This window comes from Teleopsis dalmanni, chromosome 1, assembly GCF_002237135.1.
Source record: "Teleopsis dalmanni isolate 2A chromosome 1, ASM223713v2, whole genome shotgun sequence".
NCBI classification, from domain to species: Eukaryota; Metazoa; Arthropoda; class Insecta; order Diptera; family Diopsidae; genus Teleopsis; species Teleopsis dalmanni.
In genome coordinates this window covers 92,705,131-92,777,219 of record NC_051846.1, presented here as the reverse complement: position 1 = coordinate 92,777,219, position 72,089 = coordinate 92,705,131, and the positions used below count along the sequence as shown (strand labels likewise).

The window sequence follows — 72,089 nt, the reverse complement described above, 5'->3', positions numbered from 1 at the left end:
GATTGTGTTCATTCGGAATTTTTGACATTTTTGACGACGTGCAATGTAACCAATAAAATATCGACTAGAAGTCAATTCAATAGGAATTCTATCTGAATAGAAAGAGTCTGCTTCTTCATTGAAGTACTCTTCATTGTCTCCACAAACGACCTCCGCAGTTAATACAACGTGTTCGCTATTAGGAATTTCAGTATGTACTCTATGCAAACTGCGAATATTATCTAGCATTGAGCAAAAATCTAATTCCAGCATAACATCTTCATCTTCCAAGCAATTTGATTGCGAGTTGAACTGATACAATTTTAAAGACAATAGCTTTGCCACAATTATATTAAACTCGTACACCGACGGATTTTTGTTATGCCCACCCTTGGCACGTATATACGAAAATGTGTTTTCTAATGGATCTTGGTTAAAGCGGCTAGTCAAAATAACGGAAATGTTTGTATTTTCTTTAAACAAGTCGTTTGCCAAAGACAATATACCATTTATCGTTTGAATTAATCCATCAACGCAAAATACTTTGCTACCTTTATATTGAAGGTTTTTAATATACTCTTTAAAATCCAAAAGCTCTTTCCAAACACAATTTTCGAATCTTAACCCACGTTTCAATGGCTTGGGATCACTAAATGTTTTACTGTTGAGGGCATCAAAACAGTTGTCAATGATATCAATAAATGCTGCCGTATTGGCTGTGACTAGGGAATCATTTCTATGGAATTGTTTATTTATAGGTGCGGATTTAATTGCTGCTGCGACAGTATGACTCAGAGTTTGAGCAGCAAGCCTTACTCGCATTTTTTCAAAATTAGTAGGTGCAATATGAGCTATTGTCAATTTCGTCATTTTCGTCACATTTCCCTGTTCTAACTCAAACAATTCTCTTATTACATCAAATTTAATTTTGCCATCAGCTGTTTCAAAATCTGCCTTTATTAATGCATTTCTTATCGATTTTATTAAATGTGGTACATCATATAAAAGATAAATTTTTGCATTGTTATGAATAAAGTACGGTCTTTCCACTGAAACATTCAACAACTTATAACAATGCCGATTTTTTGGACCTTGATCACATGTTATTGCACGTACTTTTAATCCCAATTTCTCTGCACAGTCTAAATTATTCTTTAATAATTGTCGTAGTGATGGCCCTTTGATTGAATTATTCATTACAACATAATTCAGAACGAATTTCCAATTTTTTATGAGCCCCCTCAACATAAAAACGCAAATATGCGTACCTATCTCATCTGTCCGTTTATCTCCTAAATCAACCAGCCCACAAATTACATCTGCAGAGGTATTGTACGTTAAATTTTTTTTTATAGCAATTTCATCAAATATTAAAATGCATTCCTTTTCTATTAACTCCATTTTGAGGACTGTTTTTTCAAGCGCTGTATAAATACAAATATTATGTCCAGGCTGTAAATTTTTTATTTCATTCCATCTCCGAAGGGATGAAGGACTGGGAAAATTTAACTTTAACGTGTTTCTCAGAAATAAATACATAGCAGTGGACTTATAATAAATAATTTGAGCAATATGCCGTTCATTCAAATTCCAGCCAGCTGTAGCTACTCGATTGGGTTTAATCAGCATTTTAGAGAGCACTTTTTCATTATCAGTAATATCCATTTTATCAATCAATTCATTTACTGACAATTTTGATTTAAATTGCCTTTTGAACTTAATTACTAAGTTCTTCAAAGCCTTATTTTCTCCTTTTAAACGACGATTTAATTCAGATTTTTTTATTAGTTTTTTCCGTAATAAAAGATTTTTGTTTTGATAAAATTTAACGTTTTTAATATTTTGAAAACAACTGCCACACAAAGACGGAGGTGATTCTGATCTCATCCGTTTTCGAATTGGGGATACTAGAATTGATATATCGATATCATCTTCACTTTTCCGTTCATTATCGGTTTTATCGTAATTCTGTAAGCATAACGACGGAACAGCTCCTCGCTTAAGATTCTTTTTTCCAATAACTTCAGCAGAAAAATGATTACTACATAAATACAGTGAGGAGTTGTTTTCAACAAATTCTTCACTTAATTTACATTTGTCTGCCCACTCCTTAAAAATAGGCGAATCATAGTTTGGAAATTTAAAAGGTTTTAAATCGGGAAAATTTCTTTTGGATCTCTTACAATGAGATAAACAACACTTATTACCCGCAATCGTTTTACGATTCATTTTAGACATTAAACTTTTTGAACAAATCAAAGTAAGTATAAATAAATTTTAAATGTCTAATATAAATGTACATATATGGGATACCAAAAAAACTGTATAATGTTTATATAAACTTTCAATATTTTTTTGTTTTTAAGAATTGTAACAGACTTCACAAAACACGTCTTATTTAAAATAATATTTTTTAAAATAATTACAAAAAGTTACCAAAAATTCAAACTATTAAGAAGTAAAATAATATAGGCAAAATATATGCACAAATGTGCAATAAAAACATACATATTTATATACTGCAGACTTAATGTCTCCAATATCACATTTGTACATACATAATGGTTTTTGTAGTGCATCATTTTTTGCAATAAAAAAAATAATATGTTCTATTACTCTTTACTCCTATAATATGGGCCTTTCCAGTACAAGAAAATAAAGCAACAAAGTATATGAAAAAATTGTTTCAGGGATTTCTTTACCATTCACTTCGCTACTAATCAATGTATATTAATAAAATAGACAAATAAAAACAAGAAAGGCAAAAGAAACAGGCGTATAAAAACAATTGTGGGTTGTAATGAGTTTGAACTGAACATCATACCAGTTGTGACTCGATCGAACATTGTTGCATGAGGTTGGGTGGATTTATTATAAATCCACCAGCAAAATAAAGTGGGTATTTCGTTTGTATGAGCGTGGCACTTCTTTGTACTATAGATTCTTTGTCTAAACTATACTTAAACGCTTGCTTTCTGTAGTATATTTTAAATGTCGCTAAAATATCCTGATCGAATGTCCAAATTAACAAGGTGGTATTAGGCGGTAAAAACAGTAATTGTATATTGTGTGACTGGGTACATTATTAAGGAACAAAGGTATTTTAAATTCCAAACCCTTATGTTCCATATATTTTTGGACTTCACGAACAAACCAGTTGTTGAACCATTTTGTAAACAGGTCAGTCATAATCAATTCATTTTTATTGGCCATCCAATGAACTGGAAGTTGTGTAATGTTCTTACTTCTTAACCCTCTAATGCCACATTTTTTATTTGACTTGGAAAAATCAGGTTAGATTAATTTAAGGTCAAAAAAGCCGAATCCAAAGTCCTTTTTTCATTCTGATGTCTCGTTGTCTTGTAAATCGTAAAAATGTCAAGCCCGCCTCAAGGCGGTCCTGGGCATTTAAGCGTATAAAAATAAAAATAAAGGATGCTGACTTTTGTGAGTAAAACAAATGGAAATTTCTATTTTTTTGTTTACAATCTTTATTAATAATGATAAAATAATACTAATAAATAAAAATTATAATAATAATATTAAAACGTATTGTACCAAGAAGAATTTTTCTTAGTAAAACTAAAACCGAAAAAGCGACGACAAAAAACACGTTGTTTTTTAATTCGAGTTTGATCAAGACTGATAGTTTTTATTGTAATAACTTACATTGTGCAACAGGGTTGCCAATAATACAAAAACTTTCGTTATTTATGAACATTATATATTTTATGTTATTTTGTATTGTTACCCAACAAGTATTATGAAAATTATAAAAGCATTGCTTTGTTGTGGAATTACACAAATTTAATTTGCATTTTGTGCAAAAAGCTTGCGTTTCTGAGTTGCAACCAGGCATTTTACAAGTTTTTTTGCCCGATCTATCAAGAAATTCACACCAATGACCTGTTTGATCGTAACGAACATCGGCTGGGGGAATATATGCCCTCTTTGGTTTAGGTCGCGGTGTATTTAAAGGTGGTCGGCCACGTTTTTGAGTATCAGATGGACCAACGTTAAAGAGGGTTTCTGCAATTACGGTATGAAAATCAGGAAGTTGGTACTTTGAATTTTCCGTTTATATAAAGCCCGCCTTGAGGCGATGCTGGGCATTAGAGGGTTAAAGCTCGTGGATTAAGCGATTTATTTATTAACAGAGGCTTAAATATTTTATAACCAGAAACATTACCACAAAGCAAAAACGTTAAAAAAAAGGGATATAAAGCAATTAAATATAACGTAAACATATTTAAATATATTAAAATTTACATGTTTGGTTTCCAGTAGTAATGATGGATGGTAAACTAGGAGATGCAGGGACACCTGGTGGTCATAAATAGGAAATTAGAAGATGAATAGATGGAAATAACAAAATGTGATGTATGACACGTACCTGGCTGGCTTGTATGTGGAATTTGAGTATGAGGGTCCATCGTTTTATGTTGGTTTTTTTATATGTGATGAATATTTTTTTGGTAGTTATTAAATGAAAAAACAGTTCGCACTTTTAGAATGAACTTTTATGGTAACAATAACAATGTCTGATGTATTACGCAGCACACAAGTGAATGATCTTTGATGAGATGGACATAGCGTTTAATTGCTATAAGAAATACAAAAGAGCATGCATACAGGAAAAGGATGAAAACAATGTAGTAAGATAGGAAAAGGAAAAGTGGTTAAGATTTTGGAAATTGCAATTCATGGGAAATATTCTAGACAAAAACCTTGTATAACTTGGGATTTGTTGTGTATGAAGTTTTTGAATTTTGGATTTTTAATTTTTGGTATTTGGTAAGAATGGTGACTGTTTTTCAAGGGCGTTCTTTCTCAAAGTTTCTATATTTGCTAAAAAATTCCACAAAGGTAATTAGAGTAATCCAATTTTTTTTTAAATGATTAACGAAATGCTCAGGAAAAATAAGGAAAGTAAGGCGCAAGATGCATGGCACATATTTTTGGAATAGAAAAGGTGGAAAGTGTAAGGTATAAAGGTTGGGGGAAATGAGAATAAGAAAGATGAGATGACAGGTGTAATGTAGTAAAATGCAGAGAAACAGGTTTTTGCATTGGATAAATATGCAATAAAAAACATATGGGGTGTTTGTTAAGTTTTGTAAGCTTACTAGTTTTTTATATTATTAAATTGGTGGACATTGGAGATAGTGGTTATGAAGTTAAAGGAAAGTGAATGTGTTTTGTATATGATTTTAAATAATGAGACTCAAGTCTCACGTGTGGGTGAAGATAAATATGTTTTTAGAATAACAGAAGTGCAAGGTAAGACATGAAAGAAAAAATCATAAGAAAAAATCATTTTCTGATTGTCTTTTTCTGATAGTCGCTTCGCTTAAACCAAAATTTTGTGAATACTTTGTGGTTTTGACATTTTGTTAATAAAGGTACTAAAAAGATGATATAAAATAATATTGCCTATAAATCTTTTTATACTAAAAATTTAACACAATACTACCTTTTCTAGCAGTAAGCAACTAAACTAGAAACTTCACAATGAAATAAAAACAAAACTTTAATTTGAAATTATGAATTGAGTCCTATAAACTGTACATTTTAATACAAAATGAAAAAATTGAAATGCAACGAAATAAAAAAACTAATAATAAAATTTGGATATTATTCTATTTTGAATTCCGAATTCTATTTTGATGTTATATACATAAGTGTACTGTAAAAGAAGTGACTTTATGCTCAATTGTGAACCGTGTTATTTTAAAATCGTGTAAGATAAGACCGTATAAAAAAAGTTGGGTGTATTTGTTGTTGTTATTATCATAATTGGACATCGGCTGAGTGCATCGACATGTCTTATTTGGGTTCCCGATCTCTGTTCTACGGTAAAGTCGTATTCTTCAAGGAACATTATCCCTCTGACTTCACTTGTGCATCAGTCTTTTTTTTGTAGAGTTTTCGTAAACGCATTGCAATCAGTTACTAACTTAAAATGCTTTCCTAATAAATAGATACGAAATTTGTTTACGGTTTAAATAACGGCTAAAGTTTCGAGTTCGTAACTTGCGTATATACAATGGCTCAAATCTTATTTGATGCAAGCAAAAATTTTTTGAAAAATGTTGTTTATTTCAAAATATTTTGCAAAATTAAAAAAACAAAGTATGCAGAGTTATTGTTTATAGTGTGTTTATTCATTTTAAGAAAAAAAAAATCCAAAAATCTTCTTCCATTCCTTAGTAATGCATCAAAAACCAAAACCAAATGAAAAATTCATGTCACAGCTTAAATGATGCAACATCAAAAAAACTAATATTTTTACAAACTTCCGGACTAATTCTAAGTACTTAGTACTTTGTTGGATATCCCTTATTAGTAATAACAGCATGAAGCCTTTTTGGCATGGAATCAACCAGTTTTTTGGAATAATCTGGACTAATTTTACTCCACTCTTGCTGTAAAGCGTTTCTTAAGTCAAATTTGTTGCGGATGTCATGTTTTCTGATATTTGTCTTCAAAACGGACCACAAATTTTCAATAACGTTCAAGTCTGGTGATTGTGCAGGAGTTTGGACAATGTGTGGACATTGCCATATCAACCACGTTTGTACTAATGCTGACTTGTGCTTAGGGTAGTTGTCTTGGTAAAAGCGAAAATCATCTGCAATCTGCAATTTCGTTGCACTTTGAATCAAATTTTCTTGAAGAAGCTGTAAGTAAATATTTTTATTCATAGATTCTTCGATGGAGACCAAATTTCCTACTCCATTTGATGACATACATGTCCAAACCATAACATTACCACCTCCGTGTTTTACGGTTGCACGTAAATTTTGTGGTTTGAGCTCAGAATTGACTTCGCGCCATACATAAGATCTTCCATCTGATCCAAATAAGTTTATTTTGACTTCGTCTGCAAAAAGTAACTGTATCATTTAACTGCATCATTTAAGCTGTGACATGAATTTTTCATTTGGTTTTGGTTTTTGATGCATTACTAAGGAATGGAAGAAGATTTTTGGGTTTTTTTTTAAATGAATAAACACACTATAAACAATAACTCTGCATACTTTGTTTTTTTAATTTTGCAAAATATTTTGAAATAAACAACATTTTTCAAAAAATTTTTGCTTGCATCAAATAAGCTGTGAGCCACTGTACGTTCAGCCTCTGTCATCTTACAGCTCATAAAATATATTCGATGAAATTGACCGTCTTCTGGTGATTTTTGGATTAAAACTGTGCTGTACACGCAGAAAAAAAATTATGTTTGAGGCAAAAAAAATTTTGAGGAAACAAACTATGTTTACGAACTATGTTTAATCCAAACTTACTTTATTTATGACGAATATATGAAGCAGTATTACCGTAAACATATTTTACATTGCTACAAACAAAGTTTTTATTTCTTCTGAATGAAGTGTATGTTTATTTCAAACATAATGTGTGATTGGTACAAACAAAACAGATACTTATTACAAACTCACTTTGTTTACAACAAATATATGAACCAGTGTTATGTCAAACACAGTTTATATTGTTGTACATGTAGCAATTATTTGTCTGTAATTAAATGTATGTTTGTTTCAAAGCTGATATATGTTTGGTGCAAATAAAACAAATTTTTTAGTGTAAATGCTTTTTATTTCTAAACTTAAGTATTTACATTTTTCAAAATAATGTATAAAATATGAACATAATTAATATTCTAGAAGTTTATTAGATTAAATATTATTTGATGAAATCAAAATAGAAATAAATATATGCATATAATAGTTATTATTAAAGCTAATTAGTTAAAATATAATTTATTTACAAATTTATTATAGATATAATTATTATCAGAATAAAGTATTAGTGTTGCTGTAAAGCTAGACTTACTTTGTATAGTGACAAAGAAGCTTTATTAAAATTTAGAGGGGTTTCTATTATCTATTTCTATTATAGAAATAAATATATGGATATAATAATTATTCTTAAAGCTAATTAGTTAAAATATAATTTATTCACAAATTTATTATTTATTATTTATTTAAAGCAAAATTTTTTTCCTGGAATTATACAGTAGCATTCTTATGTGTGTACATTTTTATATTTCAATTTTCGGTACTGAGTGGGACTGTACTTTTACAAATGCCTATATTTACACATATATTTTTATATGTACAATTATATATAAAGAAATATATTAATATTATTTATGTTTTTATTTTGATATATTTATATATGTATTTCACAATTTCATATCACTCTTACAAAAGGTTAACTTTCATTCCTATTTCTCAGTAGAACACTATTTTGTTTCTTTTTTTCTTTTTAATCATAAAATTATTAACTGTTGCAGTAAAAGTTTTATATTTAATATTGTAAATATTAATTAACACTTTTTAATTTTATACGCGGTTGGAATAAGCATTTAAACAATTTAATGCATACAACGCACACCCGTTCACTAATAAGGACAAATGTAAACCGACTTATAAGCAATTATAAAGCAAAATGCAAATATCCCACAGTTGTATTTCTGCATTATGCAAAACGAACACAAAAAAATGAAGTAAATCAAATTTTATCAAAACGAACTAAGCACAGAAGCTAAAAGTTTGTTTGCAGCAATCCAAATCTCGACTCAGGTTGTCAGAAACATAGTTATGTTTCCAATAATGCAAAGTTTGTTTACCTCAATCTGAAATCTAAAAGAAAATCTCAAAAATCTGAAATCAAACATATTATATTTTCATCAAATATTAAATAAACATAATTTTTTTCTGCGTGTAGCATTCGATTGGTACATGCGTTTGTAATTCTATTTCGAAAGTTTGATTGAAAATATTTAGAACTGGGTTGTTACTATGTTAAGAATGGATTTCTGTATACGTGTGAAATAGTTATTTAAAATTATTTGAAATAGTTTCATAAAAAATAAATTTTTATGAAATATTTTTCAAAAAATTCACGATGCGACCAAGCTTTATTGATTTAATAAAATTGTTTCATAAAAAATCTGCAGCAAATGTTTATTATTTTAAATGTTTACATCAATTAATACTTAAATCAATTCATTAATTCAGCTTTTAAAATGCTGACCTTTGGGGAGTTTTTCCAATTTTTATACGAAATTTCATAAAAATATACCTATTTCGATACATTTACAAAAGTGATTCAACACTTCCGGGTATTTGAGATTAAATATATGATAGCATTTAAAACAGACATCAAAACATCGAATAGAACGATCAAATTTTAAGCAACGATCGTCCAAATATAAAATAAAAGTTTCAAAATTTTTAAAATTTGACTCTCTAGACCTAAAATAAGTGACGGAATATTTATGTTTCGACCATTTCGAAAAGAGATGAACTGTTTCAATTGTTGCACGCTTTTGCCTACGAGGCATACTAACTCTTGTGAGTCTTTTATAGAGAATGTTCTTGTTATTGTTTTCCGATGTTATCTTTTTGATCTACGCGCCCAATTGGAAATTAATATTCGTGAAGATACCAAAGAGTTATGTAGGACGTGTCTCCTAAAAATAGTAGAAATTAGATTCATTTCTATACGCGGCTGTTATTATTATTTATTTTAATTACCTTTAGCAATGACATCGTCGTTTAGATTTTTTATAAGCACACCATAGTTGGAATCTTTCAAAACATTTGATTTAGTAAAGAAGTCGTACAGTTTCTTGATTTTCGGCTTAAAGATATCAAGAATATCATTAGCAGATGAATACAAATCTAAATCAATCTGTAAAAAAAAATATTACAAGATAGAATTATTTATTCGTACTCTTTTTATATTACTTGTCTGTATCCCGTTGGTTTCTGAAGCCAATGTCTATATCTGAAAAACTTGAACAATAGTTATTAATTTTCTGCAGTTTGTTAGAAGAAGATAGTAGTCAGAGCTCAATTAACTTACTTGCATCTACATTCTCTAATCCCTAAGACCTTCAACGGTATTTGCTACATCTCTAAAACAAGAAAAAGAGACAACGCCTGATTGGTAAAGTGTACATATGTGGTTGTACCCACCACAATAACATATACACACGATATTAATTGCGCGTGATTTCATTATAACATTGATAATAATTACAATGTTTTTAATAATTATATATAAATACTAGCTGACCCGGCGAACGTTGTTTCCCCTTGCTTCGTTACTGCTGATATATCTGCCCATTTGGTAGCGTGTTATTTCATCATTTTCGTTTATATTTTGAACTGCAAATACTGCCATATCACTACCTTTATGAACATATTTGCAAATGTATTTTATTGATTTTATGGAGCTACGAAATTCTACATTGATGTGCGCTTTATATATCTTGGATAACAATGGCGAATATGGCACTACCCATCTATTGTCTACTTCAACTTCATATTCTATATTTCTCAACTTTAGTGAAAAGGATTGGCCTCCATTTTCCGAATTTCTTCGACAATATATAGGATAGCCATCAATTCCAGTTATCGTATCTCTAACAAACTTTTTTGGAAATCCCTTTGGTGCATTTACCATTTTCCATGCAAGGTGACGTCATATTTAAATTTCCGCATGGACCATGTATCAAATTTTTTGTCACAATTTCAAATAGCTCTTTGTCAACATTTGGATCTGGAATTTCTGCAGAAACTATTTTATCAATTTCTTCAGGTCTGATTATTTCAACACACCAAATTAAAATATGAGCATGTGACAAACCCCTTTTTTAATACTCAATAGAACACATCCAGCAACGTGTTTCTCCAAATAGAGAGTGTTTTACAATTAAATCAATCAAAAATTTTAATTTTTGTTTAAACACCCGTGCGGTAATATCGGGACGATGAATAGGCGCTTGTCCGGTAATAATAATTTATTTATTTTATCCCATTGCGGATTACATGTATATGTTATAAATAAATCTGGTCGACCATATGCGCGCACGTACGTCATTGCGTCTTGGATGTATTCTTGCATATGACGTGGGCTGCCAGTATATGAAGATGAAAGTATGAACACATTACCAATATTACTAAGGTTCAAATTCCCATCTATATTATTATTAACAGCATCGCGTAGATGTATATACTCTTCTGCACGCAATTTTGTTTGGTTGAATCGAATGTATCGCAATCGTTCGCTGTCAATTTTCGCGTACATATCGACTACGATTGATGAAATAATTGAAGGAAATAATTGATTCCCGTTAACCCGTCTGAAAATATATCGTAGTAATTTTTCAACAAAGTTTGAAGTTTCAACCGTTGATCTGCATTGCTTACATTATTTTTGTTAACTCTGCAAAACATTCGTCATTTGGCGCCACAATAGCGTGACGGCATTCAGCTTCGAGCTTAGATTGACCATGCTCCACCATAAACACTACACCTTCACGCGATATTATGTCCTGGCCCAGTAGAAAATCTGTTTCCAGCATGTCATCTGCAACAATATATATTATTGTATTGACTTTTGCTGTGCCAATTACTATATCGATCGCACATCTCTTTCGCATCGTGTATGTGCCACCACTTATTCCCTTTAAACGTGTGTAACAGTCTTCATATTCAACTTTCAACATATCGGCTGTTGACTCTCGAATTAAACTGCACTCACTACCAGTATCAACTAATGCGTCAAACATTTTGTTATTTACGTTAATTTTCTTAACAAAACATTTCTCGTTTTGCTTCACTTCGGTCATTCGCGCGTTATACATAACCTGCTTACGACCACAATTCGCCGGTTCCTCTCGTTTATGCACCTTCCCACAATCTGTACATCTTAAACGTCTCTGTTCTTTTGAGCATTTACTTGATATGTGGCCTATCTCACCACAATTGTAGCACACAATTTTTTTACTTTCAACACTAGCTGTTGGCTGACGAGTTGCGTTCTTTACATCGGTTCTAATCTCCAGCTTTTGCTTAAAAGCAGTATCTTTAACACGATTCGTTAACCATTCTTCAATTATTTCGCGCATTTGCTTACCGTTTTCAAATCTTTGCGCTGCTATAGCAACTTGTAAATCACGATGATTCAACCCCTGTCGCGTACACTGAACAATAGAGGATTCACTGAGCTGAAAACGCTTGCCTAAGCCATTATCTCTAAAGCAGTAATCGGATATATGTTCACCTGTGTTACGTACTGACTCGCTCATAATGTGATGCACTTGCGCTTCGTTGTAAGATACGCAAAATTCATTTTTCAGTTCTGTTGCAAAATCATCCCAGCTAGTGTGCACAGTAGGTAACGCATCTAATCAGACACGCGCCACTCCTTTTAATCTACCGTAAACAGCCAATAAAACACATTTCTCGTCTAGTTGATAAGCACTCATGACACTACCAACACGATCAATGAACTGCTGAACAGTTAGCGACTGCTTGTTAGTTGGGTCAAACTCCGGAATCATGTCTGCTATTTCCTTAATTGACCGAAACCCGCCGTATGCATTTGTAGAAATTGATGGCGTTACAGATTGACTCACACTTTCCTTTAATGGCTGATTATTCATAGGCGTCTGCACTACATTTGCTTCAACTGTTTGTTGCTTGCTCTGTTGGAACATGCTGACAATAGTTTCCATCATACTACGCAGATCATTGATTTGCTCCTGTAAACCAACATACATTACCGTTGGAGCTTCAATTTCATCAGTACCGATTTTTTTCTGTTAACCGCAATTCTAATTCCGCTCTCGTACCAGCTGTAGCTAACCCTTTTTCACGCAGTATAACTTTTAGTTGATCAATTTTTAATTCACTAATTTTCGGCATTGTTGATTTTGTTGACGTTAAACGTATTCGTAAGTATATTATTATTTAGTTTCGTTGTCAATATACATTAACAACTCGTTCGTTTTTTCAATCGTTCAATCGGTCCTCCTTTCTTTTTTTTATCTGTTTCTCTCGTAATTCACAACTTTGTCAACATTTTATGATCTATTTTAATTGAGTTTTTGTTGTCCCATTTTCGTTTTGCATACATTTTCTTATTCTTGCGCTTTTCAACTTTGTTTGCTTATTTGTCTCTTTTGCACGCACTAATCACAATTGGGTTTACACGCAAAATATAATTACAAGAATTTCACAACTTTTCGTATGTTGCGCGCACAAAACATGTCTATTTGAGCGCTAGGGCTGCTACGCATTTATACTTAAAATTTGTCCGTAAAATTTGTTCAACACACTTTTATTTATTATCCCACTTCTGAACTGTAAAATAAATGCTTCAAACACTAAATATTTGTTTATCGTTTTATTTATGTGTTGAACTTTTAAATATTACAATATATAAATGTATGTGTTGAACTATGAAATATTACAAAATATAAATATAAACGAATATTATACCGCGAGCGACTGCGTTCAACGTGCTGTCTCGTTGAGAGGTAAGCGACAACTACTTACTTTCATTGTTCGCCCTCAACAGGGTGATCTTCATTCACAATATTAGTACATTTAAACATTATATTCATATAAAGTATTTTTTATTAATAAAATTAGAGAAAAAACATAAAAAAAAATTCAAATTTCAATGTGAACTTGCTTTGTCTGAATTAGTTCACATAACTGAGCACGTTCTGTATATTATTATGATGTTTCATACATTTTTCTTGGATAATTGGGCATTTTCTTTTTGTACCAGCTTAAGCTTACGCCGCAATTGGAAGACTGAAATAAATAAAAATATATATGTAAATATATATCATTTAAAATAGAAATATAATAAAAATACTTACATTATGTATTTTTGTTTTGTTGTTTCTTGTTTTGTTCCTGCCGACGTTGGCGATCTTCTTCCTCCTGACGTCGCCGATTGTCCTCTGGCTAACGTCGCCGATTATCCTCTGGCTGTTCTCGCCGATTGTCCTCTGGCTGACGTTTTGGAGGCTGAAAAATACAAATATGATTAAATGTTATTAATAAACATATCAATAAAAATGTATGTGCAAAATATGTGTCAAATTATTGAATATTTAAAATATTTACATTATAATTGATCACAGGGATCATGGGGTAGCCCATATAAAGTATTGGAAATATATTTTGGTTCTGAAATAAATAAAAAAATTTATTATTTGTTTAATATTTATATATTTAATAGTTTAAATGATAAATTTAATTATAATTCAATGATAAATTTAAATAAAAATAAAAATATGTAATTGTTAAATATTATATTTGTTATTATATAATTGTATAAATTATCGTAGTAATAATTTATTTGTATTATTTTGTAAATATTATTATACTAATAATTTTGTTTGAACTATATTTTGAAAGATTAAATTTAAAAGAAATAAAACGAATAATTAATAATGAAATTAAAAAAAATAATATAACTGATTTAATATATTCATCAAAATTCAAAATAAAGATTGTCTTATAACATATATTAAATATATATGTATATTTAAAATATATATGTATATTTATCACGACATAGACGATCGCGTCAACACGTAACTGATGTAAATAGGCAACAAAATCGAGAGAGCATTCAAAAACAACGTACATTGACAAGGTCATCGTTCAATCGTCTTGCATTTGAATATGATCCAGTAATAGATTATTCAGCACATCCCAAAATTATAGTTGGCGAAATGAATATTGAATGTGGATATTGTTATGCATTAAAATTTAAAAATGAAACACCTGGAATATGTTGCGCATCAGGAAAAGTGGTATTGCTTTCATTAAATCCACCACCCGAGCCCTTGAAAACATTAATATTATATTAATATAATAGCTGGCATAACATATGAGTCAAAATTATTTTTGAAAAAAATTCGAAAATTTAATTCATGCTTTCAAATGACCTCATTTGGAGCAACAAACATAGTTAAAAATACAAGTAACAACAATTTCAATGTTGAAACAACTTTCAAAATTCAAGGTCAGGTTTATCATAGAATTGGTTCGTTACTATCGATGCCCGATGAGGACCCCAAATTTCTGCAAATTTACTTCATGGGCTGTGAGGAAGATAGAGTAAATGCAAGATGCAACTATAATCATATTGAAATAAATACAGAAAAAGCAATAGTTGCATCTTTAGAAGCGTTTGTAAATGAGAACAATCAGTTAATGAAAGTGTTCAAAGGAGTGTCGAACAGATTACAAAATCTGTAGTATTATTTACAAAAGATTACAAAAGTGTAGTATTTCCCAGGCTGCTTTATAATTTACTCCAGTCGCATTCAGGTGCTGAATTAGCTTTTCAGCTTCACTTTTATTAATGACTTTAATCTATACATCTTTTCCGAATCTGGTATTTGCCTTACATGTATTGTTTCATAAAACAGATTAGAAAAAGTGTTCCTCTCTCTAACATCTCCATAGAATGTTGGCATCTTGAATGGTTCTAGTTGTAGTGATTCCATTTTTTTTTCTGATGTCCTATTTACTTGTTCGGCTGCATTTATTCGACAAAGTATTGTATTTAGTTGAGATTTGGTTTGCCTGTACGTAGTTCTACCAACTTTACTTATATCTGTCGCTTCATAATATTTTGCTTCTATCGTTTTCTGTTGTTTCCTTAATTCTTCTATCTGCCAGTTTGGTACTTCAAGATCGGTGTCTATTATTGCATCTTAATCTTCTTGTGTGTCTTTAATGATCCTCATCAGTCTGATCTCTGCCTCACTAATTTTTTCGATTTTTAATGTTTTCTCTACTATCTCTTTTACTTACTAGTCTTCCGACATTCTTTCTTCTGCACATATTTCAGCTGTGATTTTCTCACATTCTGTTATCTTTTTATAATAACTACTTATTAACTCAAACCAATTTTTTTTAAAGTATTCATCGGTCTTTACTCCTTCTTTTAGCTTAGCAGCTCTTCATGGTTGACTTGAAATTTTTTCCAAGTTTTGTAGATCCTTTCTATTTTGTCGGCTGTCATACGTAGTCCTTTCTCTTTTATTTTACCTACTGGAGCTATTATTTCCTCTTCTACCATTTTTTTTATTTCATAAAGCTTTATTTTTTTTTTGTTTTATTTATTTTAAATTTTTTATCTTTATATTATTATTACAATGTTTTTTATTTTTGTTTCTGTGATCCTTCTTTTCTAGTACTTGTATTCTTCTATTTATTTCTCCCACCTTTTTAGGAGTGGATTCGTTTGTATTTTTCTTCTAAAAATGGCTCTTTCTTTTCTCCTTTTAGCGTAGTAACCACCTATAATCTTTGGTTTTTTCCCGCCGGAATTATAGCAGCAGCTTCTTTTTTTTTTCCTCTGCTGCCGCGCCCGATATTCTTCTATTGTTAACTTTTTCGGCCCACTGATATTCATCTGCTGAATAGTATAACGGATGGATGTAAAGCATCCACTCGATTGTGCCGCTGAATTTGGCTGCCGCTGTCCTTTTGCTGTCGTAGCTTGTAATGAACCTTACTTTCGATCTTTCGCTCGCCGGATCCCAGAGTCATTACAAGAATATTTCTTTGTACCCCTGATTCTTCTCGTAAAACAATAAGGTGGACACTTGATAAGTTTTATTTTGTACTTTTGTATTTATTATATATTTTCTTTATATACAATAATTTATACTTATCTATTAACAAAAAATAGTTACAAATTTCTAGTATTTTTTTTAATACCTGTATTAAGAAAAAAAACTGATTAATGGTGGACTAGAAACCAACTCTTCCGACAAGGCTGCGTTGCTAAGGATCAGTGTTACCGACTGGGCTACACTGGTGGACTAGGAACCAACGCTACCGACAAGGCTGCGTTGCTAGGTTGGGAATCAATATACTATGAATTTAATAATTACCTTTGTTATTACCTTTGCTGTGAAGTGTTCTGCTCCGTGCCCTGTGATCAAGTGTCTTTTCCTTGCTTTTACTCCTCCTTTTATATAATTCTTGCAAAACGGGACTTCTAACTTCCGAGTGCACATTGTGTAGATTTCTTCTAAGTTGTGTAAGGATGGGAATTTACACTAAATTTCAACCTACATAAACGTGCACTACAACACAGTTTTTTTTATAAAACAACACATTTTTTATATTTATATTTAAATTTGGAAAAAGTATTCACTAACAATAAATGTTACAAATATAATATTTAAAATATTTATTCAAAAACAATTTACCAAAAACCAACCCGCTTGCAAGCCGTAGTAACACCTCAAAGTAATCTGAAATGATATTGAAATGAAATATAAAAATATAATTAAATAAATGAATAATAAACTCACCTTATTTTTTTTATTTTTATTCTTTAAACTCTTTGAATTTGTACTTTTAATATTTTATTTTATTATAACAAATAAAATAAATGAAGCCACCACCGACCGAATGTAGTTTTAAAACACGTTTTGTAAGAATCAAAACAAAGCAGCAGAATAGCGAAATAAGAAAACAAGAACTGCCAAAAATATTCGCCGTAAGAGAAGCTCGCGAGAAGAGAAGCGACACGACGAAAATCGATTATTTTCCATGTTAGGGTACCAGTAGCAATAAATTCCTTAGGAATAGAAGTAGTGATTTCAAATTTACAATTTACAACTCGGGTTTATCCTCATCAAATTCATACATATCGTTTAAATTATATTTTACATTATTTATTTCATTAAATAATTCTTGTAAGTTACTGACCGTTATATCCCTTACTTGATTAAATAAATCTCAATAGGTTTTGTTCGGCCTAAAATGTTTTTCCAGTATAGTGGTGATATCTTGCCACGATGGATCAGGTCCAAGGGTTCTAATGGCTCTTGCAACTTCTTCTATTAACTTTTCATTTATCACTATCTGCATGGCATATGGATATACTCCTGGATTTCCAACGCATAAAGTTATACTACTTTCTACTAATTTAATAAATGATATAAGACTATAGTTTTTATTATCCGAAAATGGTCGGAGATGCCTGAATTAAGTCAAATATCTGATGTGTCTGTAATATTGGCTTCACTACAGATTGACTTCTTGATTGAAGTATCTGCTGTTATTGCGAAAGTTGCAGCTGTGCAATTATTTGTTCTTGCTTTTTTATTATGTTTCCATATTCTTCAAATTGGAGGTTTAATGTTTCCAGATTTGCTTGTTCCATTTTGCGATGTTTATCGATTAATTGAATTCGATTTAAACTGATCATGTATTGTTTAAAAGTTTGTAGTTAATGTATTGTAAATTTTAATTTTTTGTACACTATATGAATTAAATAAATGTTCTTTTATCTTTCGTGGTTTATACGTAAAAGTTCGATTAATTCTTTAGAACTAACTCCGTTGACTGCGCCAATTAAATAAATTAAAAAAACACAAAGCTTATCTTAAATGTTTCTTTATTGAACTGAATCTTAAGACTAACTTATATCTAACATTTTTGCTCTTATTTATACAAAATTATCTTTAGAATAATTTTATTCTCAAGGTTAAAATATGTTGCTTATTTTAATAGACAGTTTTAGTTTAATTAGATTTTATTAGGATTAGGATTTTTTTAGGAACAAACGATCTTCTAAGTTATCTTCATAACTCATTTCCGTTATGATAATGAGTCTTGATAATATAAAATAAAAGATATGAGGTATGGGGATGTAACTCGCGAATTATGTTTTTTTTATAGAAACATAAATTAAATAAAAATCAAAATTAATTTTTTGATCGAACTTGTTTATTTCACTAATAATAAGTTACTGAACACTTTTTAAATCTTATTCTTAATGCTAGCCGCTTTCTTTCGATTGCCAATATTGCATTTTTAAAACTTATAAGAAAGCAAATTAAATATCGGCGTTTCGAATTACAATTTAAGCGGAAGTGTTATGAAATATAAATTGTAGAATAAATGCATTTAATTTATTTTGCAATTTATTAAAAATGATTAATTTAAATAAAAAGTATGTCACCAAATATTTGTTGGTAACAGACTTTTTTAAATAAACGGAAGTAGTTATATCATGGTACATAACTCCTCCCCCATTTGATTAAAATTCTCCTGGATTTTATTATGAATTATTTAAGTACTTCTCTACAATTTTTATAACATCATTAGCATGACTTAGACTATTTTGAATGGTTGATCTTTCTAAACTTTTGTATCGAATATATATATATATTAAGATTAATACAATTACAGTTGTAACTATTGTTATTAATATTATCTGAATATTCTTATTGTTTATCATTTTATGATAGTTCAATTCCTTTATTTCGTCAATATTTTCAAATTCTTCTAATATTATTTCGTCAAAATTTGTTTTTGTTTGCGAATTGTTTACAAATTCAATTTTTTTTGATGGCAATACAAAATTTCCTTTAAACTCTTTATCCAAGTTTGAGTAAATTTCATTATTAAGCGCTATTTTACAATCATAAAATGTTAACAAATAATTTTTTGATATTAACATGTCTCTTTCATCGCAACTACTAGTTAAATTTACTTTATTCGCATTTTTTATTAATATTACACCTTTTTCAATTTCTATTATTTCTAATTTATTATTTTCTATTTTTTTTACAATCATTAGTGTAAATACAAACTTTGCTCTTTTTTAAATTATTTACATTATTATTTTGGTTATAAGTATAAACATTATTTTGATAATAAATCACTTCTTGTGGCTTAAAATCTAATTCAATAGAGTTTTCATTACAAATTGGAGTTAACAATGATCTTCTTACTGTTATAATGTCCTTAGGGACCTTAATTACGAATAATATTTTATTTTCTTTATATTATGCTACTGCTAACTGCATATTTTGTAATTTGTCAAAATCTATATTTAAGGTATTTATTTCTTCATTAGTTAAAATATTACTACTCATAAAATTCAATCTAGCAGAAGCTATGTTATTTTGTATGTGTTCAATATTGTCTTCTAAAAATTTTATTTTTAATAAAATGTCTAAATAGGCTATTTGAGCTAACATATTTTTATCATTTATTTGCAAATCGTTCAATTGCCCTATTATTTGTTTTCTGTCATTTTCAATTGTCTCTTTAAGTCTATTAAATGTGTTATTAAAATGGTTGTTGATAATTATATTTTTATTCATACTATTTATTATGTTATGATTATTTTCATCTGTTACCTTAAAATGTTCTTCTATTTCTATTCTATCGTCATCATTCATAGATCCAGTGATCCATTTTAAACCAGTCCCTATGATGTTGAATAAACCTCTCCTATGCCTATTAGCAAAAATAGTATGTAGCTTTAAAGTTATTTTAGCTAGTTCGTCAGTTAATAGATCTTCGTTAGGGGACTTAATTTGTTTTATATTGTAAGCCAATGCATCGATTACTTGCTGAATAGTGTCAATTTCTATTACATGAATTATTGTAGTGAAATTATGCACCAATTCCACCTCTTCAAGTTTAATTTCGACGTAACCCTCTTGACTATCGATCGGTTGTATTAGAAGAGCTCCCAGCGATATTTGAGTCATCGCCATTATTAACAGCATTATAAGGGTCCATTTGACCTGAAAATTTATTTTTACGTTTTATATTACTTGAATGAACGTTTTGTAGATTATGTTTTCTAAACTTCGGTTCGTACTTATGTCTTAGAGCTTTATAATTTTTTATGTAACCTTCTTCTTCATTTCCTATATAGGTTTCTCTATTAAGATTCCTTTTCTGAACAGTACTATTTTTATTTTTTATTAATAGTTCATATATGTTACTTCTTGATACATTGCCTTCTATAATGTCTATTGGTGTTTGTTTAGTAACAGAATGGACAGACTTATTATACCACTCTAAACACTTAAATACCCTTTCTTGAGTTGACAGATCTGATCGTTCTGTTTCAAGTGTTCTAAATTTTTCGGAAATGGTGCTATGAAATCTTTCGATATCAGCATTTCCGGTATGGTTGTTAGATTTCGTGAAATGAACTTCAATGCCTTCCTCTCTTAAGAATTCTTTAATGTTTGTCGAGTTGAATTCATTGTCAGTTATAATTTTTTTTGGTTTATTTCGTATAGAGAGAAACTGTCTTATTTTTCCTACAATGGTCAAGCTATTTCTATCTTCTAAATATAATATTGTTCCGTGTTTTGAAAACTTATCTATGAGTGTTATAAAGCTATGTTTCTTTATGGTGTAAATGTCCATATGGATTATTTCGTTTGGATTTTTTGGTGTTTCCGTAAATTTAAATTTTTCTTTTATGGGGTTGCGATCATACTTTGATTTATTGCAAGTGTCACAATTATTGATAAATTTATTCACCAATTTTTTCAAATTTTTGAAGTATATCTTTTTCCTTAATCCTTCGAAGCACCCTAAGATACCACTGTGCCCCGTTTCGAATTTATGGTACTTTTCTATTTGCTTATAAGCTTCATTTTCATTATTAATATCTTTAGCATGATAGCTACATTTAAAAAACTTGATCGATGTTCCGAAAATTTCAATTAATTTAATTTGAACTTGATTATAAATGGTGTCTGAAAGTTCTGAAAATATTCCCACTGTATTTGTTTTTAATAAACGTCTTAATATATCTGACATTAAGTTATTTTCTATATCATTTGTATCAATATATATTTTTGTTTTGTTCGCTACTTTTTCTGACTCTCTACTCTTATTATTTGTTAGAATAATTTGTGTAGAAAATCTATTGACAACTGTGTCGAGAATTGGGAAATGATCATTTTGATCCTCTGCTTGTGAATGAATTGTAGCAGCAACACTGTTATTATCGTCTTGATCAATAACATGGATTTCACCAGTTGTGTTATCAATTCTGCTTAAAAAGTTTGCTACTTTATTTTCTTTCCCTTTAATATAATTTATGTTAATATTATATTCTCCTAACTTCAATAGCCAACGTTGTAAACGAGGATTAATATCTTTTCCTTTATGTTTAGTATGGAGCCATATTAAAGGCTGATGGTCAGTGAGTAATTCAAATGGCCTACCATATATATAGGGTCTGAAGTAATTCACTGCCCAAACAATTGCCAATAATTCTTTTTCCACAGCAGCGTAATTCTTCTCATGATCATTCAAGGTTCGACTAGCATAGCTAATAGGATGATCATTTTGTGTTAGTACTGTACCTAATGCAAAGTCGCTGGCATCAGTAGTTAACTTGAATTTTTTTTCAAAATCTGGGTATTTTAAAATGGGTGGGTTTACTAACAATTTTTTTAATTTCTCGAATGAATCAATGTATTGGGGATCACTTATATTTATTCTTGAATTCTTTTTTAGATATTTTACCAGACCGTAAGCTACCTTTGAATAATCTTTTACAAATTTTCTGTAATAGCCGGTTATTCCTAGAAAAGATTTTATTTGTTTTTGAGTTTGTGGTATTTTTAATTTTTGTATATTTTCTATTTTATCAAGGTTTGGTTGCACTCCTTCTGTAGTCAATGTATGACCCAAATATTGTGTCTGCCTAGTAAAGAAATTACATTTATCGATTTGAATTTTCAAGTTATGCTGTCTTAATTTATTGAAAATTTGTTGGATGTTTATAACATGTTCTTCTAAGCTAGTGCTAAAGATGAGAATGTCATCTAAATAAACTACGCATATTTTGTTTATATATTCCCTGAGAACGGAATTAATTAACCTTTGAAACGTTGCAGGAGCATTTTTTAACCCAAAAGGCATTCTAACGTATTCGTAATGACCTGTTGGTGTAGAAAATGCTGTTTTTGGTCTATCATTTTGACTTACCAAAACTTGATGAAAACCTTTTGCAAGATCCAGAGTAGTAAAATATTGGGATTTTCCAAGCTTATTTAGAATGTCTTCAATACTGGGAATGGGGAATTTATCGTCAATAGTGACCTCGTTTAGTTTACGATAGTCAATGACAATTCTCCACTTCTCCTTACCAGAATTATCCATTTTTTTTGGTACAATCCACAATGGTGAATTAAAAGGTGAATTGCTTTCTTTAATAATTCCTTGTTGTAGCATTTGCTGTATTTGCATATTAATTTCTTGCTCATGCTTTTGAGGGTACCTATATGCTTTTGCATAAATTGGTTTACAAACACTAGTTATAATTTCGTGGTGTATTTCATGGGTATGGGTTAGTTTATCTCCCTCTTGATAAAATAAATCTTGATTGGAAGTAATTAAAGTTTCAAGATTTTGAACCTCTTCGCTATTAAAATCACAACGTTTTAATTTTTTAATTAAATCGTTTGATATATTGCATTCTTCAAGGCTGAATATGTCTTCACTTTTGTGCGGACATGCATCAAAGAACTTAATTTTTTCATTTCGAATTTGAATGTAATGCTCTTTCATATTAATAACGGCGTTCATGGGTACTAGGATATTCTGACCGATTATTGCATCGAAACCTCTATTCTTTAAGGATGTAATTTTCCAGCAAATATTATTGCTTTCTTTGAACTCTTTTGGAAGTTCGGTAATTACTTCGTGGTATACTTCTATTTGTCCATTAAGTGTGCTAAATTTGATATTCTTGTTTAGTTCTAGTCTTTTGTATTGTTTAAGCCTATTTTTGTCAAGTAATGATGTCGTCGACCCAGTGTCGATCAGGCATTTAATTTTAGTGTTTCCTATTGTTAGTTCTACTACCGGTAAGTTAGTGTGTCCACCGGTACACGAAAATTTCCTTCTGTTTCTTCGAAATGTTCTTGTTGTACATTATCAACTTCCATTGGTTCAACTTGATTTCGTCTCGTTTGGCTTGTATTGGCATAACTATTGTTAATATTGTCATTGTTTCTGATTAGTCCTGAACTAGTATAGTTCCTACTATTATTATTTCTGTACTGATCTGAGTTGGTATTGTTACTGTTTTGCTTTCTGTATAGCCCTGAATTAGCATTGAAACCTTCATTGTAATTCCTATTATAATTATTTCTGTACTGACATGAATTATTATTATCATTGTTTTGCTTTCTATATAGCCCTGAATTAGTATTACACCCTTCATTATAATTTCTGTTATAATTATTTCTATAGTGACCAAAATTTGCTTCATTGTTATGACTCTGTCTATTTGTGTTATAGTTTGATGGTTTAGTATCGACAACATTTCTTTCATTTCTATTTTTTTTATGTTTGAAATGTATAGCTCTATTATCATCGAGAAGCCTAAGTTTTGTATATTTCGTTATAATATCATTTAATGAATTCAATTCATCGAGGTGAGCCCTGAGTGGCCCATCAATTTTTTCAATTAAAATATTGACTAAATCCCTATCAACATTTCTTGGTTGATAAATATCTGGCCTATCTTCATCAAATTCATATATTTCATTTATTTGGTATTTACATTGTTCAAAATAATTAAATAATTCTCGCAAATTACTTACTTTAATACTGCGGCACCTGTTAAAAATATCGCCATAAGATACTCGAGGTCTGAACCGTTCCTTTAATTTTTTCTTTATCTGCTGCCATGTAACTTCGTCTCCAAGTTCTCGTACATGTATTCCTGCTTCTCCAACTATTTTATCATTTATAATTATTTGTAGTCCAAAATCGTAAAGCGTTTTGTTGTTTCCACATAGATCCATGACTAACTCTGCTGATTTTATGAAAGCAGATAGGTTATGTCCATTTCCAAATGGTTTTATTTGCCGAAATTGTTGAATGATGTCTTTTGGACTGAGCAACATTAAGTTTTCGTACATTGGTTGTTGTTGCTGTAATTGCTGTTGTTGTAAATGTCCTTGAATAATTTGTTCTTGTCTTCTGATAACCTCTTCCAGTTCATTTATTTTTGTTTGAAATTCCATTTTTAATTCTTTTCTATTATTATCAAATATTAAATTTCTTTTCATGAAGTTTATGTCACTTTTAATTTATTTGCTTAAGTTTATTTAAATTGAAAATTAACTTTTAAATGAATAATTGTCCACTTTATGCACTGAAGTCTTATTTTCTTATACTTATTTTTGAATACACTTATTTTTAAAAATTCTTATGAATTTTATATTTTTAATTGGTTTAAGTTCTTTTAAAAATTCTTTTGAATTTTTTTCCGTCGACTGCGCCAATTATGTTTTTTTTATAAAAACATAAATTAAATAAAAATCAAAATTAATTTTTTGATCGAACTTGTTTATTTCACTAATAATAAGTTACTGAACACTTTTTAAATCTTATTCTTAATGCTAGCCGCTTTCTTTCGATTGCCAATATTGCATTTTTAAAACTTATAAGAAAGCAAATTAAATATCGGCGTTTCGAATTACAATTTAAGCGGAAGTGTTATGAAATATAAATTGTAGAATAAATGCATTTAATTTATTTTGCAATTTATTAAAAATGATTAATTTAAATAAAAAGTATGTCACCAAATATTTGTTGGTAACAGACTTTTTTAAATAAACGGAAGTAGTTATATCATGGTACATAACTCGCGCATATTACCTACAGCGAAAGCGCAAAAGAGCAACTACGTCAAAAATGCCAACCAGCTGTAAACTAAGCTTTGCGCTACGTTACAGTTTGGTCTGATGGGTATATAAGAAGACGCATTTACTTAGAAAAGTTAGTTAGTGATTGACACTTGAAGTCATCGGAGTTAGTGATCGACACTGGAAGTCATCGGAGTTAGTTATCGACACTGGAAATCATCGGAGTTAGTGATCGACTCCCCAAGTGAATCATTCGGAGACATTACCATAGCACTGATGTACACGGAGCTAAATATAAAGAAGCACATTTCTATTTTTTTTATTTATATATATTTATTTATATATATCTTTTATTCTTTCCCCAGCAAAATATATAAGCGTGAACACGTTTATAATTTGCTACCAAGTCCTTGCATAAGCGTGAACATGTTTAATCCTTTCTCCAGTAAAATAATAAGCGTAAACACGTTTATAATTTGCTACCAAATCCTTGCATAGGCGTGAACACGTTTAATCTTTTCTCAAGTAAAATAATAAGCGTGAACACGTTTAAAATTTGCTACCAAATCCTTGCATAAGCGTGAACACGTTTAATCCTTTCTCAAGTAAAATAATAAGCGTCAACACGTTTATAATTTGCTACCAAATCCTTGCATAGCGTGAACACGTTAAATCCTTTCTCCAGCAAAACAATAAGCGTGAACACGTTTCTAATTTGCTATCAAAACCTTGCATAAGCGTGAACACGTTTATTCTTTGTCACTAAAACTTATATAGGCGTGTACACGCCTGTACATTAACATTGATAACCCTTTTACAACAGGTATAGAAGAAATGAAATCAACAGAAAACTACAGAAAATATCAAAGAACAATACGCTGGCATTGAAGAAAGAAAAGTAATATCAATATCAATATCAAAATCAATATCCTGTAATAGGATACCATATAGATAAAATAGAAACATAGAATAATTAAGACATTGTTAGATTTAAGTAAATAGATTAATGAAGAAAGCTTAAAAAGAGAAAAAACAAAACTTCAAACACGGTTTTCTAATATTTATAAATTTTATTGTAACGACCCAGGACCAACCCCTGAGTATTACCCCGGCGAAAAGAGCGACGAAAATTGACGTTACACCCCCAAGGAAGTCGTTACAGTTGTTATTGCCTACTCTAAATACCTGCGGCTAGTTTTGCCATGTCTGCTGCACATTTATTAAAAATTTGGCAAAATAAATGACATTCAAAAAAAATGAGAAATGTTACTACTTGATTTATATTTCACGGAAGATTATTGTTTTTTTTAATTTTATTAAACTAATAATAACTTGATGTTATAAATTATTTATGTTAACTTAATAATACCTCAATTTTTAAATAGTTCATTTTAAGTTATTAATACCTTAATTTTATTAATAGCTTATACTAACATTTTTTTTATAAGTTTATATTAACTAATAATAAACTTTTTTTAATGAGTTTAGATCAACTAAACTCATTTCTAAGCGTCCTTTTGTATCTTCTCCCAAAGTTCTGCGTGTAGTGGCTCTGGAGCTAGCGCTGAAATTGGTCGCTGCAGGCATATTTCATTGACCTCTTTCATGAGGTCTTCAGCGGCTGTGATATCTAAATAATCGGTGTCGTTGTTGTGTTGGGTTAACTTGTTAACCACTTGCTGCTGGGTTTCTGCTTGTTTTTTATACCTCAGTTTTAATGGGATTGCCTGTTTTAAAAACTGTGTCCTAGGTTTGGCTCGTTCCATTGCTTCAAGATGCTTCCGGTAGTTTTGAATACTGGTGGTGAGTTTTCTGCTTTGTTTAGGTTTATTTATTACTATTTTGCTTGGTTTTAAAATGGTGTACTCTATTGGACAATTGCTGATCTGCTGTTTGATATTCGTGTTGCTACGTCGTTTTATAATGTTCAACTAAATCCTCGTAAAATTGTTTCCGCATTTTATAGGAACTTCTATTATGTAGATCCCGTTAATCCTGCTGCGGTACATGCTTCATTTTGAATTGTTCGTGTTCGATTTCTTAAAGCGTCTTCCATCATCATGCATGCTGTTCTGCTGAGAGCATCTACATGTCCCATTTTAGTTCCGGATCTGTGCTCTAATTCATGCTCACATTCCTAGAGAAACACGGCCCACCTCAATACTCGTAGTGGCACGTTGTGCTTCTTCATCGTCATAGTAAAAGTATTTCAGTCGGTTGTAATTTTAAATTTTGTGCCCAGAACGTAGATTCTCCACTTTTTGAGTGCTTCTTCTAGTGCTAGGACTTCTAATTCATACGAATGGTATTTTTGTTGATGAGCTTGCATTTTGTGACTCATAAACTGAACATGGTGAAGTTGATTATCATTCTTGTCTCTTGGTAGAAGAACAGCACCGTAACCGTACATTGAAGCGTCGGTATGAATTTCTGTATAAGCACTTGGATCAAACAGTTTTAGAACAGGAGCAGTTAATAAAGCATTCTTCAACTGCTGGAAAGATAAAAGTTTGTTTTCATAAAATTTAAATTCGGCGTCTTTACTAAGTAAATCCGATAAAGGGTTAGCTATTTAAACATAGTTTTCGATAAATTTTCTGAAGTAAGAAGTCATTCCAAGAAATCGTTGAAGAGATTTTTTATTCACAAATATAACGACAATGGCGTATATAGAAATTCATATTGACTCCACATTTCACACATCTAGGCTGTCTTTGACAGTAGTTTTTGGTATGTTTGAAGGACATTTGATGCACTGTGGGATAAGTTTTGAAGCTTTAATCGCTTCTATAGATACTATTGTGTTTAGGATTTCTTTAATTTCATGAATTTTGTTCGTGTCTTCAACTGACTCAAAGGTTAAGATGAATATATCCAGTGGATTCTTGGTTTTAAATTGTAGTTTGTTAAGTGCGCTGACAATTTTAAAACCCTTTTCTGCGTGGTCGCCTACAATATCTTTACGGTCGCATGAGTGATGCAGCTTTGTTTTGAAGCTTTAATTGCTTCCATAGATATTATTGTGTTTAGGATTTCTTTAATTTCATGAATTTTGTTCGTGTCTTCAACTGACTCAAAGGTTAAGATGAATATATCCAGTGGATTCTTGGTTTTAAATTGTAGTTTGTTAAGTGCACTGACAATTTTAAAACCCTTTTCTGCGAGGTCGCCTACAATATCTTTAGGGTCGCATGAGTGATGCAGCTTTGTTTTGAAGCTTTAATTGCTTCCATAGATATTATTGTGTTTAGGATTTCTTTAATTTCATAAATTTTGTTCGTGTCTTCAACTGACTCAAAAGTTAAGATGAACATATCCAATGGATTCTTGGTTTTAAATTGTAGTTTGTTAAGTGCGCTGACAATTTTAAAACCCTTTTCTGTGAGGTCGCCTACAATATCTTTACGGTCGCATGAGTGATGCAGGTTTTTTGCTATAACTCTTATTGGTCTGAACTGTTTATGTTCGTAAGAGTGCCATGAGAAATTTGCTTCCTTTAAAGCCCGAGTTACTTCCAGATAGTCGTTGCTATCAAAAGTGCTGATTTTACACAAGCTGTTATTTATAAATTTCAGAAAAATTTTATTTTTGCTTATCTGTGTTATTTTTGTTATGTCATTGTAGTTATCAGAGGCAGTTACCATTATTAGTGGTGGACGTAGCTTGGTTGATGCCATTTCCGTTTCATCAGAATGCTTTCGTGTCATATTGTTAAGAATTGGTGACACTCTTGGAGATATGGTAGCTTTGCGCTTTTTTTATTTTTTTTAACGATCCAATCGGTTTCTCGAGCAAACTCTTCCTTGTCTGTTTCGAAAGTTGGGGTTGTTTGCTCTTTTGGAACTATGTTGTTAACAAGTTGTGACCTTAATTTTTGATTTTTTTTTAAAAATTATTTTTTTGTAAAATATTTACCTTTTGATGATAACTGATGTAATAATATAAGTAAGTTTATTTTTTTTTTTTAAAGTACTGAAATATACAATATGACAACGCCACTTTTATAAATACTCACTTTTGTTAAAAAACAAATGCTGTCTCTATCAGTTGTTTTGAACGTATTGGTAACAATACAAAACACAATTTTTATTTTAATGATTTTGTGAACTTTGTTTTTATTAAAATTTAGAAATATTATTTGTGATTAAATAAACAAACCGCCCTTATGCTGTCGCGGATCGCGATAACTAGTAAGTATGTTCACCATTTCACCATTATTTATTTATTTAATATTTTATTTAATATAATTTATTTATTTTATTTATTTATTTTATTTATTTATTTTATTTATTTATTTATTTTATTTAATATTTAATTTATTATATTATTTTATTTATTTAATTTATTTTATTATTTATTTTATTTATTTAATATATTTAATTATTTATTTTATTTTATTTAATATATTTTTATTTTATTTATTTATTTTATATTTATATTTTATATATAAATAAAGTTTAAATTAACACTAACCATTAGGGAAAATAGGATCAGTATAGCTATATTTATGTTATGTACCATTATTTATTATTATTAATATTTATTATTTAATAATTATTATTTATTATTATAATCATATTTAGTAATATCATGTAATCATGAAAGATAGGTTCATTTTCATACTAATATAATAAGAGTATCATAGATTATCTATGAAGTGCAGAGATGAATGTTCAGATATAGATAACTTGATATTCCGCATTTTTACTAATACTAATACTAATATTTCTTTTAATATTTAATATTTCCTATTAATGTTTAATATTTAATATTTTCATTAATATTTTAATATATTTAATATTTCAATATTTCAATTTTCAATATTTAATATTCCTTTAATTTATATTTAATTTCATTTAACATATTTAGTATTATTATGTATCAAGGAAAGGTTCATTGTTAATTTCATTTTAATTGATTTAATTGAATTCGCAATGATACAGTTTAAGCTTATATTGGTAATAAAGACAAAATTAAATAAGGTTAATGTATTTATATATGAATCTTAATTTATTATTATTTATCTATTTATAGCATGATTTATAATACAATTATATATAAATATATTTATTATTTAAAATTTGAAGGATAGGTTATACATTATAATATGTACCTTATTATATATATATAAGATATTTGTTGTATATTTCATTAATACATTTATTAACACATTTACTTAAGAGGTTATTTATTTACAAAATGTGATATGTATAGCAATTTATGAATATATTCACGTGATTATATAGTTGTATGTAAAACATTAATATAGATATTATATTTATGAATAATGTTTAGAGACAAATATACAATATTTATAAATTAGGTATAATAATTTAGAATTCTTGAATAAATTTCCTCTTATTTAGCAAGGTATTTACATTTTACAATTCGATATTTTAATTCAATTTGAAGATTGCATTTGAACTTTTAATTTGTAACCCCATAATTATATAAGGGTAATTATTTTAAATATTATAACCTTTCATAGGATTATTAATTTATAATTAATTATTTAGTTGAATAGCATATAGAATATATAATTTGTATACATTGTTGATACTTTAAATATATGGATTATATACATATAAGGGGATATAGTAAAGTATGTAAAGTTATTTATTGTTTGCAATATCTATGATTAGTATCCTAAATATGAACATATTAATTATATTAGCTGCGTTTCAGCAAACATGATCCGCTCAATTTTACATGCAAAACAAAAACAATGGGGTAAACCAGCAATTGATCTGGTTCGCTTTTTGGTTCAATGTGGAATGTATGTAAAAGATAAAAGTGGAACGTATTTTAATGCAAATGAGGTTGGCAATGCGACGCAACGGTGTAGTAAAATTATAAACAAATAAATCTACATTTATATTTATTTATTTATTATTTATTTTATGTACTTATTTATTTAATATGTCATTATTATTTATTTCTTCGTTTAAAGTAATATTTTAATTATTACTATTATTACAAATTAAAATTATTAAAATTAATTAAAATTATTACCTTAATTATTTACGTTTTACTATTATTAAAAAAGTGTTGTTTGATAATTTATAAAAATCAATTAATTTGAAATGAATATTTAAAAATTAAGTTGAATACATTTATTTAATTAAAACAGAATAATACATAAGGAAACAGGCTCTCCAACATACACGTTTATAAAAAACCATTGCAAACTGCCTGCAAGTTTAAGCTATATTCATGCTTCCTTCTGAAATAAGCCTAATTGCTAAGGTGAGGTTCATTTATTTTAACATGTGTGCTGTCAATCACGAACGGAAATTTTGTAATTGATATAAGCTAAACACTAGTTCTTTCAATTATTCTGCATACAGAAGCTTTTGGTATGCCAAAACAAATACCAAATTCGCGAAAAGTATTTATATTTGCCATATACCACAAAAATATGTAAATTTCCTTCATTGCTCTCGTTCAATTGTAACCGCCACGGTTATTTTGTATTTGCTGATTGGATTTTATTAACAAATCTATTAAAATATAAAACATAATTAATATATAGCAATTGTATTTTTTATGCGCAAACACCAATCAAATAATCTTTAACGGGACAATTATTGATCGTTTCCATAAAATTTCCACTTTCCAATTTTCATCCCTTGAGCTTAATACTAGTGCTGTTCATATTCGAATTTACGAAGTATTCGAAGAAATTCGAATAGTAAACGAAGTCTTCGAAGTTTTTGTGAATTTTTGTTATCGAAGTCTTCGAAGTTTAAATGTAGTGAAAAACTTCGAAGACTTTGAAGACTTCGTAAGCAAAAAGTGAAGTGAGAGCGCACAATGCAAACAAATGTGCATCACACAAATTATTTGAGGGATGAAAGCGTTTGCTTTGTTTGTACGGTTTTATGTTTTTTGTTGTTATTCTATGCAGAAAATTAAAAACATGTTTTTTTGTTTTATTTTATTACACAAAATTTATTTTATTATTAAATATGTATTATAATATATATTATTATTAAATATGTTATTATTAAATATTTTTTATATTAAATAAAAAATTCACATTTTAAATAACTTTTATTATTATTTATATGTAAAAAATTATATTTATGAAAATTTTTAATATAATATAAAATATATACGTAATAATATGAAAATATTGATATTGATGGATTTTATTAGTAATGGAATTTTATAAAAGTTTTCATTTTCCTTTTCAATAAAATCACAAATTAAAATCTTGAAAATTAGTTATGGAAAAATGAGTTTTGCTTATTAATGCCTAATTATTTGACCTGTATGAGCTGTGATGATCACGCAGGCAAGCGCAAATTTATTTTTGCATTATAAAATTTTGAATGTTTTGTTGTAGTTACAGTTATTTTACTGTTTATGGAAAAATTTTAAATCCCTTATTCTAGGAAAAGAAATACATAATATTATAAGGAAGTATCTAAATAAAATGTAAATTAGTGTATAAGCAAAATTGTATAAAAGAAATTCCATCAAATTTTCATGTATTTTATATTATATTAAAAATTTTCATAAATATAATTTTTTACATATAAATAATAAATATAAGTTATTTAAAATGTGAATTTTTTATTTAATATAAAAAATATTTAATAATAACATATTTAAAAATAATATATATTATAATACATATTTAATAATAAAATAAATTTTATGTAATAAAATAAAACAAAAAAACATGTTTTTAATTTTCTGCATAGAATAACAACAAAAAACATAAAACCGTACAAACAAAGCAAATGCTTTCATCCCTCAAATAATTTGTGTGATGCACGTTTGTTTGCATTTTGCGCTCTCACTTCACCTTTTGCTTACGAAGTCTTCGAAGTCTTCGAAGTTTTTCACTACATTTAAACTTCGAAGACTTCGAGAACAAAAATTCACAAAAACTTCGAAGTTTTTTCCAACTTCGAAGACTTCGTTGAAATGCGAATATTCGAATATTCGAAGAACTTCGAATTTTTAAAAACTTCGAATAATGTGAACAGCACCTACTTAATACACTTGGACTAGTGTTTAAAAAGAAAATGGAGGAGTCAGTTTTGCTCGATAATTCTAATAAAATCTGCAATTTCCATTTTATTTACTATAGAATTAAATTGAAGTTTCATATTTCAGACATATCAACAGATTTTATTTATTTTCCACTTTTTAGATTTTTTGTATTCAAAATTTTCTCACTTATTTTTTTAGCGCCAAAATTATTCACATAAATCAAAAAATTTTGTGCACAAACCCAACTGGCATATTTCATGCGTTGCCAATTATTTTGAAACGTGATCCGTATCGTTTCAGCAAAGATGATCCGCTCAATGATCTGAATCATCTTTGCTGAAACGATACGGATCACGTTTGAAAATAATTGGCAACGCATGAAATATGACAGTTGGGTTTGTGTACAAAATTTTTTGATTTGTGTGAATAATTTTGGCGCTAAAAAAATAAGTGAGAAAATTTTGAATACAAAAAATCTAAAAAATGGAAAATAAATAAAATCTGTTGAAATGTCTGAAGTATTTACTTAAAAACTTAAATTTAATTCTATAGTTAATAAATGAAAATTGCATATGTTATTAGAATCATCGAGCGAAACTGACTCTTCCATTCCCTTTTTACTAGTTCAAGTGTATGGTATTAAGCTCAAGGGATGAAGTGTATCAGCATAGATATAGTGGAAGTTTTGTGGAAACGATCAATAATTTTTTCGTTAAAGATTATTTGATTGATATTTGCGCATAAAAAATACAATTGCTATATATTAATTATGTTTCATATTTTAATAGATTTGTTAATAAATTCCAATCAGCAAATGCAAAATAACCGTGATGATCACATTTGGACGAGAGCAATGAAGTAATTTTATATATTTTTGTGGTATATGGCAAATATGAATACTTTTTGCAAATTTGGTATTTGTTTTGGCATACCAAGAGCTTCTGTGTGGAGAATAATTAAAAAAACTAGTGTTTAGCTTATATCAATTGGACACTAATTTAAAATACGCACTTGCTAATAATGCAAAAATGGAAGCTTCGAAAAAATTCCCGTTCGTAATTGGTTGCATAGACAGTACACATCTAAAAATAAATGCACCAAACCATAGCAAATAGGCTTATTTCAAAAGAAAGCATGACTATGGCTTAATCTAGCAGGCCGTTTGCGATGAAAATGATTTTTTTATAAACGTATATGTTGGAGAGCCTGGTTTCTTATGTATTGTTCTGTTTTAATTAAATAAATGTATTCAACTTAATTTTTATATATTCATTTCAAATTAATTGATATTAATAAATTATCAAACAACACTTTTTCAATAATAATAAAACGTAAATTATTAAAGTAATAATTTTAATTACATTGATAATTAGAACGTTACTTTAAACAAAGAAATAAATAATAATGACATATTAATTAAATAAGTACATAAAATAAATAATAAATAAATAAAATCAATAGTAAATAAATATAAATGTAGATTTGTTTAAAATTTTACTGCACCGTGCATCGCATTGCCAACCTTATTTGCATTAAAATACGTTCCACTTTTATCTTTTACATACATTCCACATTGAACCAGAAAGTGAACCAGATCAATTGCTGGTTCACCCCATTGTTTTTGTTTTGCATGTAAAATTGAGCGGATCATGTTTGCTGAAACACAGCTATTGTTATATTTGCAGTACTGTTAAGTAGCATATAGAAGATATTTGTATATATATATTGTTGTTTTCTTTTAAATTTTCGTTTAAATTTCATTTAAATTTAATCATGGTGAAATACGTGCAAAAGTTTTGAGCATATTTATTTGTAAATTGTTAAGTATATTGTATATATTTCTGTTTTCAAGTAACAAGTTTAGGTGTGGTGTGCATACTTGAGATGCATATAATTGATTCTTCATAAAAAATTTTTAAGAGATAAAAATTACAAATATATAATAATGGGTAATTGTATATATAAAATGGGTGATTATACATATTTTAATGCTTAATATAATGTGTAGTTTGCAACTTTGGTAATTACATCTATTTAGAGTTATTAATTTGACGTTTGCGTCGATTTTGCCGCTCAATAGGTAATTTTGTTGGTACCTTCTCTAAATATGCTTTCAATCCAAGTACTATAAAACGCGGGATTATATTATATTTTTGTGAACTATTCCACTCTATGCCCATTGATCGATATATTTGTTGATAGATATATAGTTGATCTTGTATTTGCATATCAGTATTGATTGGCAATTTGACATAACGTGTTATTCCATTATGCTGGTATAAGCCCATATGAATTGAGATAGGTGACTGTGGATCCCGAAATATATCTTCTATGATTTCAGTGGGATTACCTTTGCCGGTACAAAAGAATCCTATTCCGCATATTTGACAACTGACCATTAGTATATGGTGACGCGGAGTTATAGTAGTTGTAGAAGAAGAAATAGATCGTAAGGACATGTTTAGCATGGTATATAATGTTTCAGAGCGTGAGAAAGGTTGAATCTCCTTATGAAAGATATTTGTTGTTTGCATAAGAATTTTTGATATTTCGTCGCAGCTGAATACAAGGCTTCTCCTATATCGACGTGGACGCGGACGTTTATCTTGCAAACCAGGATAGGATGATGTTCTTATATATTTAGTTATCAATTGATAACGTGCGTATGTTGGCTTTTGGATGTATCTAGAACTTTGTTGCATATACGATATGGAGATATGATGTAACACATCTTGGATCATTGCGTATGGATAAGCATTTATCAGGATTTGTGTTATACAATTATATAGATCCCGTTCTAAGTACTCTATACTAGTTCTATAAATAATACGTCGTAAATGATAAAGTAAAGTTGATCTTTTGACTTGGAAGGAGATATGTGACGTATAGTGCAGCATCCTCATTGACTGTTGTTTTTTCCGATACAAGGATATCAGATATCCAGATGGTGCACGTATGATATTATAATCTAAATAAGATATGGTTGGATAATTGTCAAATGATGGATTTTCGGTTTCTATCTCATAGGTGGTTTCATAACCCACCAACTCTTGAAATGTATCCATAAAAGAAGTTATATCGTGTCGTGACATATACAATAGGACATCATCGGCGTACTTCCACCAAGAATGCACTTTGTGCTTATGAAATGAAGCTGGAGTGTGGATCTCTATTTGGAAGTCGAGATGAATTGTTGCCAGGATTCCAGAGGCTGCACCTCCCTGTGGTAACCCTTCTGCCTGAATATAGCATTTATCTTCAAAGGTAAAATAGTTCCCAGTATTTAATATATACTCTAATGCCATATTAAGCATTGATATGGGTATAGGACATGATTCAAGAAACCAAGGCAAGCACATAAGATTTTTCAAGGTGCACCAGAGGGATGTTAAATTGGTTCTTGGATACATGTCTCTTATGTCCATGGACACGAATACATAACCTGGTAAAGGCTGAAGCTGTAAGATATGCCCTGTTAAACAGCTCATATTGGTCAGATTGTGTGCGGACATGCGGTTTGACAAGGTCCTTTTTAACACATGATGTATTAACTAATGGAGGATGTACCAACCTAGCGGACTGCAAATGGGCCTCATAGGTTGCTCCTTTTTGTGTAATTTCACGGTGCCATATAGATATGGTAAGGTAGGACTGGATATTGTTAACATTTGTTGCTAGCTTATTAGTATAGACTTTGGAAATGAAGACGGTTCCTGTCGATGCCATCTAATAAGTGGCTTAACTATTCTTCGATATTTTGCAGCTAAGCAATAAAACAAGGCTCGTTGGTTTTCTGTATACAAAATGTAGGATCCTATCTCTAGGTTATGGTTTATCCACACATACATCTTCTGTATATATTCAGATCTTTTCATCAAGCATGTAGACTGGCCTTTATCTGCTTGTATTATTATCAAATCTTTTTGTGATTGTAAATATTCGGAAATATACTTATATAACTGAAATAATATTTGTTGAGTTTGCTGAGGTTCTTGATAATATTCTATGGCTTTTAAAAATTGAGTATAATGCAGCTGCATCTCAAATGGACTTTGGTAGTTTAAATTTATAAATTGATTCTGATATATTTCATTATAGCTATCCAAAGCTACGTAATAGTCCTTTATAGTAGGTGTTTTGATAGGGCTATACTTTGGGCCGAAGCTCAACAATATTTGCACTTCCTTTGGTACCTGGCGACCACTTAGGTTATGGAACCCACCAGGTATTATTTTTGGATATAATGTTGAAAAAAGTACATTTTGGGGTAACTGACCGTTATAAAAGTTACATAGATTTGTTTCATTTAAATTAACATTATATGTACTCATTTGCATGTCCGGGGTTTCAATTAGATCAGTTGAGGTAGACAATATAGTTTCCGAAGTTGGTTTGGAGACAAATGTTGATTTGGCTTGACTTGGTGTTAAAAGATCTAAGTTAAGCAGAATAATATATTCAATCAATTAGAGTTGGATATGACTTATATATAAAGTTATGGGGATATTTAATTTGTAGTGTCTTATTGGTTTAACATTATAATAGATAAAATCGATCCTTAACCATTAATTATTACAATTAATTACAATTTGAACTAATTCTATAAATGTATATATATATATATGTAAGATAAGTTATAGTATGTAAAACAAAAGTTATTTATTATTACAGTAGAAATGTAAATACAAAATAGTTAATTTAAATATAATTAAGTTCAAAAAAATCAACTGGCCGACCGCTACTACTTTACGACTGTACTTTACGACTTCACTGGACGAACGCTCAACTTCGACTACTCCTGCTGCCTGCGCTATCATCTCTTTCATTCTTACATTAACTCTATTACTGGCGTTGCCACCCTTACATATATATATATATATATATACCTCGGGTTTTATTGGTGTTCATTGGAGGGTTGGAAGTCATAACATTATTCATTGTCTCTGTCAAATCTATAACCACATGCTCATTGTTTAAATTCTGATTAGTATTATCTACAGCCTGTATCATTGGGGATGTACGTTCTTCATCCATATGTACAATAATTGGTACTGAATCCACATTTGGACCTAATGCGGTTGGGGTAGCTAAATTATTAATTATTAATAATGGACAATATGTTTATTTAATCACACTTACTTTCTATATTCGATATATTAATTATTTGGTCGATAGCAAGTGAATCATGATGTTGACGGGTTTGATTTACATTATTTGACCTGTATGAGCTGTGATGATCACGCAGGTAAGCGCAAATTTATTTTTGCATTATAAAATTTTGAATGTTTTGTTGTAGTTACAGTTTTTTTACTGTTTATGGAAAATTTTTAAATCCCTTATTCAAGGAAAAGAAATACATAATATTATAAGGAAGTATCTAAATAAAATGTAAATTAGTGTATAAGCACAATTGTATAAAAGAAATTCCATCAAATTTTCATGTATTTTATATTATATTAAAAATTTTCATAAATATAATTTTTTACATATAAATAATAATAAAAGTTATTTAAAATGTGAATTTTTTATTTAATATAAAAAATATTTAATAATAACATATTTAATAATAATATATATTATAATACATATTTAATAATAAAATAAATTTTATATAATAAAATAAAACAAAAAAACATGTTTTTAATTTTCTGCATAGAATAACAACAAAAAACATAAAACCGTACAAACAAAGCAAACGCTTTCATCCCTCAAATAATTTGTGTGATGCACGTTTGTTTGCATTGTGCGCTCTCACTTCACCTTTTGCTTACGAAGTCTTCGAAGTTTTTCACTACATTTAAACTTCGAAGACTTCGAGAACAAAAATTCACAAAAACTTCGAAGTTTTTTCCAACTTCGAAGACTTCGTTGAAATGCGAATATTCGAATATTCGAAGAACTTCGAATTTTTAAAAACTTCGAATAATGTGAACAGCACTACTTAATACACTTGGACTAGTGTTTAAAAAGAAAATGGAGGAGTCAGTTTTGCTCGATAATTCTAATAAAATCTGCAATTTCCATTTATTTACTATAGAATTAAATTGAAGTTTCATATTTCAGACATATCAACAGATTTTATTTATTTTCCACTTTTTAGATTTTTTGTATTCAAAATTTTCTCACTTATTTTTTTAGCGCCAAAATTATTCACATAAATCAAAAAATTTTGTGCACAAACCCAACTGGCATATTTCATGCGTTGCCAATTATTTTGAAACGTGATCCGTATCGTTTCAGCAAAGATGATCCAGATCATTGAGCGGATCATGTTTGCTGAAACGCAGCTATTGTTATATTTGCAGTACTGTTAAGTAGCATATAGAAGTTATTTGTATATATATATTGTTGTTTTCTTTTAAATTTTCGTTTAAATTTCATTTAAATTTAATCATGGTGAAATACGTGCAAAAGTTTTGAGCATATTTATTTGTAAATTGTTAAGTATATTGTATATATTTCTGTTTTCAAGTAACAAGTTTAGGTGTGGTGTGCATACTTGAGATGCATATAATTGATTCTTCATAAAAAATTTTTAAGAGATAAAAATTACAAATATATAATAATGGGTAATTGTATATATAAAATGGGTGATTATACATATTTTAATGCTTAATATAATGTGTAGTTTGCAACTTTGGTAATTACATCTATTTAGAGTTATTAATTTGACGTTTGCGTCGATTTTGCCGCTCAATAGGTAATTTTGTTGGTACCTTCTCTAAATATGCTTTCAATCCAAGTACTATAAAACGCGGGATTATATTATATTTTTGTGAACTATTCCACTCTATGCCCATTGATCGATATATTTGTTGATAGATATATAGTTGATCTTGTATTTGCATATCAGTATTGATTGGCAATTTGACATAACGTGTTATTCCATTATGCTGGTATAAGCCCATATGAATTGAGATAGGTGACTGTGGATCCCGAAATATATCTTCTATGATTTCAGTGGGATTACCTTTGCCGGTACAAAAGAATCCTATTCCGCATATTTGACAACTGACCATTAGTATATGGTGACGCGGAGTTATAGTAGTTGTAGAAGAAGAAATAGATCGTAAGGACATGTTTAGCATGGTATATAATGTTTCAGAGCGTGAGAAAGGTTGAATCTCCTTATGAAAGATATTTGTTGTTTGCATAAGAATTTTTGATATTTCGTCGCAGCTGAATACAAGGCTTCTCCTATATCGACGTGGACGCGGACGTTTATCTTGCAAACCAGGATAGGATGATGTTCTTATATATTTAGTTATCAATTGATAACGTGCGTATGTTGGCTTTTGGATGTATCTAGAACTTTGTTGCATATACGATATGGAGATATGATGTAACACATCTTGGATCATTGCGTATGGATAAGCATTTATCAGGATTTGTGTTATACAATTATATAGATCCCGTTCTAAGTACTCTATACTAGTTCTATAAATAATACGTCGTAAATGATAAAGTAAAGTTGATCTTTTGACTTGGAAGGAGATATGTGACGTATAGTGCAGCATCCTCATTGACTGTTGTTTTTTCCGATACAAGGATATCAGATATCCAGATGGTGCACGTATGATATTATAATCTAAATAAGATATGGTTGGATAATTGTCAAATGATGGATTTTCGGTTTCTATCTCATAGGTGGTTTCATAACCCACCAACTCTTGAAATGTATCCATAAAAGAAGTTATATCGTGTCGTGACATATACAATAGGACATCATCGGCGTACTTCCACCAAGAATGCACTTTGTGCTTATGAAATGAAGCTGGAGTGTGGATCTCTATTTGGAAGTCGAGATGAATTGTTGCCAGGATTCCAGAGGCTGCACCTCCCTGTGGTAACCCTTCTGCCTGAATATAGCATTTATCTTCAAAGGTAAAATAGTTCCCAGTATTTAATATATACTCTAATGCCATATTAAGCATTGATATGGGTATAGGACATGATTCAAGAAACCAAGGCAAGCACATAAGATTTTTCAAGGTGCACCAGAGGGATGTTAAATTGGTTCTTGGATACATGTCTCTTATGTCCATGGACACGAATACATAACCTGGTAAAGGCTGAAGCTGTAAGATATGCCCTGTTAAACAGCTCATATTGGTCAGATTGTGTGCGGACATGCGGTTTGACAAGGTCCTTTTTAACACATGATGTATTAACTAATGGAGGATGTACCAACCTAGCGGACTGCAAATGGGCCTCATAGGTTGCTCCTTTTTGTGTAATTTCACGGTGCCATATAGATATGGTAAGGTAGGACTGGATATTGTTAACATTTGTTGCTAGCTTATTAGTATAGACTTTGGAAATGAAGACGGTTCCTGTCGATGCCATCTAATAAGTGGCTTAACTATTCTTCGATATTTTGCAGCTAAGCAATAAAACAAGGCTCGTTGGTTTTCTGTATACAAAATGTAGGATCCTATCTCTAGGTTATGGTTTATCCACACATACATCTTCTGTATATATTCAGATCTTTTCATCAAGCATGTAGACTGGCCTTTATCTGCTTGTATTATTATCAAATCTTTTTGTGATTGTAAATATTCGGAAATATACTTATATAACTGAAATAATATTTGTTGAGTTTGCTGAGGTTCTTGATAATATTCTATGGCTTTTAAAAATTGAGTATAATGCAGCTGCATCTCAAATGGACTTTGGTAGTTTAAATTTATAAATTGATTCTGATATATTTCATTATAGCTATCCAAAGCTACGTAATAGTCCTTTATAGTAGGTGTTTTGATAGGGCTATACTTTGGGCCGAAGCTCAACAATATTTGCACTTCCTTTGGTACCTGGCGACCACTTAGGTTATGGAACCCACCAGGTATTATTTTTGGATATAATGTTGAAAAAAGTACATTTTGGGGTAACTGACCGTTATAAAAGTTACATAGATTTGTTTCATTTAAATTAACATTATATGTACTCATTTGCATGTCCGGGGTTTCAATTAGATCAGTTGAGGTAGACAATATAGTTTCCGAAGTTGGTTTGGAGACAAATGTTGATTTGGCTTGACTTGGTGTTAAAAGATCTAAGTTAAGCAGAATAATATATTCAATCAATTAGAGTTGGATATGACTTATATATAAAGTTATGGGGATATTTAATTTGTAGTGTCTTATTGGTTTAACATTATAATAGATAAAATCGATCCTTAACCATTAATTATTACAATTAATTACAATTTGAACTAATTCTATAAATGTATATATATATATATGTAAGATAAGTTATAGTATGTAAAACAAAAGTTATTTATTATTACAGTAGAAATGTAAATACAAAATAGTTAATTTAAATATAATTAAGTTCAAAAAAATCAACTGGCCGACCGCTACTACTTTACGACTGTACTTTACGACTTCACTGGACGAACGCTCAACTTCGACTACTCCTGCTGCCTGCGCTATCATCTCTTTCATTCTTACATTAACTCTATTACTGGCGTTGCCACCCTTACATATATATATATATATATATACCTCGGGTTTTATTGGTGTTCATTGGAGGGTTGGAAGTCATAACATTATTCATTGTCTCTGTCAAATCTATAACCACATGCTCATTGTTTAAATTCTGATTAGTATTATCTACAGCCTGTATCATTGGGGATGTACGTTCTTCATCCATATGTACAATAATTGGTACTGAATCCACATTTGGACCTAATGCGGTTGGGGTAGCTAAATTATTAATTATTAATAATGGACAATATGTTTATTTAATCACACTTACTTTCTATATTCGATATATTAATTATTTGGTCGATAGCAAGTGAATCATGATGTTGACGGGTTTGATTTACATTATTTGACCTGTATGAGCTGTGATGATCACGCAGGTAAGCGCAAATTTATTTTTGCATTATAAAATTTTGAATGTTTTGTTGTAGTTACAGTTTTTTTACTGTTTATGGAAAATTTTTAAATCCCTTATTCAAGGAAAAGAAATACATAATATTATAAGGAAGTATCTAAATAAAATGTAAATTAGTGTATAAGCAAAATTGTATAAAAGAAATTCCATCAAATTTTCATGTATTTTACATTATATTAAAAATTTTCATATATATAATTTTTTACATATAAATAATAAATATAAGTTATTTAAAATGTAAATTTTTTATTTAATATAAATAATGTTTAATAATAACATATTTAATAATAATATATATTATAATACATATTTAATAATAAAATAAATTTTATGTAATAAAATAAAACAAAAAAACATGTTTTTAATTTTCTGCATAGAATAACAACAAAAAACATAAAACCGTACAAACAAAGCAAACGCTTTCATCCCTCAAATAATTTGTGTGATGCACGTTTGTTTGCATTGTGCGCTCTCACTTCACCTTTTGCTTACGAAGTCTTCGAAGTTTTTCACTACATTTAAACTTCGAAGACTTCGAGAACAAAAATTCACAAAAACTTCGAAGTTTTTTCCAACTTCGAAGACTTCGTTGAAATGCGAATATTCGAATATTCGAAGAACTTCGAATTTTTAAAAACTTCGAATAATGTGAACAGCACTACTTAATACACTTGGACTAGTGTTTAAAAAGAAAATGGAGGAGTCAGTTTTGCTCGATAATTCTAATAAAATCTGCAATTTCCATTTATTTACTATAGAATTAAATTGAAGTTTCATATTTCAGACATATCAACAGATTTTATTTATTTTCCACTTTTTAGATTTTTTGTATTCAAAATTTTCTCACTTATTTTTTTAGCGCCAAAATTATTCACATAAATCAAAAAATTTTGTGCACAAACCCAACTGGCATATTTCATGCGTTGCCAATTATTTTGAAACGTGATCCGTATCGTTTCAGCAAAGATGATCCAGATCATTGAGCGGATCATGTTTGCTGAAACGCAGCTATTGTTATATTTGCAGTACTGTTAAGTAGCATATAGAAGTTATTTGTATATATATATTGTTGTTTTCTTTTAAATTTTCGTTTAAATTTCATTTAAATTTAATCATGGTGAAATACGTGCAAAAGTTTTGAGCATATTTATTTGTAAATTGTTAAGTATATTGTATATATTTCTGTTTTCAAGTAACAAGTTTAGGTGTGGTGTGCATACTTGAGATGCATATAATTGATTCTTCATAAAAAATTTTTAAGAGATAAAAATTACAAATATATAATAATGGGTAATTGTATATATAAAATGGGTGATTATACATATTTTAATGCTTAATATAATGTGTAGTTTGCAACTTTGGTAATTACATCTATTTAGAGTTATTAATTTGACGTTTGCGTCGATTTTGCCGCTCAATAGGTAATTTTGTTGGTACCTTCTCTAAATATGCTTTCAATCCAAGTACTATAAAACGCGGGATTATATTGTATTTTTGTGAACTATTCCACTCTATGCCCATTGATCGATATATTTGTTGATAGATATATAGTTGATCTTGTATTTGCATATCAGTATTGATTGGCAATTTGACATAACGTGTTATTCCATTATGCTGGTATAAGCCCATATGAATTGAGATAGGTGACTGTGGATCCCGACATATATCTTCTATGATTTCAGTGGGATTACCTTTGCCGGTACAAAAGATTCCTATTCCGCATATTTGACAACTGACCATTAGTATATGGTGACGCGGAGTTATAGTAGTTGTAGAAGAAGAAATAGATCGTAAGGACATGTTTAGCATGGTATATAATGTTTCAGAGCGTGAGAAAGGTTGAATCTCCTTATGGAAGATATTTGTTGTTTGCATAAGTATTTTTGATATTTCGTCGCAGCTGAATACAAGGCTTCTCCTATATCGACGTGGACGCGGACGTTTATCTTGCAAACCAGGATAGGATGATGTTCTTATATATTTAGTTTTCAATAGAACTTTGTTGCATATACGATATGGAGATATGATGTAGCACATCTTGGATCATTGCGTATGGATAAGCATTTATCAGGATTTGTGTTATACAATTATATAGATCCCGTTCTAAGTACTCTATACTAGTTCTATAAATAATACGTCGTAAATGATAAAGTAAAGTTGATCTTTTGACTTGGAAGGAGATATGTGACGTATAGTGCAGTATCCTCATTGACTGTTGTTTTTTCCGATACAAGGATATCAGATATCCAGATGGTGCACGTATGATATTATAATCTAAATAAGATATGGTTGGATAATTGTCAAATGATGGATTTTCGGTTTCTATCTCATAGGTGATTTCATAACCCACCAACTCTTGAAATGTATCCATAAAAGAAGTTATATCGTGTCGTGACATATACAATAGGACATCATCGACGTACTTCCACCAAGAATGCACTTTGTGCTTATGAAATAAAGCTGGAGTGTGGATCTCTATTTGGGAGTCGAGATGAATTGTTGCCAGGATTCCAGAGGCTGCACCTCCCTGTGGTAACCCTTCTGCCTGAATATAGCATTTATCTTCAAAGGTAAAATAGTTCCCAGTATTTAATATATACTCTAATGCCATATTAAGCATTGATATGGGTATAGGACATGATTCAAGAAACCAAGGCAAGCACATAAGATTTTTCAAGGTGCGCCAGAGGGATGTTAAATTGGTTCTTGGATACATGTCTCTTATGTCCATGGACACGAATACATAACCTGGTAAAGGCTGAAGCTGTAAGATATGCCCTGTTAAACAGCTCATATTGATCAGATTGTGTGCGGACATGCGGTTTGACAAGGTCCTTTTTAACACATGATGTATTAACTAATGGAGTGGATGGATGTACCAACCTAGCGGACTGCAAATGGGCCTCATAGGTTGCTCCTTTTTGTGTAATTTCACGGTGCCATATAGATATGGTAAGGTAGGACTGGATATTGTTAACATTTGTTGCTAGCTTATTAGTATAGACTTTGGAAATGAAGACGGTTCCTGTCGATGCCATCTAATAAGTGGCTTAACTATTCTTGGATATTTTGCAGCTAAGCAATAAAACAAGGCTCGTTGGTTTTCTGTATACAAAATGTAGGATCCTATCTCTAGGTTATGGTTTATCCACACATACATCTTCTGTATATATTCAGATCTTTTCATCAAGCATGTAGACTGGCCTTTATCTGCTTGTATTATTATCAAATCTTTTTGTGATTGTAAATATTCGGAAGTATACTTATATAACTGAAATAATATTTGTTGAGTTTGCTGAGGTTCTTGATAATCTTCTATGGCTTTTAAAAATTGAGTATAATGCAGCTGCATCTCAAATGGACTTTGGTAGTTTAAATTTATAAATTGATTCTGATATATTTCATTATAGCTATCCAAAGCTACGTACAAGTCCTTTATAGTAGGTGTTTTGATAGGGCTATACTTTGGGCCGAAGCTCAACAATATTTGCACTTCCTTTGGTACCTGGCGACCACTTAGGTTATGGAACCCACCAGGTATTATTTTTGGATATAATGTTGAAAAAAGTACATTTTGGGGTAACTGACCGTTATAAAAGTTACATGGATTTGTTTCATTTAAATTAACATTATATGTACTCATTTGCATGTCCGGGGTTTCAATTAGATCAGTTGAGGTAGACAATATAGTTTCCGAAGTTGGTTTGGAGACAACTGTTGATTTGGCTTGATTTGGTGTTAAAAGATCTAAGTTAAGGAGAAATAATATATTCAATCAATTAGAGTTGGATATGACTTATATATAAAGTTATGGGGATATTTAATTTGTAGTGTCTTATTGGTTTAACATTATAATAGATAAAATCGATCCTTAACCATTAATTATTACAATTAATTACAATTTGAACTAATTCAATAAATGTATGTATATATATATATACCTCGGGTTTTATTGGTGTTCATTGGAGGGTTGGAAGTCATAACATTATTCATTGTCTCTGTCAAATCTACAACCACATGCTCATTGTTTAAATTCTGATTAGTATTATCTACAGCCCCTATCATTGGGGATGTACGTTCTTCATCCATATGTACAATAATTGGTACTGAATCCACATTTGGACCTAATGCGGTTGGGGTAGCTAAATTATTAATTATTAATAATGGACAATATGTTTATTTAATCACACTTACTTTCTATATTCGATATATTAATTATTTGGTCGATAGCAAGTGAATCATGATGTTGACGGGTTTGATTTACATCCAGGTGTAAGTTTGGTATATTTGTAGTATAACACATTGGCCCTGTTATTCGATCATTAATTTGATTTTGACCTATGTTTGCACCGCAATTTTCACTAATTAATTCAGCTTTGTTGCTGGTTTCCATTTGTTCTTGGGCTGGGCTGGGAACCATTTGTACTTGCGAATTTGATTTTGTAGCTTTGGCAAGATTAATCATTGAACATAAACTTGGATCCAGAGCAGTGGTTGGCGAATTTGAAAAGGCTAAATAGGAAATTATTGTAAATGTATAATACATATGTAAACTTGTTATATTTACAAATTATAGTTGATGAAGGATTCTCCGTCATGATTTCAGGTTTAGAATTAGGTCCCATACACTGCATACTGGAATTAGATTCTATATCTTGCATTAAAGAGGCAAAGGTTAAATCATCAGTTGAATCATCCATAAGAGACCTATGTTAGATTTATTAAATACATTGGCTTCATGGACAACATTAATGTATAATGTATATTATAATTTTAATTTTAACTTTGAATTTTCATTCTTAAGGTTAACTCACGTTAAAGAGACATGAGTTAAATCATCTGTAGATACATCCATAAGAGACCTGAGTAAAAAATAAAAATAAAAAATTTGTTAATAGTTCAGTTCAAATAACATTAAAAAAACAGTACTTAAGTTTATATTAGATTTGAAAGAATTGAATTTTAAGGACTTAATGACTTGGTTTAATTATTAATTGGTTAAAAAAGTAAATATCATTAATTGCACATTTTGTTGAGAGATCTCAGTTAAAATAAGTGTACTTGTACTATTTATGTAATACGTATATGATTTGGTTTGACATTGATGTTCGTAATGAATAAATTATAAAAGTTGCGAAGCGGTATGACACACATGAATTATATGGTGCTTGTTTGGTAAACAAAGAATTTCCTATTTATAAATTTTATATAGTTTTATAGAAAATTTCAGATAATTTTGTATATAACACTATTTTCACAATTTGTATCACTTAATAGATAATTGAAGAATATTATTCATAACCCATATAATATTTATAATTTGTGCCGGTGCAAATTGCATATATTTGTCACTTTGATATATGTTTGTTTGGTGTCTAAGATGTATAATTGATGGGGAAACATATGTTGAGGCCACAATATAGTTTTGGAAGAGATATGTAATTTTGAGGAATAATATTTGGTTTAATTTAATTTATAAATCAACATTTAATTTTGGAACTTCATACTTGATTTAAGATTTATGTTTATAGGATTGTTGTAATGAGTTTGAATATATATGCAAGAACTGCATCACGCATATTTTGTTTGTTAGTATCTGTTGTGTTTGGTATTTTCACTTATAACTTCAATAGTTTCTCACATAGGAATAATTGATGTCACATATGGTTTGTTTGCTAAAATTTATTGTGTATAACATTTCACATATAACTTCAATAGTTTCTCGCATAAGTATGTTTGATAAACCGAGAAAAACACTCCGGGAGTGCAGGCAGAAGTGAAAACTTGAACTTATGGCGCGTTAGGCACTTTTTTGGGTGAGCATTTTTAGGTGCGCTCGCGACATGAGAAATTGTACATAAAAAATCAAGTTTATCCAAGCAATGTGGGCACTTTTTGAATGGACATGAAGTATAATAATATAGAAACTATATTCGAAGGAAGTGGTTTTATTTAAATGAGTAAATATTAGTAAATAGTAAATACAAAATTTATCAGTTCTCATCCATAATTTCAACAACTCTTACATCATCATTATCAGCATTTTCATCATTATTATCAGGATTTTCATCAAATTCTAAAACTGATACAATAGGTCTATGGTAACTAAAGTATGAAATAAACAATTTTGATTTAAATCTATTTATATATCTTGTGAATACTGCATCAATAGTAGTTTTGTATTTTGTTGTGCTAAGATTGCGATCATTGGACATCGTTAAATCAAATTCTTGATATAAAAATTCAATTAATGATTGATTTTTGACATCTGCAAAGTTTATGTTGAAATCTCCACTCAAAATCATAGTATAATGATCAAATCTTCTATTAATTTTCATCATAAATATTGCGGAAGCAGCTTTAGAATAAATGAATAAATTTGAATACAAGAACTCTCGTATTGCTTGTAAAGACTGTTTTGGTGAAATATAAACGGCAGCCATTATTATTGTTTGTCCATTAGAATGGCATTGGGAAATACATATATCACCAATATTCGAAACATTAGTGCTAAACATACTGGTATATCTCGCATGCACTTCCATATGATCTGTAGAAAATGTGGCCATAGTATCATTGGACCGATGATAAATAGCCACCCCACCTGCTGGACGATTGTCTCTTTTGAAACTTGCTATAAAGTTTAAATTTGGAATGTCAATGGTTTCTTCGTTACTCACATGAGTTTCTGATAATATTAACACACTCATTTTCTCAACAAGAGCATCAACTGATAGGTCATGTACATGTCGTCGTAAGCTTTGACAATTGAATGAAAAAATAGATAACCGTTTTTTTGTAGAAATGAAATCAATAAATGTTTTAGTAACAGTTTGTAAGTTATTGTCATGTAATCGTTTCAGTTCGATGGATAAATCATCTCGATGAGTTGTAGATCTCTTTTGGTTTTTGCTTGTGTTTGAATCATCAGTCGGTGCGTTTCCTACTCTGCCATGATGAAATTTCCAGCTCGCTCCTGTATCTTCTTTAGTTAGTAAGAACAAACCTTCTATATTAGTTACTCTTGATAAGGCTACGTAAACCAATTCTCTTGAGTGAGAACGACTGTATTCATAAACAATAGCATCAAAAGTACCTCCCTGAGACTTGTGAATCGTCATAGCCAAAGCCGAAACTAGTGGAAAATGTTTTCTTTTCGCCACTATAGTTTTGTTGTTGTTAAGTGGTATTGATGATGTTTGAGCAGAAATTGGCACAGCATCTCTGTCGATTCCCAAGCGTTCAGTGTCATTTCTTGCCTTAATTTTGCGCTTTTGACCAGCAGATTTTGGAAACTTTAACCAAATTCTTGTAATTTCATCATTTTCATTTAATTCAATATGAATTAATGTACCTACAGTGCCATTAGATAAACCATCAGCTACATCAATATTTGTAGTTATCATATAAGGCCGGTTGGGAACTAGAATTAATTCGTATGGTAAGCTGCCGGTCTCGTCCGGTTTCATTTTGTGTAACTTTTGTCTAACATAAGCTTCTTGGTCGGCATTATGACAGCCAACGAAAACATCCGATGCCAATGAAATAATTTTATTTTGATAACTATTCAAAATTGTATTGTTGTATTCGTTGACAGCAATATTTGTAAACATAAGTCTTGTTCCTTCCGGACATACAGATTGCGCATATTCTTTAGTAACAAATCTAGATTCAATCACGTTCAATTCTTCTTCAGTTAAAATAGTTCCATCTCCTATTTTCGTTAAAATCGAAGAAAATAGTCTATTTTCTTGTCGCATTACTTTCTTGAGTTCAAATTGTTTGAATTTTCGCCAAGGTGTTTCGGCTGAAATTCTGTTTTTAGTTTGCTTGAAGATTGGCGTAGCTTTTACAGGGGGCAATTGACGCAAATCTCCGATAAGGATTACATCCAATCCACCAAAATCTTTTTGAAGCAAGCCAGTTATTTGCCTCAGACGTGCGTCAATTTGCTGTAATAATTCTGCAGAAACCATGCTTACTTCGTCAATGATAACAATATTAACATACTGAAATAGAGCTCTGTATTGTTGAGCTTTTTCAACGTTGAGGGGACTAACCTTGACAGTGTTATACTTAAAGCATTATGCACCGTTGTGCCACCTATGGCTGTAGCAGCTTTTCCGGTTGAAGCACAAGCAATATATGCAATAAAAATTCCATCAGTATCCGAAAATCTATTGTAAATTTCCATAAGCGCTTTTATTACGAATGTTTTACCACTTCCAGCTGGTCCAGTCAAATACACGAGCAATGGATCTTTCATGTCTCCGGTTTTCGATATCAAGTGATGCATAGTGTGAAACAAAATTTCTCGCTGTTCTTCGTTAGCCTTGCGTATAAGTTCATAAAATTCTTCATATGGTAAAATGTTTTTTTTTTTTTTAGCGATGGCCCCAAGCTTATCAAATAGCGCAAGTCGTAGATCATCATTTAAATCGGCATTTGGATTATCATACAATTCGGCAAATGGATTTTCATCAGGTATTCTACCAACAACCTCATTTATTTCCTCTCCATCAATGTTAATATCTTCGCGACATAACTCTCTGCAGATCTCCAGCGTCTTTCGGATATCCAGATTTGATTCGAACTCTTTTCTTCTCTCAAGTATAAGTGCTTCATTTTCATCATATAGCTGAATATACCGCATTTCCGCAATAATTTCAGCTTCTTCGTGTCGGAACGGCATGTGCAAAGTAACCATTTCTCTCCTGTATTCATTGTAGTCTGTAGCCATGTCATAATTACGATATCGTATGACTTTTGGTTCTTCTCGTTCTACATTTTCACCTTTGTTATTTTTGTAATATTTAGAAACAAACTGAGCAAGAGAAACATTTTGTATAGCATCGGGTCTTTTCTCATATTTGTCGAACCAATTTTCTTTCCATATATCTATCGAATCGTCTTCAAGTTCACTCAATTGCTTCATTGTCTTCTTTACTCTGTGTCTTTCGATTGGCCATATAGTCGGTATAAATTCGATCGCAGTTGAACTTTTTGACATCGGCTCCCTCAATAGATACCATGCAGCTTCTTGACTGGTCATCTCAGTCTGGTTCAAAAGATGGATACTAAGATGTTTAGTAATTTCAAAAATATTGAATTCAGGATGTTCATCCATAACCTCGATGATTTTTCTTTGCAAATTGCTAACGCCCCTATTAGTCTTATTTACGTATTCTACTACGTAAGCTGCACAAGAGTATTCTTCAGTAATAAATTGAAAATCAGTATTAGCTTTTACAACATCGAAAATGAATGGATTGAAAGGATTATGCCATTTTTCCGAAGGTTCTATTTTTATAAAAACTTGTGGTCTATTAATTCCCGCTCGAATTATCCTTACGTATTCCTCATCTGAATCAATATCATTTTCACTGTAAAATGATGCAAAATCATCGTAGTCATAGATTTCGAAATTTTTACGGACTGAATTGTATTTCACCTTGTAGTGTTGGAAACAATCTTCTGTATCTTTCATAGGTGTTAAAATCATTGTTTCCTTAACAGGCAAAAATGGAGCATCAAATCTACATTTTTGTTGTCTTCGCGATGCTATTCCTTTATAGCAGGTAAAAGAATGCCTATGAGTTTGTAATTTAATATTACCAGAAGCTTCGGTGGCTGATACTGATATCAAAAAATTTATGAGATCGATGGCTTTATTGTAATCCTTGTCAAGAGCATCTTCAGGAGCATTATCTAACCACGCTAAAATATGTGCATGTGGACTACCTCTGTGTTGAAATTCAATTCTTTTGAAGTAATGCAAAACTCTGTATTGTTTAAAAGGACTAAACCTTTTAGATTGTAATATTTTCATAATAACATTGACTAGCTTGTTAAAATAAATAGCGCAAGTTACCGCGTCTTCATTAATGAGAGTACTTTTTTCAATGTAATGCAATTCAGCAGCTTGTTCTGCAGATATTTCCGAATTGTTTTTCAAATTATGCAACAATTGCAATAACTTTGGCCATCCGATTTCATTGGCGCTTATAGTAAAGAAAACAGTAGGCTTACCATATTGTCGAATCATTGCAAAAAGATCTCTTTTTCTTTCTGCCCAATAATATGCTGAATTCGGAATTGAGCGAAGAAATGCCAAATTGGTCTCAATGCAGTCATGCATATAATCGTCTGACTGTATTTGCTCTTTAGTGATTGCAATACCTTGGCCAACATGTCTGAATGCTATAGAAAGAGACTGTTTGATTCGAAACCTCATGATTTTCATCGTCATGTATAGCAAGTGTTGAGGGGTTACACCTCGTCTATCAGATCTCCTAAGTTCACTGGTTGCCATCATGAAAGCTGTGGCAACCACACCATCACGGAATTGCCTAAATTGTCCCAAATATATTTGTGGAAAAGATAATTCTTCAGCGTGCTCATCGAATAGCAGACTGATTGGAACGTTTCCTGAAAAAATACATATGTTTATTTTGCAAATTTAACAAATTAAATAAGAAAAGAACAAAAATAAAATAGAGTACCTTCTCCAGGAGCAATGCTCAAGTACATATTTTCGTCCCACATCAATGTTTGTTGCTGAGCTATTAAACTTTCGCCAATTGGTATCTGTTCTAAAATGTCATTGTCGCCATCTTCATCAAAGACAATATCATCTGCAACTTCGCATTCATTGTTGTCATTCAAAAAACGATCATCAAGTGCAACATCGTAGGAAGTGTAAAGAGGAGTGTCTTTCAAATATCGTAACCAAACTTTTATGCTTCTTTTCCTTACTATACCATAGACGTAACTAGATTTGTGAATTTTTTTCCGTTTAATATGAACAGTGATGGCATAATCATCATCTACTTGCCTTGGCAACACATTAACCATTGTATTCACTTCAATTGGAACATTAATGACCTGTCCATAAATTCCATATTGACCATGTACATGTCGCAGTCTACGAATTTGCATGAACGGAATTCTTGGAGATATTAACCTTTCGGTTACCAAGTCTAAAGGAAAGTCTTTCAGAGATGCAGGAACAGGTGGATATTTGAATCCATTGTAAACAGACATCGGTGGAATACGTTGCTTTTTAATTGCTGCGTTGCAAGTTGAACATAATTTAATTTCCGGTAAAGCAGTGTTTGAAAGCAATGATCTTATAAAATCAATATTTTTAGTCGTATCTATATTTTATAAGTAACTCAAATCCTTTTTGAACCACAGTCTGTCGCAAACATCACAAGCAAAGCCGAATTCATTTGCAACGAAATCTTTCTGAAAATCTCGATGCGCAGAGAAATTTCGTTGAAAAGCAGAGTATGTTTGAACCTGCACATTAGGTAAGGAAGCATTTACAATCTGAGAGGGAGGTTGACTTGGAACTATTATATCCCCGACATTGTGAATAGGAGTATTGTCGTCAGAATGGCTTGGTGGACCTGTAATTTGATCGTTGTGTATGATTTCTGAATGTATATCATCTGTGGTAAATGGACCAGACGAATATATTGCTGTCCGAGGTACATAAGGCACATCTCTGGTAGATGTACCAGCGATTTGAGGAGGTACACTTTGTTGTACAAGAGTTTGGTCAGTTGATAATAAATTTAACGTTCTTCGTTTATCTCTGTATCGTTTACAATAATCTTTGTTCGCTTGTTTCGCCAAGTCTGACTTATGTGGGTGTTTCTCTCTGTATCGATTATCATATTCTTTCCTTTTTTGTTTTCTTTTTTCTACTTCATCCTCATAAGTGGAGTCATCTATCGAGTTTTTTCTTTTTCGAGCATTATTTGAATCATCCGCATCCATTTTCAAGACAAATCTATAGATCTATAATCTATATTATCTATTTTTAGATAATTTTATTTAATAACGTGTTGCATTTGTTTATGTACGTATCATGTACGTAACAAAAAAAAAAATAAACAAATAAAATAATAATTTACTTACGTGATGACGAGCAGCAGTTGTAATAATGTATACAAAATATAACACTATAGTATACAAAAGCACTACAACAATGTTTTTATTAATTCTATTAACACTTTAGATTTGTTTTTTTTTGTTTTTTTAACACAATACCATAGCAGCAACACAAGTCAAATGAAATATTTAAATCAGGGTTTGAAAAATGATGATGATGAAATCAGCAAAAAAATGATAGCGAGATGAGAGCAGAGCAGATCATTTTTTTTCATGTGCTACGGCTCCCGCCGTTGTTGTTTAACACACACACAAAAACAGACATACTAATGCAGACACACAATGCAGACATACAATGCAGACACACTAAATTTGACTCAACTAAATTTGATGTGCTCTGCTCTGCTATGGCTCTCGTCAAAGTGAGAGCGATAGCAGTAGCATAGCAATAATCTGTCGCTAGGGCACGAACGAATGCCCATGCAAAGACTGCGTATAGCATGCAGCGCTCTCGCATACCTATACACTCTGAATACACATATAGGTATGTAATCTCGTCTGTCGCGAGAGCACGAATGAATGCCCATGCAAAGAGCGCGTATAGTATACATATATTATACAAATACCCGCGGAGTATATCTGTGTAAAATCTCATCTGTCAGATCGGCTGAAAATGCTCACCCAAAATTTGCCTAACGCGCCATAAGAAGTTTTCACTTCAAAAATAAAATTCAATATGCACCACGTCTTTACAGATCAAAAGCTTTTTTTTTTATATATGTGTAGATAAAAAATGCAGTCATGCAATTTTGGGTGTAGATGTGAGGGTGCTCCTTCTATGTGTAGATATCGTTATATTATTTGCATATGGAGGTCGGTATCATTATATATGCTCCTATGGGCCTAATGTGTTATTACGGAATGTTTGCATATTGGGTATTTGTGTAAAGTTTCTGCATTATATTATTTATGATGTAGGGGATTTATACATTTACGTTACATATTTCATACTTGTTACTACTTGATTTATATTTCACGGAGGATTATTGTTTTTTTTAATTTTATTAAACTAATAATAACTTGATGTTATAAATTATTTATGTTAACTTAATAATACCTCAATTTTTAAATAGTTCATTTTAAGTTATTAATACCTTAATTTTATTAATAGCTTATACTAACATTTTTTTTATAAGTTTATATTAACTAATAATAAACTTTTTTTTAATGAGTTTAGATCAACTAAACTCATTTCTAAGCGTCCTTTTGTATCTTCTCCCAAAGTTCTGCGTGTAGTGGCTCTGGAGCTAGCGCTGAAATTGGTCGCTGCAGGCATATTTCATTGACCTCTTTCATGAGGTCTTCAGCGGCTGTGATATCTAAATAATCGGTGTCGTTGTTGTGTTGGGTTAACTTGTTAACCACTTGCTGCTGGGTTTCTGCTTGTTTTTTATACCTCAGTTTTAATGGGATTGCCTGTTTTAAAAACTGTGTCCTAGGTTTGGCTCGTTCCATTGCTTCAAGATGGTTCCGGTAGTTTTGAATACTGGTGGTGAGTTTTCTGCTTTGTTTAGGTTTATTGATTACTATTTTGCTTGGTTTTAAAATGGTGTACCCTATTGGACAATTGCTGATCTGCTGTTTGATATTCGTGTTGCTACGTCGTTTTATAATGTTCAACTAAATCCTCGTAAAACTGTTTCCGCATTTTATAGGAACTTCTATTATGTAGATCCCGTTAATCCTGCTGCGGTACATGCGGCATTTTGAATTGTTCGTGTTCGATTTCTTAAAGCGTCTTCCATCATCATGCATGCTGTTCTGCTGAGAGCATCTACATATCCCATTTTAGTTCCGGATCTGTGCTCTAATTCATGCTCACATTCCTAGAGAAACACGGCCCACCTCAATACTCGTAGTGGCACGTTGTGCTTCTTCATCGTCATAGTAAAAGTATTTCAGTCGGTTGTAATTTTAAATTTTGTGCCCAGAACGTAGATTCTCCGCTTTTTGAGTGCTTCTTCTAGTGCTAGGACTTCTAATTCATACGAATGGTATTTTTGTTGATGAGCTTGCATTTTGTGACTCATAAACTGAACATGGTGAAGTTGATTATCATTCTTGTCTCTTGGTAGAAGAACAGCACCGTAACCGTACATTGAAGCGTCGGTATGAATTTCTGTATAAGCACTTGGATCAAACAGTTTTAGAACAGGAGCAGTTAATAAAGCATTCTTCAACTGCTGGAAAGCTAAAAGTTTGTTTTCATAAAATTTAAATTCGGCGTCTTTACTAAGTAAATCCGATAAAGGGTTAGCTATTTAAACATAGTTTTCGATAAATTTTCTGAAGTAAGAAGTCATTCCAAGAAATCGTTGAAGAGATTTTTTATTCACAAATATAACGACAATGGCGTATATAAAAATTCATATTGACTCCACATTTCACACATCTAGGCTGTCTTTGACAGTAGTTTTTGGTATGTTTGAAGGACATTTGATGCACTGTGGGATAAGTTTTGAAGCTTTAATTGCTTCTATAGATACTATTGTGTTTAGGATTTCTTTAATTTCATGAATTTTGTTCGTGTCTTCAACTGACTCAAAGGTTAAGATGAATATATCCAGCGGATTCTTGGTTTTAAATTGTAGTTTGTTAAGTGCGCTGACAATTTTAAAACCCTTTTCTGCGTGGTCGCCTACAATATCTTTAGGGTCGCATGAGTGATGCAGCTTTGTTTTGAAGCTTTAATTGCTTCCATAGATATTATTGTGTTTAGGATTTCTTTAGTTTCATAAATTTTGTTCGTGTCTTCAACTGACTCAAAAGTTAAGATGAACATATCCAGTGGATTCTTGGTTTTAAATTGTAGTTTGTTAAGTGCGCTGACAAATTTAAAACCCTTTTCTGCGAGGTCACCTACAATATCTTTAGGGTCGCATGAGTGATGCAGGTTTTTTGCTATAACTCTTATTGGTCTGAACTGTTTATGTTCGTAAGAGTGCCATGAGAAATTTGCTTCCTTTAAAGCCCGAGTTACTTCCAGATAGTCGTTGCTATCAAAAGTGCTGATTTTACACAAGCTGTTATTTATAAATTTCAGAAAAATTTTATTTTTGCTTATCTGTGTTATTTTTGTTATGTCATTGTAGTTATCAGAGGCAGTTACCATTATTAGTGGTGGACGTAGCTTGGTTGATGCCTTTTCCGTTTCATCAGAATGCTTTCGTGTCATATTGTTAAGAATTGGTGACACTCTTGGAGATATGGTAGCTTTGCGCTTTTTTTATTTTTTTTAACGATCCAGTCGGTTTCTCGAGCAAACTCTTCCTTGTCTGTTTCGAAAGTTGGGGTTGTTTGCTCTTTTGGAACTATGTTGTTAACAAGTTGTGACCTTAATTTTTGATTTTTTTTTAAAAACTATTTTTTTGTAAAATATTTACCTTTTGATGATAACTGATGTAATAATATAAGTAAGTTTATTTTTTTTTTTTTTATTAAAGTACTGAAATATACAATATGACAACGCCACTTTTATAAATACTCACTTTTGTTAAAAAACAAATGCTGTCTCTATCAGTTGTTTTGAACGTTTTGGTAACAATACAAAACACAATTTTTATTTTAATGATTTTGTGAACTTTGTTTTTATTAAAATTTAGAAATATTATTTGTGATTAAATAAACAAACCGCCCTTATGCTGTCGCGGATCGCGATAACTAGTAAGTATGTTCACCATTTAATCTTTTTGTGCACTTAGTAAAATTTATTTTTTAAAATCATTGCGTCTGCAATCAAAATGCAGTAACACGACCACAATGCTATGTAGTATCGACTGCAGAAGGGTACCACAATCCTTTTGTATTGAGCAGTTATACGACGCACTAATAATCCCCTATCCTCTTGATATTCTATATAGGCACCTGAGCTAACATAAGACTTAATCCAATGTTCCACCTTCGCTACATAATCTACACGGGATATCAAGATGGTAATTTTGTCTTTGTCTGCTTGAACTATGATTAAATCATTATGGATCTTGAGAAAGTCATAAGTAATTTGATATACCATATATGTGTGTATAAGCGTCTGATTTGCTGCATTAATTTTGTCGCTTTGTTTATTTTTATATAACGCTACTGCGCTGCTACTGCACAAACATGAGAGTCGTTTCTCTTTAACTAGTAATTGCTTTTGTTAATATTTTCAGTTTTGTCTTTATAAATGTATTATTTCTGAACTCGCTATTGTTAATGCTATAGCAGACAGATTTTCACTTTTAACCTTTATTTAAAACTTCATTTGCTAATTGTAAATTTTCTGTTAGTCTTATTCGTTTTTTTTTTTTTTTTGGTTCGGTTAAACTTAGATTGAACCCCCAGAAATGTGGTTTTACCCACCATAATAAGATACAAATTATGTTTACTCGTTTCCAGTCCAGAAGAGCGACTGAAATTTATAATTTCGATCGACGATGTTGTTCCAACCGTTTACAAGTTTTACTTAATATAACTTAACTATTAAAGCTTAAACTTAATATTCGACTTTTGAACATTTCGATAAGTTCGAAGTGTTCGAGTTCCATAACTTATATATTGTTTTTAAAAATTATTCTTGCTTAATATTTATTTGTTATATAATTTTAACATATTTTTGTGTACAGTTTGTACTTTTTTTATTGCTATCCTCTATTGAAATGTTGTTATTATTTTTTACTGCTACTATTCTACATGGGTCTAAGTATCCATTTTCTAACCTACTGAATTCCTTAAAACTACTAAAATTCTTACTTTAAATTGGAAGTTCTTATTTTCTTTGTCATACATTTCTTTCTGTTTTATTTTTGCTTTATCGAGCATTATTTTTGCTCTTTTTTTGCTCTTTTTCTCTCACCAAGGTGGAGCTTTGTCACCATTATGCCCTCACAAATAAAAAATGCTTACAGGCCATATCCTTAGCTTGATCAGAGCACGGTCAGAGCGATTGCTAGTTTAACTACCCGCAAGTAATAACTACTCCGATCAGTTTAATATAGGAATAAGAATAAACGAGGTACAAGCTTCCAATGGAGCGGAGCACTGCGACCATGATCTTTTGTGCTACAACACACCCTAAACGAACAGAAGACATTCCACCTTCAGAATGAAACCCAGAATATCGGCCGTTGATGACACTCTAATGTCAGAAAGGGAAAGTAGTTCTCGATTCAGTGACCTCCTCCTGGCCCAGATCAAGGCTGGGCAGTGACAGAGAATGTGACTGGAAGTCTCGTCTGCTTCTAAGCAAAGTCGACAATCTATCTTCGGACAGACCAATTTTGTTAAGGTAATAACGCAGTCCATGGTGACCCATTAAATATCCCACCGGCAACTTCAACTCTGTTCTGCTAAAGAAGGATACCTTACCATACCTGTAAGAATGAACCAACTCCTTATCTTAACGGTTACCTAGAATTTCGCGCCGGTAGCGACTTCTCTCGGCTGAAAACCATTTAGCCACGATTTCAGATAGCTTTTGATCTGTTGTAAAATGCTTGTGAATTAGCATGTCGCAGTTTCCTGACGTATGAGAAATCAGAGACCTAGTTGTACTCTTCCGTACGTATTGATAACAGCCTAGCTGCAATGAAAGCTACTGTCTTTTTAACCAAGCGATGCAGTGGGGTAAGACCCACTATGAACTCCAATGCTGTTGTGAGACAAGTTGGAATAGTTCCCGTCATATCGATACATGCGAGTCTTTGCAATATTGCAACATTTTGTTGTGACTCATTTCACCAAACAAGAGCGCATAAGATACAATTGGTGTGACCATTGTACAAAGATCCATTATAGAATTTTGGGACTTAGGCCAGGTTCTACCATAAAAGTCCCTGCATGTCCACATTGTCCGGTTGGCTTAGCCAATTATACTATCCAGATGAGTGATGCAGTTAAGACGCTTATCTAGGGTAACTCGTAAATATTTAACTAAATAGGAGCATTCGATAGCTGTATCTTTTACAGATAGGGACCCTAAATAATAAAATTACTGCTTATTTTGAGTTAATATTTATACCTTGTGTTATACACTAGTTCAGAACTTTGTGTAAGGCCGCCAACATTACGTCGGTAACAATGGCATCATAATTATTGGAAGTAATGACTGTCAGGTCATTTGCATAACCTATGCCATAGTAGCCAGATTGCTTCAGTTCAACTAGTAGATCATCGGCTACTAGCGTCTTTGGCAATGGTGGGAGAACCTCACCTTGAGGACAGCCCCGTACAGCGGTAATGCTGACGACAGTACTACCTAACTTGGAACCTGTTTCGTAACATCCTATCTATCCACGTTATTGTGCATGAGTCTATATCTTTTTCGGCCAGTGTTCCGGATATGGATTCATATGTTGTGTTATCAAAAGCTTCTTCTACATCCAAAAATGAGCATAAAGCAATCTCCTTAGATTGAAAGGTGCTTTGAATTTTGCTGACCAAGTTATTCAGCGGAACCTCCGTAAATTTGACTTTTGAGTAGACTAATGGCTGGTTCATGGGTTTATTACCAAGTTTGGGAATAAAGATCACGTTCACTCCTCTCTGGGAATGAGGGATATAACCCATAGTGAAACAAGCTCTGAAGAGTTTGATTAATGGATACCATTAAAAGATACCATCGCCCCTAGGCCCTCAAATGGTTGAAATGAGCTGATCGCCCAGTTCACCATGTTCCTGTTGAAAATAACACCAGATAGTATGTATTTCTGACATGTGGGATGCTTAGTTAAACATAGAATCATATATCACATTGGTGTGATTTTCGACAGGAAACTGCGTATTAAATCGTTTATTATTAATTCCGGTCTTAGTGTCGTTACTACGTTATGGAAAACATAATTAATTTGCGTTAGTTTCTTTTCCAGCTTAGTCTTAAGGTTTTTCGCTTTTTTGTTAGCACTTGTATCCCATTTACAACGGATAAGCCTAGATGCATACACTTTAGGTTTGTTATGTTTAATTTCAATTCCTATGTAAGCTTTACGTAAGCGAACATCAGATTGGTGTCTTCAGATACTTTCAAGTCTTCTGCTGGATCGCTTATCACTGTAGTTGAACTGATCATTTTTTTGCTGGTTGTGAAGCTGCACCGCCACAATCTTCAATAGTTAAATTAGATTTTTGTTTCAAGATCGGTTTTGATGGATTATCGGTAGTAGTACTTGCTACGTAGCGTATTTGCTTAAATACAGTTTCAATTTCTGTAACCGCCTTCTCAAAGAAACTTGATTTCAAAATTTTCGTTGTAATTAATTTTTTCTGGGTCTGACCATTGTGCCTTAGTCGATTATATTTTCTCTACCATCCCATAGACAATGCTTACGAATTCAATTTAAAACTCGAGATGCGATGTAACCTAAAAAATATCGAATTGATGGCAATTCACTGCCCAAAACCTTATAGTTCCCGGATATGTAAGATATCATAAACTTTTGAATGGAAATTTCTTCCTGATTGTCCAAATCATCAAACAAACTTCATTACTTGGCGATATTACTTCATCTACAACCGACTGAAACACACTATCATCCATCCTCCACAGTTTCGCAATTTCCCAAATTGTGGGTAATAGAATTTTACGCGTTATAATTTTGGCCAGCATATAATTTATTTTTGATGTGGAGGGGTTGTTATTATAACCGCCTTGTTGAGTTTTTATTTAAAGTTCTATTATTATATGAAACACAGTTATTATTATTATAAAAATGATATGTTTATTATACTAGAATCAAATCAGGACTGCAAATGTTACAATGATAAAAATTTATTTACAGTATCAATAATTAAAGCATAAGGCAAAATTTCAAATATGTACTCCAAACCCAAAAAGATAATAAAAGATAATAAAAGAAGATAGCGTAAATTTTAACACGCCTGTTTGCCGTAAAATTGAAAATATGTTTTTAAGTTTGTCTTGGCAAAGAAAATTTGTCATTATGAAGAATATTTCACTATTGTTTTGAAACATTTTCTGAACAATTCCATTAAGCGTGATTTTAAAGCCTCTCAGGAATGAACAGTTTTCTTTGAGTCGGTAAACTTAACAGAATTTAAGTAAAGAATGAGTTCCTTTATATAGTTTATTACAATCCCGTCAGACTGCAACGCACAAGATTATGGGTTTTTGGAATATAGAGTACAGGAGTTCATGCAGTCAAATATTTTATCAATTTTTTCAATAAAATTGGCAGTTGCTATTGCTACTTCTTTGCTAACATTGTTAAAACCTCCTGTTCTCAAAATAGTTCTTATTGCGGCTTGCACTGTCTTACTAAATAATTGTGTCGCAAACTTAGCCCTCATTTTTTCAAAATTCTTTGGTTCTATATGTTGCCTACTTAGTTTAGGACACATTTTTGTAGTTGAGTATCTTTCTCTTTCTCACAGTTAAATTAGCAAGAGGTCTAGCCAGCGGATTTACATGGCTTACAAGATTTGAAATATGTTTCTACTTTGTTCTCTCGAATAGGCATTTGACGAACAGGCATTGCCATATAGCTGTAAGCCATACATCCAGATTGGCTTAATGACTTGGTTGTATAACAAGACTTTGCACTCTAAACATAAGGCAGACTGATGTCCGATTAGCCTTAACAAGGCTTTAAGCTTCATTTGAGTCCTTTTTGTTTTAATATGCTTCCGCCAAGTTAAGCGTTTGTCATGATGAATACCAAGGTACGTCACTGTTTCTGTTTGCGGGACTACTATTCCGTTGAGAGTGATAGTTGGTGAGGAGGATCTGTTAAGAGAGAATGTTATGTAACTAAATTTTTGCTCATTGACTTTAATTCGCCATAGTGATAACCAGCTTTCTATGAAGCACAAATGATTTTGCAATTGACTGGAAGCGATTGTGGCATTTTTATGTCGGCACAAAATAGCTTTATCATCAACAAATGTTGATGTTACCAGTTAGTTAGTTAGTTAGTACTTCTTTATAGTTAGTTACTTCTTTATTAATAATTTAAAAACATACAATCATTATCCATACTCTATACATTATTTACTTAAAGCTATGACTAATATCGTCAGCTTTACCTAGCGATTGCCTACTCTTCTATTCCCTCTAATCTTGTAGTGAGTTTGATGTTATAATTAGTATATATTGTTGATGTGCATACATAAGTGCGGTTAAAAGATCTCATCTATAATTTGTTGCCTATATTTTATCGCTTGATTAAGATACGCGCATAAATTCAGCCAGTTCATTCCATTAAGGATACCGTGCAATTCTGTTTGGCTCAAAGTCGTTTTCCCAAAATACTTGTATCTTATTTCCTTTAAAATTGGGCAAATTGCGAGAAAGTGTTTAACGTTTTCCGTTTCCTGTTTATTACATAGGCGTCAAACAGATAGTGCACCACTTACGTAGGGTAAATAATTGAGTCTGATGAGTTCAGTACGAGATTTGAAAATTGTACGAATATTTTCCACAGTATATTTATCATTAAAGTAATTCATTATCCCCAGATTGTAAGTTAGTTCTCTGTATGTTTGTCTAGAGTAGCTTGTTTTGGCCTTAAAAACAAATCGGTCTCTATCACTTTGATCCTGTTTTAGGAGAACGCGCTGCTGCCAGTTAATCCAACCATTCATGTCCTCTAAATTCAAATTTTCTTCATGTTCCTCGGCTAAATTTAACCATGCCGCAAAATATGAACTTCTCCTACCTAAAAAGTATGTCGCAAGCCGTTTGGTAAGTCTGCTATCTGTGTGTTTCATAACAGCGTTAATATATTGAAAGTGGGATTTTAAAGTGCCGATATGTAGTGTTAATAAGCCAGTTTCCAGGTAGATTGCGTAGTCTGGCGTGTTGACCGGTAGACGAAAAATACGTTTGATAAAATAAGTCAGCAGTTTTTCCACCTCATTATATTTTTCAAAACCCCAAACTTGGGAAGCATAATTCATAATTGAGTTGACAGCAGCTTGGAAAACTTTGTATTTAACTGAAAGAGCTACCATATCTTTTCCTAATGCTCTTCTCCATGTGCTGTTTATTGCTAGTTTTGATTCTTTTAGCCTTTTATTAATGTGTGTTTCGAATGTTGCATTATATGTTATCCAAACGCCTAAATATGTCTTAACTACTTCCAATAATTTACCGTTAATGTACCACTTTTCATCGCATGCAAGACGCCTTGCATATTTTTTTAATATTATTATTTTTGACTTTGCTATGTTGACTTCTAAATTCCAGGTATTACAGTAATCGTTCAGTCTATTTATTATTAGCTGCAAGGCTCTTGGTGACTCTGCAAACAGCACCACATCATCTGCATACATCAGAACCTTTATTTGCATGCCATCAATCACGATGCCACCGTTTAAAGAGTTAACCAGGTCATCTAAAAATAAAATAAATAAAAGTGGACTTAAAACACAGCCTTGCTTAACCCCAGACTGTGTAAGAAACCAATCAGAAATAATATTTCCATCCCACACTGCTCCTTTACTACCATGATACAAGCTCCAAATAATCCGCATCATTTTTGTTGACAATCCTAAGTTCCTAAGCTTATAGAAGAGCGCATTACTTAGTATTGAATCGAACGCCGCCTTGAAATCCACGAAAAAACATAAAGTTTTTTGTTTTTTTCAGTATACATTTTTGCAATATTAGTTAAAATAAAAATGTTATCCACAGTTGAATACTTTTTCCTGAAACCTGATTGAAATTCACTTAACAGTGCATGGTTATCAACCCATTCTTGTAGCCTCTCGTTCAAAATACTTGCAAATACTTTCGCCATGGCATTGTTAAAAGATATACCCCTATAGTTTTCTGGATTCTTTGTGTCGCCTTTTTTGTACAATGGAAAGATAATCGACTTGCGAAAAGAATCAGGTACATTGCCGCTGTTGATGTTACTAAATTGGTATTTGTAGGGATATCTGATTTAAAGATGAGATACAGGACTGGACCAAGAACACTGCCTTGTGGAACTCGTGCACTTATTGGAAAGTCTGTAGTTGTGTGCTTATTGAACTTTACATTAAAAGAACTGTCTATTAAATATGATTGAAGTACTGCGTGTGAATTTTGCGGGAGTGATTATCGCGTTTTGTGTTTCAGGACCTCATGTCATACTTTATTGAACGCTTGTGTAACATCTAAAAAAACACCAGAGCAATATTCTCGATTTTCAAATTCTGTTTACTTGTTCGATAGTACCATGTTTTTGACGAAGTCCAAATTGATGTTTTGGGATCAGGGCTCGTTCTTGGAGAAAAGGCATAAGTTTTGCTAGAAACACTTTTTTTAGTAATGAATTAAATGGCTACGAGGAGCAGATTTTTCAACATAATTAGTGTTACAGAATAGTCCAGGTGCTTTTTTGCAGACATGTTTTTGATGGTTACCTTGATATCGATTTCTGAGATTTGTAAGTCGATAATATTATTGTTGATATGTGGAGCTGGTAAAATCAAATTATTAGAGGGATTTTGTTGAAAAATTTGACTCAGATGATTAGCAAATACATTAGCTTTTTCTTCATCGCTGCGAGCTCATTTTCCGCTGGAGTTTCTTAACGGAAGCACTGCTTCAACAGGTATTTTTATAGTTTGATGAGCCTTCCAGAGTGATCCTTTCTTAGCCGTGTTTGGGGACAGCTTTTTAATATATTCGTATCGCTTGTTTTTTTTGTCTCTTGCAAGAGCGCTCTTTTGTCGATTTACTGCTTCTTTTAATTCAGATTTGGCTGATGGGGTTCTATTTTGTAGCTATTCTCGACTAAGCTTTCTTTTTTCTGCTAGGAGTCTTTCGATGTTGCTGTTGCTAAAATGCTGCTCTCTTACTTGAGAAGGCGAATTTCGTAGAGTAGAAATTTTGGCAACTGATGAGAGAATCATGTTGAATACTTGTATGGCATTATCTACCTGATATTTGTTTTTAATTTTGTAATTGGTATAAACGTTAATACTTGTGTATTTCTTAAATCCAGGCAGTTGATGTTTTGGGTTGTAAGTCTTTGTGGGCCTTGAATTAGTTAGTATTCTTCATGAATTATCATGAAGAGTGGAGAATGATCCGATGATAATTTATAACTTGTGAACATCGAAATAGTGTCACGACGAATACCCTTTGTTACAGCGAAATCATCTGGGATCTGGGATTTTGTTGTTGTCTGATGTGCAATACGTAAGATGCCCGGATGATGCGACATCTAGTTTGTTGCTCTTGTTAGTTGTCATGTTAAAAAGTTTTTGACCTGCGTTTCGTTAAGTATAATGCGAGGGGGTAATACACTGCTGATAGAGTAGTAGGTAAAGTAGGTAAAGATAGTAGGTAAAGCATTGTATGCAGACTGAAGATGCTTAAAGGAAATTTTCAAAAAATCTAAAATGGCTTAAATCGCTGACATCAATAGTGATTGCATTTGTATTATTTGGTTGAATATAGTTTGCATGGTTTACAGGAACTGTGAAAACATCATGTCAAAATTACTACTTGGAGCCTATTGAACTAGAGCTTGTTGTTCCTGCTGGGTATTAAACTTTCGCCCTGTTGGAAGAAAAATTATAAGAGACAGCAGTGTTTATTGAGAACATATTATTTTTAGAGTCCCGAAAAGCTTGTCTTTTGTAGAGTAGACTTTGTTTAAGATGTTGATAGACTTGACACCCTCTGTAATTTGCGGTATGGTTACCATTGCACTTACTACATATTACTACCTTTTTGTCATTATAATCGTTTTTGTCGTATTCTGAAGTATGGTGAAGTTTATCACACAACACACACCTAGCGCAGCGTACAATAGTTTTTGTGCATAGATTTTGTCCCTGTTAATTATATTAATAACTCACTTCGCATGAAATCCTAGCTCTCAAAGAGCTTTTTTGACCTCAGCATTGTTTATGTTGGGATCGATTTCTTTTATGCCCACAGAAATACCCTTACTGCTTTCAAGTTGATATGTATAGTAGTTATAAATTGGTGGAGGTTTAAGTTTTTCAGTGGGTTAACTGCTACTGTTTGGTTCATTCTCATTAGCCAAGGAGAAACGATTGTTTCCGAGAGGGGTTGTTGAGGTTTGATCTTCTTGCAATTTGGCTTTTCAGGAATACGCTTTCTTTTGTTCATTATGTTCACGTAGCGATCCATACCTGTCTGCATTGCTTGTTATTTTCTTTTTATTTCACCTTTTCTTTGCTTACTGTTATTTTTATTGTTTACTGGTGTAGTGTTTGAACCTGCAGTTGCCTTTTGATTGGATCCCTTATCGCGGAGTGTTTCATTTTTTCTTCGTTATATTAGTTTTCAAACTGCAGTAAAGGTTGATATATTTGTTGCTGTAAATGCTTTGCATGATCTGATTTTGATGTTTCCTTGTTTGAAACACCCGACGTCGTGTTGGTTAATGACTGTTGCGTGATGCTTTTTGTTCCATACATTATTGTGACTTATTCTTCGTTTGGCAAAATGTTCTTTGAATTATCTTTTTATTATTATTTAATTTTATTTTATTTGCAATTGCTATTTCACAATCTATTTTAATACATTTGTTTCAATTTCTGGTTTATTTAGGGATTTTATTGCAGATTGATCATTTATTATAGTGTCTTCTGAATTTAGCGTTATATAGCCATTTAGGCCATTTTCGCTAATCTGAGAATGCCGTCGTATAATTCTTTCACAATCGCTCATACAATGTTTTGTAATATATTGTTTTATGATAACTAAAATAATGTATAGGACTTATAAATATTTTAATATTTATTAGTATTTAAAGCGTACTTTCGCGTATGTATTAATTTTATTTATTTAATAAGTTAGCTACACAATAACACGATTTCGTGAGTTGCAATTAGTTTAATATTTTGTCTGTTTCCAACACTTTTCTTGTTTTTATTTTAAGCTTCAGAGCTTAATTTGCTGTCTGTATCAGCTGTTTTTAATTGTGTGTGAATTTGGGGCAAATAAACAACTTCAAAAACAAAGCAATTTTGCTAAGCAAAAATTCACTCAAGAACAATAAATATATATTAATATTTTATAGATTCACTGTCTCGATTGTTTGTGATAAAAAACACTTGAAAAAACATTAAAACTACGGAGTGATGTTTTTTGCGTGCGCACCTTGAAACTTTTATAATAAAAAAATAGTAATTTACTAAATTAATAATAATTTAAAATAAATGACCAATTTGAAAACATTCCCTTGACAACGACACATGTTTTTACCAATTTCATCAGTTCTGAAAAAGTTCACATCTTCGAAACCATCAATTTGGTCCAATACCGAGTAGCTCTGGCCTTAATTTTATTTCATCAACAGTAAGTATAGCATTCTCTCAGTCAATCTGCCTAAGCATGCTTATTTTTTTCAAAAGCATGTGGAAACCTTCACTTTTAAAACCAGGATGCAAATTCTTGATGGCTGTCCAATTTATAATAGAATTTTCATAGGGTAACGTAAAGTTTAGTCTGTTCTTCGTGGATAAATTTGCTGAGTGAAACTTTAGATACAAAATAAGAGCCAGTTCTCTTGACGCCTCATCGTACTCCCTATTTCGAGATCCTACAAGCATCTTGGACAACGTTTTCGACGCGCGAATAATACTGTTATTAGCCTCAATTACATTAACAAGTGGACATTTCTTTTTGAGTTTTTGGTGCAATATTTTTAATTTCTTTTTTAAGTTTACATTTTCACTAGCACTTTTGTAAAATTTCTGCCTGTAAAATTCGGTGCATTTACTTTTTACACAATTGTTGCAGGATTCAGTCCTCTCAACACTTTCGTTGTAATTTTAAATTATTTGGGCTTGTGAAAAGTCGTAGTCGTTCTCTTCATTTAACCTGTCCAAAAAAAAAATAGGTACCGTGGCTCTTTTAAAAAAGATACGCCCAACATCTGAAGCAGTAAAATGTTTATCACAAATTTTCATTTTTTTTTTTATACTTACAGGAATATTACATTTTTCTCGCCAAATTTGACCCAATGCGGTTTCGTACGTCTGAGAAGAAAAAAAATTTCACACCTTCATCAAAACGGCGACTATGTTTGTAAGAAAAAATGCAACATATGTCTCCGTTTTTCTTTGACATTGGAGACATAATTTTTTATTAAAAATAATTAGATATTTTGAATTATATTATATCAATTAACTTAAATTTAAATATAAATTTTTATGTAAATATATATGAAAATTTATTTAAATTTTAATAATAAGTAATAGTAGAAAATGAACACAACGTGATCGTAGGCACAAAACAATTGAGTTAATGTTCAGTTATTGCAAAACATTTTCATATTTTGTATTATGCAGAATTAGCTTTTTATATTTTTACCGGGCTTAAGTCGTTTATTCAACACATAAGTTTATAAAATTTTTTTTAAAATATATAATAAATTACACTTTTTAAACTGTGTTAAATGTTTAATTTATTTAATGTTCGCACAAAAATTATTTTAATTAAAAATATTTCGGTCTACTTCGTAGACCATCTTCAGTGTATATAAAGAAATTACATATTTAAATATATGTAAATAAACATATAAACAAATATTCAAACCAAAAAACCAAAAATGACAAACATTGTTGTCTCTTTCAATGTTTGACATTTTTAACATTTCAATTTATTTAAACAGAAGCAAAACATTAATTTGAAAAAAAATAATAAAATTTAAATTTACAATCAAAAAAACGAAAATATTTTTTAAATGGGTAACAATGGAGGATAAATTGAAAATTTTTTTAAAGTTATAAATATATATTAAATTTTTCTATGGTTAATCAGAGACCTGTAAATTTGCAAGATACTCTGCATCTTTTTTGTACTTTAATCTCTGATTGTCCGGAACTTCAATGATATATAACATTTCAAGCATTAACCTACGTCTATAATTAGGCTCTTTGTTGATGATCTGTTACTTACTTACTTACTTAGTTGGCCATTACAGACGCGTGTCGTCCTTGGTTTAGTTGCTTTCTGACGCCAGTTGGTAGTACCGAGCGCCCCCAAATCATTGGTCACCTGGTCCTTCCACCGAAGATGCGGACGTCCTCTACTGCGTTTTCCACCTGCGGGTACCGAATCAAATACCTTTCTAGCCGGAGTACTTTCTTTCATTTGCACGACATGACCAAGCCAGCGTAGCCGCTGAATTTTTATGCGCTTAACTATGTCAATGTCGCTGTATAGCTCATACAACTCATCGTTCCATCTAATTCGATACTCGTCGCCAACGCGTAAGGGACCATAGATCTTCCGAAGAATTTTTCTCTCGAATGCTCCTAACGCCTTCTCATCACTGTTGGTAATTGTCCAAGCTTCTGCACCATCGCATTTCCTGGAGAGCGGTAATGTCAGCCTTATATTCCTTGAGGACATTAACTAGCTGTATAGATGCACCTTCTCTGTAAAGAGTTCGGACATTCCAGGTGCATATTTTTAAATCGTGTTCCTTAATACGTTTGCGTTTGTCGTCATCAGTAGATCGTTTCCTTATCCGAGGCTGCCTCTTCGTTTGCATTGAAAGAATTTTTTAAATGGTGGGTTCCAAGCCCGACTCATAACCTCATAACCCCTGAGGTGGATTTCACTGCACACATTAGTTCACTACGCACGGATGATTGTAGCTATCCAGAGGGGCCACGTGGAGGCTATGTGTCAACTTGGAGAAAACAGTGACAAGGATCGCGCTGGCATTTACCATGTTAAATGCAATCAGACACTTTACCTTGTATGTTCATTTTGATGATCTGTACTTCTTCAAAATTTGGAGTATGGTTCATCATAGAGCAATGAGTTGCTAATGCTGTCTTTTGGTCAACGGGAGTTGTTCTGCTCTTTATCTCGTGTCTGTGACCAGCGATTCTCGTCCTGAGTTTGTTTTTTGTTTTACCGACATATACCTGCTGGCATATGTTAGACCCGTTACCTCCATATGGAATTTTGTATACGACATCATGCTCATCTAATTTGTCCATTGGAGTTTTTGTTTTATTAAAAAAAATGATT

At 31.2% G+C, this 72,089-nt stretch overlaps 2 protein-coding genes across 2 annotated transcripts; both read right to left on the bottom strand.

The window, feature by feature from the left end:
• Positions 1-27,485: 27,485 nt before the first annotated feature.
• LOC119688217 lies at positions 27,486-28,983 on the bottom strand. The gene is made up of 2 exons (XM_038102903.1): positions 28,918-28,983; positions 27,486-27,770 (listed from the first exon to the last, which is right to left on the bottom strand). The coding sequence occupies exons 1-2, from the start codon at positions 28,981-28,983 to the stop codon at positions 27,486-27,488; spliced, it is 351 nt and encodes a 116-aa protein (XP_037958831.1).
• A 20,190-nt stretch (positions 28,984-49,173) lies between these two features.
• Positions 49,174-54,964, bottom strand: LOC119688206. Its single transcript, XM_038102892.1, has 4 exons — positions 54,375-54,964; positions 53,683-54,308; positions 51,241-53,608; positions 49,174-51,157 (listed from the first exon to the last, which is right to left on the bottom strand). The coding sequence occupies exons 1-4, from the start codon at positions 54,962-54,964 to the stop codon at positions 49,174-49,176; spliced, it is 5,568 nt and encodes a 1,855-aa protein (XP_037958820.1).
• Positions 54,965-72,089: the final 17,125 nt, after the last annotated feature.

Excerpts from the sequence above, each read along its gene's own strand:
- LOC119688217 (XM_038102903.1), bottom strand. The coding sequence starts at position 28,983 with ATGACACGAAAGCATTCTGATGAAACGGAAATGGCATCAACCAAGCTA. Across the intron at positions 27,771-28,917 it reads TACGTCCACCACTAATAATG|CAGTTGAAGAATGCTTTATT; the intron begins GTAACTGCCTCT and ends TTATCTTTCCAG.
- LOC119688206 (XM_038102892.1), bottom strand. The coding sequence starts at position 54,964 with ATGGATGCGGATGATTCAAATAATGCTCGAAAAAGAAAAAACTCGATA. Across the intron at positions 53,609-53,682 it reads GAGCATTGCTCCTGGAGAAG|GAAACGTTCCAATCAGTCTG; the intron begins GTACTCTATTTT and ends GTATTTTTTCAG. Across the intron at positions 51,158-51,240 it reads TTAAGTATAACACTGTCAAG|CATGGTTTCTGCAGAATTAT; the intron begins GTTAGTCCCCTC and ends TGACGAAGTAAG.